This window comes from Nelumbo lutea, chromosome 7, assembly GCF_056320005.1.
Source record: "Nelumbo lutea isolate HS-2025 chromosome 7, American lotus-T2T, whole genome shotgun sequence".
Classification (NCBI taxonomy): Eukaryota; Viridiplantae; Streptophyta; class Magnoliopsida; order Proteales; family Nelumbonaceae; genus Nelumbo; species Nelumbo lutea.
Window position 1 is genome coordinate 33,522,414 of NC_142690.1, and position 68,328 is coordinate 33,590,741.

The 68,328-nt window shown below is 36.0% G+C and overlaps 1 protein-coding gene and 1 long non-coding RNA gene across 2 annotated transcripts; one reads left to right on the plus strand and one right to left on the minus strand.

The window, feature by feature from the left end:
* Nucleotides 1-27,925: 27,925 nt before the first annotated feature.
* Nucleotides 27,926-28,990, plus strand: LOC148846027 (uncharacterized). The gene is made up of 2 exons (XM_088955910.1): nucleotides 27,926-27,961; nucleotides 28,067-28,990. The coding sequence occupies exons 1-2, from the start codon at nucleotides 27,926-27,928 to the stop codon at nucleotides 28,988-28,990; spliced, it is 960 nt and encodes a 319-aa protein (XP_088812036.1).
* A 15,200-nt stretch (nucleotides 28,991-44,190) lies between these two features.
* Nucleotides 44,191-60,523, minus strand: LOC148846028 (uncharacterized). The gene is made up of 15 exons (XR_016101802.1): nucleotides 60,383-60,523; nucleotides 59,234-59,315; nucleotides 49,920-50,057; nucleotides 49,297-49,834; nucleotides 49,132-49,216; nucleotides 48,936-49,033; nucleotides 48,463-48,515; nucleotides 48,216-48,372; nucleotides 46,328-48,052; nucleotides 46,155-46,232; nucleotides 45,996-46,067; nucleotides 45,728-45,905; nucleotides 45,553-45,625; nucleotides 45,308-45,480; nucleotides 44,191-44,583 (listed from the first exon to the last, which is right to left on the minus strand). It is a non-coding gene; the product is annotated as an uncharacterized LOC148846028 (long non-coding RNA).
* Between the last annotated feature and the right edge of the window lie 7,805 nt (nucleotides 60,524-68,328).

The following is a 68,328-nucleotide window of genomic DNA, read 5'->3' on the forward strand; positions in this document are numbered from 1 at the left end:
ATTAGGAGGTGTTTATCCAAATCATATTTGGATCAGCCTTCTCTTCTAATGATAAGGATAAACCCTTATCTTATCTGCAGATTAGATTAGCTTTATCCTAATCTTATTAGGAGGTTTCTAGATCTGAATCACATTCAAATCTGGACTCTCTGAGTGGATAGGATTAAGACCCTATCCTAACTGCTAATCCATCTCAGAATTCGCCCCTTTAATTAACTAAATTAATAGCCCAGTTCGAAATGGGCTTTAGGCCCATTAAGCTTATGTGCTCACTTAACCTTCCTAACTGCTGCCCAGTTGGGCTTCCTTGTATGGCGTGGGACCCAAGCATTGATCTACACATCAGCCACATGGGTTCGGCCCAGCCTTTGTTACAAGGCCTGGTCGAATACACTGTTAAAGACAGTGCACCCCCTGAAACCCATCAAATGGGCTCTATGGGCCCAACACTTACCCTAAGTGGTCCTTGGGCCAAGCCACCTTGTAACACCCAGGGACTGTGGGCAGATGCAAGATTAGCCCATCAGGTATTATCCTCAATGGTCTTACACTTAACCTCTCAGCCCATAATGATCATACACTGCCCGACAAGAGAGGACCTCTCCCTCGGCTGCAAGGAACAGTGTTGCACTCTCCACTTATATGGATCCCGGGAATTAAAACCCTTTGGCAAACATTTTAGAAACCATAATATATATACTTTTATATCTCATATAAAATATATTTTGCAAAACAAATTTCAACGGTTGAAATCGGCTGCCGGCAGTCTTGGTTTCCAACAGTGAGAGTGCATCCCCGATCGTTACCTTTGTCCGACAAAGGGGCTGATCCTGTCACTATGATCACCCACTCAGATGAATTCTCGGATTGTCCCAACATACCCAGGTTTTTACCCCCGCTAAGGATCTCACTGATTGGTACATCAAAGACACCCCGATCCGACACCTAGTGCAGTATCATAATCGAGTCTAGGGGTCGGGTGTAACTTTCCAGTTTTGCCCATCAATCTCCACGGTCCAGGGCAATACTGGAAATCCAGTCCAGTTCAAAGATTCAATTAATCCCACACTGTATCTGCCTAGGGTCTCACCCCGGTAGCTGAGACAAGCCACCCCAACCGACTTGGTGGTACCACAGTGTCAGCCTTGTCAGGATAGGTCTCCCCAGACCGACCCACTGGCTGTGGACATTCAAAACTAACACGAGTCTCAATAAGTTTCCAATTTAAGGGTAATACACAGAAACATACCAAGGGAACATGAATCAAATATGTACTTTTAATCATTTACAATAAACTCATAAAGTACATCAATTTTGATTGAAGCTAAGGGCATACAAAACTGTCTAACAACCTATTCATGGGCCGAGTAACCCAACAGTCCAGCCCGCACACCGATTAGGCATAGACAAGTAGTTAGGCCCATAGGCCTGACCTTGGGCCCAAAACACCAAGCCTAATTGTGTTTTGGTTCAGGCTGGGAATTTGCCAAAAAAGCCTAACCCGAGCTCGGCCCAGCCTAACTAATTTAGGCTTCGAGCATAGTCCATGCTGTAGCAATGGCGTTGAGCTTTAGACTTCGAGCTCAGGCCCAGGTCCTGGTGTTGGCACCCAATTTTTGCTCGGTCCCTTCACCCTACCTTTTCGTACCCCCTTCTTAGACCTTAAAAACTTAGAAACACAACCAGATTGACTTGATACTCTCTAAAACCCAAAATACCCCCTTTGACGCAATCTATAGGACAAATAAGAACCTTGATTAGACATCGTTCCCAAATTTGGAAAACTACAACTTAGTTACACATCACTTTTTATGACTAAACTACAAAGATGTTCATCACACCAACTTCCTTCCTAACGACCTCGATCCTTGCGATATTCAAATTTCAACTCCACCAAAATCAAATCCAACATATCCATCATGCCAAGATCACTAGGAAACAATCAACTAGCGAATCCCACCACAAATCTATGATGATCAACTGCAAAAACATCAAGATCCTATTCCGAAGGCCCTGAACAAATCAAATCCATGAAAACCATTGTTAGCCCCAAATCCAAATTTCATCAAATTTATGTTGTTTGCCACTATCAGCCCCAAATACGAGGCTGCAACGTTTGGCATGCCCCAAGCTTCCATTGGACGCACAAAACCCATGAAAGCCACCCCAAAATCAAAGAAAATGTTTCACCATATAGGTAAGCTTGACTAGGCATCTATTTTCTTTGAAGAATCTTTACCTTTATTCTGAAAAACCTCTATTGAATCACAGGCACTATAGCTGAGCGAATTCAGACCAAACCCCCTCCCTTTCTTTATTAATACTGATATAATTCGAGCTCAAGAGGGGGGGAGGATACCCAAGAGAGGCCTTAGAGAGAGAGAGAGAGAGAGAGGAAAAGAGAAAGAGAGAAAACTAAAGGAGGGGAGAAATAGAAAGAAGAGGGAGCAGATTTCCAACTTCTGTAACACACTCATTTTGTTTGAAACCCCAAAATCCCTGAAGCCAAGCTTAAGCCTCATCCCATGTCTTTTAAACCTAACACCAGAATCACTCAACCAGTTCCTACCTTGCTCAAGTTTCGTTTGAAGTCGTTTTAGCTATTGGAAAAACTCCCATCAAGGTACATGCAAAAGGTAAGTCTTGTTTTAGTTTTTCTAGGTTGCTTGAGGTTCTGAAATGTTGGAAAACCATCATTTTCAATTACTTCTTGATAGAGAATAGAGGCATAGACCTAAGACTTGATAACATTACCTCAAAAATGGTCTTTAGAGAAGTTGAAAACATATTCCTCTAGATTTAAGAAATTCCTGCAACCATTTCTGTCTTTCTCAAAAAGAAACTGAGCTTGAACAACTCCTATATTGGGTTGCTACAGCAGTTTGGAGAGAGGGGTGCCTCATACCTTCCCTCTCCCAATCCTTGGGACCCGAAATCTTCAGTTGTGTGCCTTTTCCATGAAAAATGGAGTCACTATCAAAGACTTAAATCGATTTTTTTAAATAAAAAAATGAGGGTCCATTTCCTCTAAAAAAAAGTGGGTGGCGACTCCATCTCTTTGAGATATCCATGAGCTTCCTGGAGCTCACACCGGGCTTTGGGCTTTTTATGAGAGTTGGGCTCAAGTCCAAGTTGTAGGCCCGATGGTCAGGTCAGGCTCGGGCTCATGCCTTAAAAAAATCTGTTAAGAAGAGTGAAATACCGGCCCGACCCATGAGTGTTATTCTCATGTAAAGCATGAATCTTTTCATCCATGCCTTCCTTCCAATGAGGGCTACTATTAGATTCTTGGTAGGAGCGAGAAACATTTGTGTAGGATAGGAAGAAAAGTATGAAGAGTGTCTGAAGTAGAGTTGTCACTTATAGGAGCAATGGTAAGATGATGATTTGAACCGGGAGGAAGGAGAGCCATAGATGTAGGGGTTGGATCACGTAACTGCTTGCAAGAGAAGATGAGAAGGTCATTCTCAACAGAAGGAGGTAAAGCATCCTATGAATCAAAGTTTGGCAAAACAAAAATAGACGGTGCAGACAGTCTAGAAATTTCAGCAAAAAACGAAATGTGCTCAAGGAAAACAACAATACATGATATACGACTGCGATGACTAAAGGGATCATAACAAAGAAATCCATTGTGGTTAGGACTATAACCCACAAAGGCACACATGGTAGACTGTGCAGACAATTCAAAGTGTTCATGAGTGGGAAGATGAACAAAGCACATACATCCCAAAACATGAAGCATAGATAAATCTAGAGAATGACCAAACAACTTCTGAAAGGGAGACATGTTACCAAGAATAGAGAAAGGAATATAGTTGATCAAAAACACAGTTGTACTAGCTGCCTCTATCCAAAAAGTTGGAGTATGGGACTCCTGCAATAATGTCCTCACAACACTAAGGATATGTCCATTCTTGTGCCTGGCCACACCATTCTATTGAGGAGTATTTAGACAAGTTCGTTATACTTGTATTCCATGATTCTTCAAATAGGATAAAAAAATCTCCATCAATGTATTCTCCCTTGAATCCAAATGGAGAATATGCACTTGTGATTGAAATCAAACCAATACCATAGAATGAAACAACTTAAATGTTGGGAACACCTCAGACTTGTGGCAAAGAAAGTATATCCATGAATACTTGGTACAATCATCAATTATTGACACAAATTTTTATGCCATAAGTCTGAAACAATACTATAGAATGAAACAACTTAAATGTTGGGAACACCTCAGACTTGTGGCAAAGAAAGTATATCCATGAGTACTTGGTACAATCATCAATGAATGACACAAAATACTTGTATCCAAGCCAAGAAGTGATAGATGCAGTCCAGACATCATTATGTATAAGCTCGAAGGGAGAAGTAGCATGCTCAGATATGTGAGGAAATGGTAAGGTACGACTGTTACTTAAATAATAGGAAACATAAGATGTATCAAAGGAGTGCAAGGAAAGAATTCTAATCTTAATAAGGCCTTAATCAAACAAAAAATTTAGTATGTTAGCATGTAAATGACCCAAATGTTTATGCCATAAGTCTGAAACATTATTTCTATGACTCAGAAAGGAACTAGAATTGGAGGAACTAAAATAAGATGATGTTGTTGTTGTTTTAGACTTCTCGAACTCTAATGCAAATAGATGGACTAACCTGCGCCCCTTCCCCTTCACCTTCCCAATGTTCCGGTCCTTAATCAAACATCCATCTTGAGAGAATATGACAATGTTACCTTCATCAACTAATTGGCCAAAATAAATCAAATTTGTAGTGAGATTAGGAACAACAAGGATCTTGGTAAGAGGGAAAGATGCAGTGGGTGAAAGCTTAAGAGACAGATCATTACAAGCAATGAATTTTAACTTTTCACCATTGGTAGTAACAATATATTTGTGATGGGTTTCAATAAGGTTACTTGGTTGGTTAGGGTAGACTCCTATAATGTGGTTGGTAGCACCAGAGTCAATGATCCAAATATGAGAAGGAGAAGCACAATAATAAAAAAACTCACCAGGTAAGCCAATAACAGAAAGAGCAGAAGAAATAATAGATGTTACCAGTTGTCGAATGTTTTCCTCAACCATAGATGCCATAGAATCACCTTTAACAAAAGAATCATCACCAGTAGTAGATTTCTTACTCCCATGTGCTATAGCAGCAGTATCAATTCCATAGGTTGAACCTTCTAGTTTTATAGGAGTAGTATCGTCTCTATCGGAGGCTATTTCAACAAGAAAATAGCAGTCTAAGAACAAGGATATCGGAGACAATCAAATTCAACAAACAAGAGCTCAAGATGATAGTCCAAAAAAAAGGCAAGATTTTAAGATTGTTGAGTCTAAAACCTTTCAAATATAAATCTAAAGTCTAAATCAAATAAATGGTAAGCAAGAAAACCCTAGGATGACACCAGATCTAGGGTTATAGGTTAATCAAGTCAGCCGATTGAGAGAAACTATGATTTACCAATACATCAGGAGTCTTTTTCAAGAACAATGAGGTATCTTGTGCTGATCGAAACAGTCCTTAGAAATCTCCACACCAGAAATTGAGTGTAGCATTAAGAAGACCTTGAAAGAACTTTAAATCTATAGAGAAAAACTCAAATCGCAGACTGATGTAGAAGGCCTGAAGTCCAAAAATGTTGTAGTCCAAAAAAGGAAACTATATAGTGTTGCCACCCCAAGAAGAAGATCAGAACTCCTTCAAAAACTTCACCAAATCAGATGTTGTTTCTTGGTATAATAGATCAGTTCTAGGCGACACAGATCTGAAGTCCAAAGCTATTGCAGTCCAAAAAAGGATTGTCTCCCAAGAGAGATCTAATGAAATCTCTCCTACTCGTTGTGCAAAGAAGATTGAACAGAAAAGGGTTGATCAAAACAGCCTTAATACGACAAGATAACTGCTTCTAGTGAGGTTCAAGAGAGAGAGAGAGAAAATAGATCAAAGAGCAACATGCTCTGATACCATATCATCACTCTTGGCTGAATTGAGAAAAGAACAAGAATAATCTTAGAGGTGTCAAGAATGAAATGACCCCCACCTCAAAGAGTCTCTTATATATTAAAAGATATGTACAATTACAAGAATGCCCGTATAGGGCTGAAAGAGACACTACACAACAATGACCATGAAAATATAAGGTCATTACACAACAAAATCAATAACCCACAATTTACAAAATGATTAAAATCAAAACCCCAAAAGAGACTATTAATAGAGCCCATTTCAGCAAAGTTCTTTCCATCTTGGCACACAATTTTCAATAGTAAATGATTGGTTGCGGGGAGGGGGGGAGGGGGTAACCCAACTCATTCCAAACAGTTTTAAAGCATAGAACCATAAGATATAATAGAACATAGAATTAACAGTGAAAACACTAGCTTATCTTCCACCAGTGGATGTGGCTTGACCTACTTCAGGATTTGGTGATGTGGCTAAACATTGATAAATAAGCAAACCAGATCTAATTAATAGTTATCTTAGGGGCCATTTGATAACAACCAAAGATGTTGAACTGAAAAGATTATTGCTTTATCTTTTAGTGAATAAGATTTTAACAGAGGTTATGGGCTTCGTAATAGTTGAAACTAAAGTTAGATAAACCAATATATCCTAAAAAAAATTATTATTTAATTATTTTAACAATTAAAAGACAAAGTCACAACTTTTTCTGTATTTTCTCCTAGCTGCCTGAATTTAAGCTCTTTATTACCCCCCCAAAAAAAATACTACCAAGGAATTAAAAATAATGGATTATATTGAATGGAGGAATTTAATGATACGAGGAAAACAATTATTGACCAATACATATCTCAGACATGGGCGGAATGAAGGTGTTGCCCATTACGCCCATACTACACATCCATAACCTCAAAAAATTATACATATCATTTCATTACTTAATATCCACACCAGTGGTTGTGGGGTCCTAAAAATTTGATTTTGACTCACCTATAGGAGTCACAAATTCTAGCATCTTTGTCTTAAGCCAATACAAAGATGGATAAGGAAGTATTGCATAGGGGATAGTCACCACACCACCGATCTTTCCAAAAAAAGAAGGAAAGAAAAAAAAATCTTGTTGGTCTATATTTTCTTGTTTAGGTGAAACTGTTACTGTTGCTAGTAACCATCATCCTACATTGATGAAATATTTTGATTGCACACACTCATCATGCACCCAATTTTGTTCCTAACACTGTCATTGTTACTGCTAATTTCTACTGTCGGTTACATGGACAGATGGACCGAACCCAGAAGCTGTCTTCGGAGGTCAAACTTGGGAGACACCACTTACAGTATATGGTATCAGAACTCAGTAGTGTTTTAGGTCTGTACCTATGGCGCCAAATCTTTGACAATACAATGTAAGCATTTATTAGTTAGAATGTTTCAGCTTGAGTTGACTTGTAACTTACGGTAATTAATTTTTAAAACTTTATAGTTTCGTACTATACATAATTGAGTGAAATTTGCTCATTGTATGGTCTGGGGCTCTGGGCATTTCTTGACAGTTTAGGAAAGTAGGAATTGTTCGAGCATATCTACTTTGGTGAGCATTTAAGTGCCAACCTAGCCTTTGATCTTATGGGAAATTGAGAACTTTTCATAAAGCTCATAAAATTTAAATTCATGAGGGAAAGGGAAAACAGTAAGCTAGAACTAAATAGAGAATTCTGAGTGAGTTCCAATGTATGATATCAATATGGGTGTGAGCATATTGATTTGCACTAAGATTCTTCTCCTTCAACATTTAATTATTAGATAAATGATTGCTAAAGTGTTTCCCTTGTACCATTTTTTCTTTTGACCGAGGAGCAATGAAGAAACCTGTTGGTATGTTACATGTGAGAGTCAAATGGGCACTCAATCTCTTGCAGATGCTCTTGCTGGGAACATCTGATCCATATGTTAAACTCAGGATTTAATTCTGCCGATTACTGATTCTTTCCATCTAAACTCAGAGAGGGTTATGCCAAACTCTCGTTTTTAGAAGGTGGCACTTTCATCGTAAGGACTAACATCTCTGTTTGGACTAATCTGTACAAGGAGAAAGGAAAGTAAGTTGTACACTCAACATATCAAAAATGATAAATAACAGTAGGGCATAATTTTGAGCTGATGATGCCATTAGACCATGAGACCAGTAGAAAGCTTAATTTACTTGAAAAGTTGAAAGGTTTAGAATATTTTCAAATATATATGTAGATTGTATGACTCTCTCTGATGCTAATACTGTTGGTTCTGGCATCAATTGCATTACATTTCATACTTCAAATATATATACAAAACTATATGCAGGTCTAGATAATAAAACCAAGACAGTATCAATGATTCATCAAGATTTTTAATATTATTCTTCTATACAAAAACTAAAGAGTTGATTAAATTATTCTAGAGTTCCTTCTGTTGACAATATAGTCAAATTGAAGTATGAACACTGATGCAACTTAATTCCCTAACCATCATTCAGTAATAACTGTTAATCCTTGGTGCAAGGGTTTCTTAGTATTCAACATACTAGTGTTGAGTGATTTTGCAGAGGCAAAAGGATTGGGTGGCATGCTTAAGTTTTCTGTATCTCCCTCCAACATCTGAACAACATCCTTCATTGAAGGACGATCTGCTGGGAACAAATGAATGAACTAAAGTGCCACAATAGTAAATTTCTTTGCTCACCTAGAACTAGGATCCCCATCATCATCTTCCCGGATTTCCAACTCTTCCTCTTGATTGAGTCAATTGTAAATCCATTCAGGAAAGTACACTTCTGGTGTAATGTAACCCACGGTCCCTCTTGCAGCTGTCATGGACACAACACTTACATCCTTGGAGCACAATTTTGCCAACTTGTGGTATCAATAAGAAAAATAAGTGACATCTTCTTGGTAATAATGATAAAAAAGCTATTTTTTAATCCATTTATTTGCTTCTTTAATTTAAAATCTTCCAAATAAATCTTATACTGTGACCTATTTTTTCCTTTTGTTTTTTTAAACATTTAAGTATTTAATTAGATTCTTACTTTTTTTGTGATCTTTTTTTTTATTTTTTTTTATTAGCTACTTTCTTTCAGATTTGGTAGTCATACTGAAAGCAAGATGTTGTAGTAAAGTAGCTTTTCCCCCATATTCTTGCATCAGGGAAAGATCAATGCTTTCAACCAGTGGGTCGAACCAGCTGGTTGGACTAGTCAAACTGTCACCCAATCAGAATATTAGGTTCATCTCACATTCTCACTATTGAGTTGCTTGCCAATTGCCTGCAAAAAATTGTTGGCTTGGTCAACCACATGGTTGGTTGAATCAGTGAACTATTTGACCCATTTCAATGGGTGATGACTGGAATACTAATCATCTTTTATCTGTATTTTTAATCATTTTTATCATTAATAAAAATAATTTTTAACTTTTAAATTTATTTTTGTTTAATATGATGAATATATAATATTTGCAGAGGTCAAAATTGAAGGGAGGTTTAAATAATTTATCCCTTTTCAAACAGTTTGTGGGGCCCGGTTTTCTTGAAATCACAATATAATAGACAATTTATGCCAAAAAACACCACCTAGGCTAGAAGACTCAGTCTAACTGTTCTTCTCATTCAACTTGTGTTTAAAATTACAAGCCTTCCTGGTTTGAGGCTTAACTATGGTTCGACCATCATTTAACCAAAGGGTAATTCATATTTGAGAATTGGAAAGACCTATAACAGTTAGGTTGGTTCAACTAAGTGATATTGGTCTAGTTTCCAAAATATTGGTTAGAATGTTGAAGCCATTTAATGATAAGGACCTCATAAATTTCTGATGAATTGCAGGGAGGCAAGGCTGGATAAAGACAGCCACATAAGCTTTTAAAGCTTTGATTGCCTTTTGTTTTGATTGCCTTTAGGACACCAACAAGAGCATCACTTAGGTGACTCATTACGACACGTATAAAAAAACAATTAGATCCAGTCATCATTATATCAAAAGGTTGCATTAATAATGAATTTCCAATCATAACTAGAAAGTACTTACAATAATCTTTGTTGCCTTTTCATTTACAATGCTTCCATCACTGCGTGTCCAACTATCTATATAAATTTGTGCACAAGTAGGTGCCACCCCATGGGCTTCAATCTTATGGGCTGAATTCAATCTCATGTACACTGACAACTGTATGATTGTCAGTGTTGTCAATGTTGGGTGCATGTATTTTCCATAGATGTATATCACTTGGCTTTGCAATTTTAGCCGAATAAAACTTGAGTGCCCAATTTGGAGGAATGAAGACTTGTTGTCAAAAGTTGGTTCATATAAGCTGTAAAATAGACTTTCCAGTGAAGTTATCTCATGTAGCTTCTCCAAAGCAGCTCAAGAAACATAGTTCAATCAACCCAGAAGCCTCCCAAAGCAGCTCAGAAATCCTTTTATGACATTAACAAGCTAATAAATAAGAGCAACACATCCCTCATCCTTACATTAATTAACAGATTAATGGATTTTACCCATGGTTTGATTTACAGTGGATTATACAGATGTAGAGCTCAACTTACAGTGGATCGAATATGTTCTGAACGTATTCATTTTAAGACTATTAATTTCAACCCAGAATAAGAGATTGTCAGTCCTCTATCCATGAAAAACCATACACAAATTTGCAATAATGCTTACTCCTCTATCTATTAAAAACCAGACACAAACTTGCAATAATGCCTAGTACTTATGAGTAGTCAGATAGTTGCATCAGTTATATATGTGTCAATACAGAGCACAACATTTATAGGAAAGAACAACTACTAGATGAAAGCACAAAAAAGAAATTCAAAAATGCCTTCCATGGTCTATAAAGGTAAACAATACTATCAAAACACAATGTTCCATGTCTCTTGTAATAGTTGGTTTTGTTCTCTGGTTTGATGAAAAGGTCTTCACCCAATTCACTGAGGCAATCACAATGGGAACAAACAACTGAAGTTGTATTGAGAAGCCATGCATTAGGGAGTGACCTATGATAATCAAATTACAAGAGTTCACACTCCAAACTATGAGTGTGAGAGTGTTTGACAAGTACACCTTGCACATTAGAAATTTAGAGTTCCCATGCTCTCTCTAACACTTTGATCATGCCCAATTAGTTGGTCACAAATTGATCTCACAATAATGAACAAACCACCCAATCCACAGCCAGAGTTCATACTCAGATTATGACTAAAAATTAGACTGGTTTTATTATTAAAAATAAACAAAAGATGGTTACAAGACCAGTCCCTAGGTTTCTTTATTTTTTGTTCAGATTCCTAAGGCGTTCTATGATTAGGCCACAGTTTCCATGCATCTTTATAGATCAAAAGAGAGATCATTTCATGGGAAGAAGAAGATGTTTTGGCAACTGCAACATTAATTCATGAAAACAAAAGAATAAGATGTTGGTGTGTGATTGTAAAATGTAACCTTCTATGGGAGCCAAAACCCATGTAGATATTCTATGTCACCAAACACAGAAACTGACCATTTCTTTTTTTGATTTCTGGGTTCAGTTTGGTTAAGTTTATACATTTGCTCACTGAAGTGAGCACCATCCCATTGGAAAATAGCAAATCAACCCTAGCAAAGAATTAGGATGGATTTGAGTTTTACCCAGCCTATGCATTAACACCAGTCAACCACAGCAATGATAGCTCCATGAATCCGGACACTTACTGAAAAAGAATAACAAAAGAAGTCAAGTTTAAACAATTTGATTGAGAGGTTCTGCATCAGCTATGCAATATGAGAGGTCATGCATTGTTAAATGGCTATACTTTACTGATTGCATTTACTTAAGATCTTATATTGTGTGGCACTGATTCCTTGGATCTGTGACGATTCAGAATGAGGAAATTTCAAATTATGGAGGTAGGTGAACAACATACAACTGTTGTCATAGTCATAGTCGCTTGTTCCCCAGATTTTATTAAAGATAAAAGGTGAACAACATACAACCCTAGGGAAGGCACAAGAGGCTACCTTCACCACCACATACACAACTGTTGTCATAGTCGCTTGTTCCCCAGATTTTGTCTTTTGTGAGTATAGTCCATGGACTCACTTTTCAAGCTTAGCAAATCTATGGTTTGTCTGTTTTCTTTGGCGTATCTTGAACATGTGTGTTTGTGATTCTATTTAGAGGATTGTTCCCTTTTTATCGGGTTCAATGCTTTCTTTTGAGGTGATCCTACAAAAAACACAAACTATATATAGCTACATGCCCTATCTTGTGCTTTCGCTAGTTGCACTGATCATCATAAAGGGTACCACTATTTTCTCATTGCAATAGGACACATCTACATCTTCCGTGATTTAGTGTTCAATGAAACATCTTTTCCTTTTTTCCACAAATAGGATACATCTACATCTCCCATGATGTAGTGTTAAACATCTTTTCCTTTTTCCACACCTACCCCTTCTTGCTTTAAGCCTTTTCAACTTCTTCCCTTCTCGCATCCTTTACCTATTGTTGTACCTCGCCCAAGCCCAACAATATCACCCTCAATTGAACCTTTGACTTGTGCTGCTCACACCTTTCTAGTCACCAAAACCCCTAAACTAGACCTATCTAACACCACTTCATCTACATTAAGCCCATTTGAACTCTTCTTTACACTTAAATCGTGACCATCTATCCCATCTTCACCTAAGCTTTCTCCACCACATTGCCTCACCTAATCCATACATCCCATGGCTATGTTATGGTCACACCATCTGGCAGTGCATTGCGGCACAATCACAGGCAGCAGTACGCACCGCCGATAGCGCGCAGCACACACCGCTTGGCAGCACGCAGCATGCACCGTTCGATAGCACGCAGCACGCACCGCACGGCAGCAACACACACCTCACGACAGCAGCACGCACCGCACGGTAGCAGCATCGAGAGACGCATGCATCGCCCGACAGCAACAGTAAGGTGGGGCCCACATGACAGCTCATCAGGTTGGGTTCACACTTATCTTACCACATCTTATCCTTATCCTTATCCTTATCTTAAGTAAGAGTTGTGTTACCATTAGGAATAGGTAATTGGGAGTTTGAGTTTAATTAGGAATTTCCTTCTGTAATCTCCTATTTAAGGAGCCATGAATTGAAATAAAGCATTCAGTTTTCCAGTCAATAAAAGAGTGAGGAGAGTTCGGGTGGTCTCTTGGACAAATCACCCCAAGGGAGAGTTCAGGTGGTCTCTTGGACAAATCACTCATTCAGTTTCTGCAATAGGGTCTGCACGCAAGGGAAGGTGCAAGGAAAAGCATGGCTTCTCACCGTGAATCAATCCGTGACGAGATCCTACACGCAGGACCATAACAGACTACTTGAACTAAGAATGGGATATGGAAACCTAAAGTTTACAATATCACCAAGTACCCTATACCACTTACCCATTGATACAAACCCACTTGTTTCGCCTAGTTGTCAAAAAGATGCAAGATGGCGTATTGCCATGAATGACTAATTCAATGCTCTTGTTGAAAATGGTACTTAGGTTCTTATACCCCCACTTTTGAATGCAAATCTTGTTTGTTGTTGATGGATCTATTGTAAGCATAAGGCGGGCTAATGGTTGTGTAAAGAGATTCAAAGTCCGCATAATGGCAAAAGGGTACACAACGAGAATGGCTTGACTATCATGAAAGGTTTAGCCTAGTGGTTAATCTGGTAACTATTTGTCTTGTACTCAGCCTTGCTCTCTCAATAGGCATGTGGAGCGATTTGTAAATTGATTCTTGTTAATGATGGACACTTGAATTTCAGTCTTCTTATTTACTGAAATCTCATTAGTGGAATGTGGCAACTACATAAAAAATAAATTGATGCTAATATATGCAAAGATGCTTGATTGTATAGTGATCTTTTACTGCAATTTATGGTTAATACATGCTCTAGGCTTCCAATTCTGAGCACTTGGAAGTTTTCAAGTAGTATTGTTTTCTATGTGATAATCCATGTGTTGAATATTTGAACATAATTAATGAATATTCGAGAAATTAGAAGAGTATTCTTGAATAATAAATAAACATATAACATTCTAGAAATATAACTCAAGAAAATAAACATGTAACAAAAGGGCAAAATAGGAAATAACAATTGAAAGATAATTCCAAAAGAACAATTAGCCACATGTTTTAAATGAATGAAAAGAGCATTCTAGAGTAACAATTGATGCACATCAAAAGATACACAATTAAAATACCAATTTGCATATTATTACCATCAATAGCAGCAAGAGTGGTAACAACATTAAAACCTTGTCCCCTTTTACATTCATTGCACTCCATCCAAATCGTTTGGACTTAGCAAAGAATATATTTTCCTTTCATTTTGTTTCCATGTATTATATCTTCTCTCAAAATACAAGTTTTCAAAATTTTCCCACTACTTTAACCATGTTACTGGACTTTTACATATCTTGTAAAAAACTTCAGCTATTTGCAAGTTGTCCCTCACCGAAGCTGCCATTGAAAGCCATTACCCAAAATGGCCTTGGTTATCCAAAATATTGGGAAGGGTTAGCTCTATATGGACCTAATATTTTTTACAGAAAGTAGATGCCCTTAGACTTGAACCCTCACACACTTATCATCCTGAGATTTTACAATTGCACCAAGCAATGGCCTCTTCAGGAAATTAGCCATACATTCTTCATCACTAAATGGTGTCATGATCAAACAACTTGGTGATCCCCTTACTTTATAAACAATTTAGGATTTGCTTTAAATTCACTTACCTTTTGACTCTCACTATTTATTCATTTCCGGATTCTTATTTTAGAAATTCTCATTTTTTGGACATCTTGTCCCTTGACTATTCACTATTCTGCTTCAAAAGCATTTTTTTTTTTTAATTTATCCTTCAATTTCTTTTTCTTACCCCAAAATTTACTCCTGATGGAGGGGGGCCATCAACAATTTTATCCATTCACTATACCAACATTTGGGGGTCCACATCACAACTCTGAGTTTTTTTCTTCGACTTGGAATGATTTTTACGTGAAGGCCTGGCAGCCGATCTACTCAAGAAGGTTCTGAAGAAGGGGTTAGCCATTGAATTTCTTCAAGTCAATTTAGAACCTTACCAATAATAAAGATAGTTGGGAACTCCCTTCCATATGCCTATGACACATCTCCTTCCATAATTCCCAAACCACCAACAGAGGGGTAGCATAGGTTACTTGGTACAATTGCGAGATGGATTTACCACGTGCAAGCCATAGCAAAATTCTGGATTTGACAGTTTGATGTGCAATCACAGGTATATCCAGTATGATGGAGAAAAATTCTTAATCCTTTTTAGCCATCATTCCATCCACCAATAGGTGATTTGTACTCTCACACAAGGGTTGGTTACAACAAACAAAACCCGATGCACAAGCTGTACACCAAGTTTTTGGATGCTTCTCCAGGTGAAAAGGGGTATCTTTTTAGCAAGGGTTTTAAAATCGAATCAGTCAGGGGTCTGGTTCCTAGGTTGAATGATCCGACCATTTGAACCGAATGAACGATTCATTCTGATAATAAAAAAATAAAAAAAAAATCAAAACCGTTGAATCAACCGCCTGTTGGGTCGGTTTTTCCGGTCTGACCGTCTGGACCAGTCTGATTTTAAAAACCATTCTTTTTAGGGATACTTCTGGACCAAACATGTGCAGCCCAAGTGGAGTTTCACAAAAACATATCTGAACTAGAAAGGGTCCATACCCACTTATCTGCTCCATGAGAGAGAGTGATACCGTTGAATGTAACAAGGCATTTCACTTCCTCACTAAGATGGTTGTCAAGCCTAGATCAATTCCGAAAGCCAGCCTTGTCAAGTATCATTTTTACAATTAATGTAGGATCTACATCCTCATTCAGGAAGCTTTTCCTGAATGAACTTGCCAAATGGAGTGTTCAAGGATATACTCTATCCATTTGCGGTTAGTTTTCCTTGTACAAGAACCCTTTGAGTAGTCAGTAAATCTGTAATGGCTGTTATGAAGCAATCTGCCGCTGAAAAATCTTGCCAAATACCATTTTCTGTTAAAGCCCACCATAGAGCTTTAGTTCTAAAAACAAGATCGAGATCTCTCAACTTTCGTAGACCAAGCCCACCTTGCTCAAAGGGACAACACACCTCATCCCAATTTACCCAACTGTGTTTGGCATCATTAGAAGCACCCCAAAATAAAAGGTGCCTAAATTTCTTCTCCAACTTCTGTAATAAATTTTTGGGAAGGTTAAAGGCCGTAATCAGGTGGATTTGCATCGAGGAAAGTACGTGCTTAAGAAGGGTAAGATGACTCCCTGGTGATAACAACTTTATTTTCCAGGAAGAGATTTTCACCTCCACTTTTTCATAAGGATCCATAAAGTCTGCAATTTTTGCTTTACCCTTGTGGATCGGAACCCGTAAGTATTTACAAGGGAGAGATTGCCTCAGAAGCCGTATTTCCTTCTCACCTCTTCCTCCTCTCCTCTCTACTGACCCACTTAAATCAGGCCACTTGTCCCTATCCATTTGTCAATACATTTAACTTTCCAACCTCCCAACAAAGGTCCAATAGAGGTTAACCCTCCGCTAACAATTAGTTTTCTAAAACTAAATTATTTTTGTATGTTTTAATCTTTTGGGAAAATAGATCCCTACTTTTCAGTTGGAATCTAGTATACCAAATCTGGCGAATAAAGCTTAACAGATCCGATAAACAAGGGGAGAGAGCTTGTTCCTTTCTATGAAAACAAAGTGAGTCCTTTTCACAATCCCAGGTAAGCTAATGAAACATTTTGTTTCAATTTTTAGAAGCAATAAGATCAATCTTGCTCTGGTTTTCTTTTACGGCAAAAGGGATCAGACAGTCTAAAAAATGTTCTTCTGGGATTGTAGATTTTGGCGTCTAGCACATATCTTGATTCTTGACATGAATCCACCGAATACTGAATTATAGTTTTAACAATTGCAAATCGATTTGTTTGTTTATTCTTCTTTTCTATTCAGTTCTTGGTTCTGATGGCGATTTCTATTATATAAATCTGCATTGTCAAAATGCTTGACCTAGCCCGAATGATGGCCATGTCAAGGCATCTGGATGTTTCTAGATGATCAGCTGGGCAGCTCCTTTGGGAAAGTCCCAAGCAACTAAATACAAGTTTTTGTAAGGGATTACCTGAGCCTCACTCGTCCAACAAGTGTTTACAAAAGGGAGAAAGTCCTCATGTTTGATCCACATCTTCTGAAGCCATAACATAGTAGCACCCAATGAAACTTCCTCTTTCAGCTTGATGAGTACATGGTTTACTTACAATTTATGCAGTTTTTGTATGAATTTTATGCCGGTTTAGTTGAATTTCACCCTATCTTAGCTTGATTTCGAGAAAGAATTCAGGGGAAACTAACTCAACAAAAAGAAGGCACAAAGCAAGAAAAAAAAAAAGCCAAAATTTAATCAATTTGGCCCACCCCAGCCAAGAGAGTAATGGATGAGCAATCGGCCCATGTAGCCCATGCTACACTCTTTGGGGGAACCCAAAGAGAGAGCCTAGCAAGCAAGTTAAATTCGACCCAACAAAGAGAAGCCCATTTCAGCCCACCAAGCAGCCTTGAGTACAGCCAAAATATGCTCAAAACTCAACTAAGTTGCAGCCCAAAGGGAGCAAGGGGCAGCAACTTCTAAAGGTTTCAAGAAGAAGAGAGAAGGGCAACTAAGTCTAGAAGATTCAAGAGAGGAGTGAGGTGGCAGCATCCTAGGCTCCTTGAAAGCCTATTTAAGGAAGCCTCTTGAAGGAGGAGAGTGTTCAATTGCTGGAGTTCAAAGCTCTCTAGTCCCTTGGGTTCAAAATTCTTGAAGAGAAGAGGAGAGGAGAAGGAGCTAGGCGCAAGAAGAAGAAGGGCTGAAGAGATCCAAGAAATCAAGAGAGAAGAAGGTGAGTTTGAATTGGGGGAAAGCTTGATTGAGAGACTCTTTGTTCTATTTCTACTTAATTTGTGTTTTCTTTATTTCAAATTTAGCTTCAATTCATGTAATTTCTCTTCCTTTCTTTCATTCCTTCTTGTAATCAAATGTTGTAAAATTCAGATTGTGTAATCAAGTTTCTTGAAGCATTCGAATAGACTAGATCTAATCTTGTTGTTTCTTGAATAAAGCATGAATTGTAGATTAGATTGGCCGAATTGATCTCTTAAAAATCTAGATATGAAATTTCATATCTGAGATTTGTAAGGACTGAATTGCTTGAGGAAGAATTCAGACATTCGTATTTAGCTTGGCCGATTTGATCTAACTCTTGGAATTTCTAGAGTGCTTGAGAGAGACTCTAGAAATTCAGATCTGCTATGTAAGAACTGAATTGCATGCAAGGTTAGAGATAACTTGTACAACTCAGTTGGTGATCAATTCAAATCTGAATTGATGCCCTTGAAGTATTTGATTAAATGCATGAATGACTAGATTCTTGATAGAGATATAAGTATCATTATTCTTGCATAGGATGAACATACACTTGAAAGATGTTGTTCATTACCTTGGGGTTTCACCAAACCAAGGCTAAATCATGTCCTATTTGAATGAGTTAAGAAGGTTGATTGCTGAATCATGAATTTGGATTTTTAGCTTACTCTTACATCTTGAATGTAAGGTATTTGAGTCAATGCTTCTTAGGTAGATTGTAGCTTAGGATTTCGGATTTGAATAAAGTTGTAGTGTTTTGTTAATCAAATAAGAGTTGACCAATTTAGTATTAGTAGTTGCTTCCTAAATCCTCGTGGGAACGATACTCTATTCATCTCTTTATTACTTAAACAGCTAGTGCACTTGCTAGTGTCACAATGGCCCACCATAGCTTATATATGAATGGAGGATGATCAAAATATTGTCTATTTGTATGCTAAAATGGGTTAACTAGAAAGGAGAAGAGCCATGTGGAGTTAATGAGAACTCTGTCTAATCTAGCCCATACACAAGCATTGCCTTCTCTATTGTTATACCGTGCATAGGTAGGGGTGTAAATGGTATTCAAAAATTTGATTTTGAATCCTATATAATTGAATCGAATCGAATTTGGATAATTCAAATATCTAATCAATCGAATTTAGATATCCTATTCATACCGAATAGTTAATCGGATTCGAATTTGGATATGACCTGATTCGATTTGATAAATATCCGAATTTGACCGATTATTTAATTCTTATATATAATATATAAAAAAAAATTATATAATTTATATATATATATATAATAATTAAGTTATATAAATAACTTATATATTTATATACTTTATATCAATAAAATATTTATTGTATATATTTATTAATTATCTAAAATAATTAATAAATCAAATTTGAATCGAAAATTCGAATATTTAATCGGATTCGAATTCGAATAATAATTTTTAATATCTGTTGCATATCGAGTCGAAATCGGGTATCGGATTATCTAATCGGATTCGAATTCGGATATTGCCTGATCCTATTTGAATTCGATCCGTTTACACCCCTATGTATAGGTACTACCTGTATACCTGGAGTATAGCATTGCTAATAAATTTAGAAAAACCTTGAATAGAATAGATACTGGGTTTGTTCTATTTTAGCTTTTTTGACACTCGTAATTGCATTAAAGTCATCCATCACTAATCATGGCATATTAACAGCATGGAGTAATTTAGCTAGGTCCATAGTGACCTCCGTTCTGAAATTAAACACCTAGTATGCACAAATATCAACACAAATGCTAAGTTTGGAAGGATTAGTGCAGAACCCTATATTTTGTATTAATTTGCATGTATTTCTACTCCTTCCAAACTAAGCCAAAAGATCTTGATAATCCAAACAGACTAGGTAGCATAAGTAACAACCATGAGCAGAAATAAGGGTTCCAATACAGTCTAATCTCCTGTACACCCCAGTAATTTTACGAGTAGAAATCTTGGGTTCCGCAAAACCCAGAATGCCAATACTATGGAGTCTTCCTATTTTTTTAATTCTTCGAATTGCAAGAATATTACCTAGTCCTTTCAAGTTCCAAAAAAGACTATTCATAAAGAAACTAAGAAAGATGCACTCTAAACTGTGACCCGTTTGGGATCTGGTGATAGGCTTGTAAGCAATTGATGTGGCTTTCTTGGATTTTTTGGCCCTTTGAGTAGCAAGGTTTGTTTCGTGGGAAGCATGACTTGGAACCCACTTAAAGAGTCTGAACAAGAAGTTCTTGATCTTGAAGGCATCAAGAAGCTAGACCTTAAGATAATCTTCTTTGGCAGTAAACCTAATAAGAATACGATTTGAGTCCAAATGTCCTAAGAAAGCTTGAAGGAGCGAACCCTAAAATCTTTGATCACAGGAAGAGATGGCCTCCCATGCATGTACTTTGCGATTGCGATTAGGAACCGGTGATACTAACAACAACGAAAGGATTCATACAAATTCAATGGAAATGTATGTTAAAGTTGAAAGTAGATGGTGGACTTAGCTTTGTTTCAGCTTTTGACCGTAACAAAGCTTTTTTGGCTATAATGGGTTGGAGATTTCTTTCTGATAAAAATTATTTGTGGGTAAAATTGTTAATAGCCAAATATCTACATGGTGAAAATTTTTGGAATGTGAAACCAATGGCTGGATCTTTGTATCCTTGGAGATGCTTACTTTGTGTAAGGAATTTATTGACTCAGGGAGCTCTCTCGCTAATAGGTGATGGTTGGAATATCAACCTTTTTGTATACACTTGGAAAACGTATAGATGCGTACTAAAAATATGAAAGTATTTGAATAGGCTAAGGAAATGCATACAAATTTCATAAATATATTAATAACTTTAAATTTAATGTCTAAATAACTATAAAGATAATATATAAATACATACGAATTATATATTTTAATGGTGCTACTAATGTTTTGAAAAAACATAAAGCCAATCTGGATAACCTTTGTACTTTATGTGACAATTCAGAGGAATCACTTTTACATGTGCTCTTTTTTTGTCCAGCTGCACAAGTAGTATGGTTTGGATCTCACATTCACTTTAAACCTATGTCATAGAACTTTGTTGATGTGAGAGACTTTATATACTTTTGGTGGTGTGTAGATGTTACACATAGCTCATTTGAGGTGGATATTTTCCATACGGTGCCATTATTATGAAATACATTTGGCATGCAAGCATGGTTTTAAAAAATGATTCGAAAACAGAATCGTTCTGGCCATCGGTTTTTGGGTTGATGGTTCAATCATCTGATTCGAATGGATGGCCCATTTTTAATAAATAAATAAATAATATTTTAAAATAACAAATGGCCAAAAACCGTTGAATGAATCAACTGCCCGGGTCAACGGGTCATTGACTGATTCAACGGCATTTGGCCAAAGACAAGGTTTGGGATAAAATAGAATTGGTTGCCTGGATGGTTTCCAGGCTGAACTGTCCAACCATCTGGGTCAACTACGGTTTCAAAACCATGCATGCAAGAAATACTAAGAGCTCTTTGGTGCTATCCCTTTTGACCCATGAGGAGTTATTTGTAAAGCTAATTTTATGTCTAATACTTGTTTACAATCTCCATTTTAGAACAGAGTATCTATATAGTCCTCTTCATTATAGATGCAACAGATTTCTTGGTTCTTTCGTTTTAGCACGAGTCATCCGAGTTCCCCATGATAATACTAAAATGGTTGAGGCGATGGCATTGCTTGTTTAATACTTGTTTACATTCTCCATTTTTTAACAGAGTATCTATATAGTCCTCTTCATTATAGATGCAACAGATTTCTTGGTTCTTTCGTTTTAGCACGAGCCATCCCTGTTCACCATGATAATATTAAAATGGTTGAGGTGATGGCATTGCTTGAAAGTCTTTCTTTGCTGTTGCAGTTACAATTATGGTTTTCAAAATTGGACTGGACTGAACGATTGGACTGGAAAAATTGGGAACCAGTCTGTTTTCCTCTAAAACTGTTGATTTTGGTCAACAAATCGTAGAACCAGTTGGTTAACTGTTCAAATTGTTCGAACAGTTTTGATCAATTTCCTATTTTTTTAATTTTTTATTTTTATTTTTTTGTTAGAACAGACTAGTCGTTCGGGTCGAATGGTCGGACCGTTTGAACCGGTAACTACACCCAATCACCGGTTCATTTCTAAAAACCATGGTTACAATTATCTCATGTGGTTATTGAAGGTGATGCTGCAAATATCTACAAACTCTTGTTGGTGGATCAAGCTGAACCACCCTGGAGATTCATTAGAGTCATAACAACTTGTAGGAGTTCATTCCAACACCTTTCATCTTGCTTAATGAATTGCATTCTGTCAATCAACAAATATGCTTCTCAATGGGAACAATAACAATTGCAAAGATTCCATAGCACTAGATTCCAATTTAGAGAATCACAACATCAAGAGGGGTTCATCACAACCACAATTATCTAAAAGCAAGAGCGGTATCTTTTGAACAAAGAATTGGAAATAAGCATTTAACATATTTAAGCCCTCTAAGTCCAAAAATCCTCAAAAATTAACACTCCTAGGATAGAAGAGATGGACAGATTTTTGTATAGAGATGGATGCTGAACAAAAAAAAAAGGGGGAAAGTACGGGCAGGCCCATTGCAGAAATCTGAACACCATGTCAGCCCAAACAGAATTTACAATGACTCTCGAATTCAACTTTTGAAATTATAAGACCGATTCCCGCGCCATGTAAGCATCACACTTTTACCTATGCTTTTCCTGTGAGGTAGCAATCAAACTCAGATTTCATGTCACAATAACATGTATTTAAAATTTTATTTTGAAATTTACCCTTAAATTGCAAAGACTAAAATGACCCTGCTAGGGCCCACAGTCATTGTTCTCTCCCGCTCTCCCTATTCTCTCTCTTTTGTTCTCTCACACTCTCAACTCTCTTCTCTTCGATTGCTTCTGCAACTGCAACTACAAGTTCTCCTCCCTAGTGGCACTCCTCTTTCTCACTCTCATTTTCTCCTCCTTCGCTTCCCCTCAATCTCCCCAGCAGCGCTCCTCTTCTCTTATTGTTTTTTCCTGCAACTTTTCCCTTGGCCTTCGACTGACCCTCGACTGAACTTCAATTGCTCTCCCTCTCCTTCAATGGTTTTTCCCAATGCATTGAAGACAACCCTCACTGAAGAAGCATACTAACAGGTATTTGACAATTTCTCTGTATATAGTTCATTTTGTTTTAATTTATGAAGAAGTCCATTCAATACATTTGTTTATTGATTCTCCTTGCATGCCTGTTGTACTAAATGGATGGTTGCTTCTAATTCACTTTCTAACATTGGTTAGTTGGCATGGAATTCCCAAATCTGAAATGGGCCAAATTCCCAAATCTAACAGTTTCGTTAAGTTAGGTATGAGTGAGGATGCATGACAATGATATGAGCTAACCTATATCGGTACCCATTTACCAGTTTAGGGAAGTAGAAGATATTTACTCTATTTCTAATTCATTTTCTAACATTGGTCTTTTAAGGTTTGAATGCCCAAATTATTCATTTTCTAGCATTGGTCTTTAAAGTAAAATTTATAATATACCCCACCTCAATGAATAAATGGGTTTTAATGACTGGAGTGCTGCATGAAGCATACGTTGTAAACAGTATTCCATGTACTTAACAATTACATATTGCCTTCTTCAATTTAAAAATTATTAATTCGTTGTTGTGAAACCTCAAATCTTTCTCAGGCTAGACTGGACAAATCATTATTCATTTATTAATTGTGAAGCCAAATACACCAACCTGTTTTACTATTATTAGTAGAACATTGAGGACTAGGTTGTCTCTAACACTTAATTTATGGTGTCATCTGTCCAATTTAGATGACACAAGTATTAGTCTACAACTCTACACTATCTGTCTCGTGTTCAAGTAGTACAAATACAAAGCATTAAACTTTGATCCAAGTCCCACAAGCACATGAACACACAACAAGAAAAAGTTAAAAGAACTGTGAAGATTTACTGTGAAACCTTGCACATGGCACTCTGATTCTGAACCCACCAAGTCTATCCCAACCTTTGATGCCCTTAAACATTAAATATTTCTTGGTGTGACCCAGTTTTAAATCTTTTGAACCAGAATGCTGAGAAGAAAAAATCAACTGAATTTAAAGCTGTGCAAACTGCAAACCAGAATTAAACAAGGCCTTACCATCATTTGCCCAGAAAAGTAATAGATGACATAAAGATGATTCTTACTTCACAGTTTCATACTTCTAGATTTCATAAGACAAGATTCCCGACCTAAATCTTCAATGGTTGGGTTCATTTGATCAAAATGGTCATGACTCATGAAAGCAAAAACATGGATGAAGGGAAATTGCAGATATATGACTATAGAACCATTTTCAGTTGATTTGAAAACTGATTTATTCCCTTGAACTATCTTATTTATTTAAGATTATAGGAGCACCACAAGGCTTCAAAAATTAAATAGAAGGCACCACAAATTAATAATAAAGTCTCAAGTCAAAGGCATTGATAATTCAGATATAGTGCAAAAGAACAGGTAACCTATAATGTTGATCCAAGTCTATGGAACCTAACCTAAGACAAGAATAATAGGGAAAAATCACATTAAACAAAATGACAAAATGTTAAGCATGAACCCAAGAACAACCAAGAAAATATACTTTTTAATTGTAAATTGAGAATGGAATTAGGTATTGAGGCATAAAAGGGCCAAAAATGAAAAATATTGCTCCTCTGGCCAGCCTACCCATCAACCCCTGTCCTTGGTGGTATGGCAGCTTCAAGGGCATTGCAAGTTTAATTGTTTTCAAACCAAAACAACCAATCTTTTTTTCCATTTCAGATTTTCAGTGATAGGGAGCTCTACTTCAATGTCATCATCATGATCATGCATGCTTTATCCCAACTATATGAGGCCGGCTATATGAATTCCATTTTGTCAATCTGTTCTATTTAAAGCCATATTCACTATTGAATTGTTGGTGTTAAATCATTTCTTACTACTTCTACCCATGTCCTTTTTGACTATCCAAGCTCTTTTACTTGTGAAAAAAAAAAACCATTGTTTTCATGATTCATACTCAGCAATGGATTCTGAAGTGTGGCAGCAATTACCATCTTCCTAATAAGTAGAACAAATTACTTCTTTAACTCTAGATCTGAAATCATAGGAGAAAAAGTAGGTCAATGGGCATATCAATCTATTGGCTAATGGGTCATATCCTAAAAGTGGTGTAAAAAATTAGACCACCAATGATTTAGTTCTGGAGGTTATAAAAAGTCACCATGACGCATTCCAAGAAAATCATTAATAAATTAAGGAGGTGTTTGACAACGTGGTTGATTTTGTTTTTGAAAAAAAATTATAACTAAACCTTGTATAATACATTACAATGTGGATGTATATTTATAAATAAAGGGTGAATCAAAGAAAGAACTAGGATGTCTATTTCTAAACAAAGGGTGAACTGCCAACCAAGAATGAGCCATCCCTAGAATTTTACGTAGGATTTCTTCCTTTGAAACCTGAATCCCTTCAAACAATCTCCTGTTTCTTTCACTACACAGCCCATAACACTGTTGAAGGAAGTATGCTTTATGCTACCTTTCCAGCTCTACTTAAACCTTCTAGATGCCATGCCTCAATGAAACCCTTCACTACAGCTAGGAAGCACCATTTGGCATCAAAAACACCTAATATCCTTAACCAGCTCCAATGAGTAAATTCAGTTCTCATTGAATCAGTAAGTGACCAAAAGACTCCACATTACCATTGCATAAGAGGCAATCCAAATCTGCCACCTGTAGACCTCTTTTGACTAGATTCTACTTTGTTAGGATCTTGTCCAGTACTGTTGACCAGAAGGCTCCACCTTCTCAGGCCTGATTTAGAATTCAAGCATGGCGGGTTGGTCAGGGCTGATCTTGATGGCATAAGCAATGGAGTTTAGTATGTAAATGAAAAGGGCTAACTTCAATTCCACAAGTATTAAGATGATCTTATTCCTAGAAAGAACCAAATAATTTTGAAATATTTGACAATATGCATATTATTAAGCTTGTGCATATAATTAGGAGCAGGAGTATAATTTAATTCTAATGCTATTTTTTCCTCACTGTATGGTCATTTGTTCTCAGTACCTAAATCTAACTAACCTCCTTAATGGAAAGTTCTTATTGTTAAATGCTTCAGATTAAGTCTTAAGGTTAATCATATAAACATATGTAGACTTCTCCTTTTGAGACTATTCCCTCTGACTAACTGGAAGCTCTACTCAAAGGCCTAGGCTAGATGCTATATAGAAATTCTTTAGATTATTTGATAGAATGTGTGCCGGTACTTTTTTTTTGATAGATTACCCTTGCCACTTCAGTTAAATAGGTTGAATCAAAGGCCAGAAAACAAAAGAAAAATCTCCTTTCAAGTGGTATGGGAAAAACCATTTTCTGAACTATTTTTACATTAGAAGTGGGTGAAGCTAAAGTTGAATAGATTTCTATAACCTATCTAATGCACTGATTCAAATGGTTAAAGAGCCAGTAATATCCACCAGTAGATAAACATATTCAATAGATCAATTCAAAGAGTTTAAGAGCTAGTAAATTCTATTCAACCTGTACCATTCATTCATATATACTAGCATAACCTATCCAATGACAAACCTTAATCTGAAAGATTTGCTAATTCCTAAAATAACTATTTCCATTAACTGCACAAATCCAATTAAAACACTGATGATATTTCTCTGAAATGTCAATAAAAGGTTGAAATGAAACTTACATGGGATCTCCATGAACAGAGCTGCAATGTCCCTGGAAGACCTAAACTTTCTAATGGAAGTAATCTTTAGAACAAAAATAATTTGTAGCAAATGTCATATTAAGATGACAGTAAATACCAAAGCTAGGTTTTGTCATCATTAATAAGAAATAGCTAATTTAGAAAATTATAAAGGGATTCTTAGGAAATGGAATTTCACTAAAACTTACATCCTGTAACCATAGAAATTTTGTTATCATTCTCACCATTCAGAACCAAATTTGGCACTGACAAGGACACAACTCATTAGTGTCATTTTACAAATAATGATGTACCTAAGGACATGTTAGAATATCAATGCAACTGTTTGGAATATATTCCAGATGATTCCAAGGTTGGCATTCCCAAGAACTCTGAACCATATAAGTACAAGACTCTTGTACAAGGTTCCAAATATGGAATTCACACTCAACACTTAAGTTTTAGATTAGACAAGACTGATTTTGATTCCCTGAATAACATTTTTTTCCTGTTTCAGACCAGCTTGAATTTCAATATTCCCACATTAAATCAGAAAAATGCAGCAAATAAAGAGAGTGCAAATGCTAAAATACATAGTATGTATAAATTATTAAAGAAATGAAGGGAAGGATGATAATGCTTTTCATTTTCCAATTTATAAATTATCTACATTAGAAATCATATTTGAAGAGAATGCAAATGCTGAAATGCAAAGTACATGACCTTTTTTTTTATGGAAACATTTTTTTTATTAAATTATAGTTTAAGCATATATATTGTGATGATTAATGATTCACATCCCTACAACCATCATCATGTTGTCCAATAGATGTTTGAGCATCATAATTAACACATTTTATAGTGTACTATGAAATATGTATAGAGGAAAAGGATGGAATAAAAGATTAATATGGATTGAATAATTCACAATGATAAAATTAGATACATGATTCGTAATATTTACAAGATCGCATAGCCTCTTTATTTAAATTTATATGTTCATGTCTTTATTATGATTTATGACAAGGTTTTCATATTGTTTATTGTGTAGAAATGGAAACAACTCCACACAAGGTCTTATTATGTTATTGCACTTTTGAGGATACTATAATTAGGGTTTGTGTTGACAGCCAAATAGATTTTAATGAATTTATTGATGAAGTGTGGTGGTTTGAAGGTTGATGCTAATAGCGTGAGATTACATTATACAACACATCTCAACAAAATATGTTTCTTGCCACTAAATGGGCCACATAACCTTTCAAATATGTTGGAGTTTAATAATGAGATTGCATAGGTGCATGTGTTTTGGAAGGGCATAGAGCAAATTAATGCTGAAACTCAGCGAAGTCCTCATGCACATATTGTACATGATTTAGCAACATCTTCTAGACAACCAACAACTGAACTGAACATCAACAATCATGCTAATTTGTTACCAATTTGGGAGAATGAGATAATTGGAGTGGGGAAAACATTTGACAGTGGAAATGATTTTCGAAATGCATTAAATAAATTTTCCATTGCTGGAAGATTTGCATATAAGTTTTTAAAGAATGATAGAGAATACATACAATGTAGATGTGCTGTCAACACTTATGGATGGGAAAACCAAGCAAGTGCAGTTAATGGTGGACCAACATACAGGGTGTATAAATATAATCTCGTACATGCACATTCAGCTGGTGATGAATCAAGTTGTCAGCCTCGTATATCAAATAAATTCACAAGTGTTGTTTCGTTGGAAAAGCTTTGTGATTCTCCTAAGTATCTTCCATCAGATATAATAAAGGATTCTAATCGTGATCATGCCATTTCATTAACTTATAAACAAGCATGGTGGGGGAAAAAGAGAGCTAAAGAATTGCTTAATGAGTTTACAAATGATTCGTATAAGCTTATTCCTTGGTTGTGCAAAAAGTTGGTCAAGACTAATCCAAGAATAGTTGCTACTTTTACCATTGATGATTTATGTAGGTTTAATCAATTATTTGTTGCTTTCCACTCATCCTTACATGGCTTTCAAGTTGGTTATCATCCAATGCTATTCATTGATGCGGCCCATTTAAAGGGTAACTATCAAGGTCATTTATTAGCTGCCAATGCATATGATGCAAATAATCAAATGTTTCCAGTTGTGTTTGCAGTTGTTTCATCCGAGTCAATTCCAAATTGGACTTGGTTTTTAGAGAATTTGAAAATTGCATTGAATGATGATTAGAAGCTAGTAATTGTTTTTGACTGTAATACTAGAATTCGCCGTGCAGTAGAAACTGTGTTTGACTTTGAACATCATGCTTTTTCTTCAAGACATTTAAGGGATGAGAGATCCATCATATGGATGGCCGAACCCTACAAGTAGGTTGGGCGAAATTTCAAAAATTTCTCTCTCCCATGTGGGAATCACATTCCCTATTTTAGAAAACTACATTTTCAATGATCAATCTTGAACCTAAGCCAGACCAGATCTGAAACCAAAAGGTAGGAGAGAGATATACCTAATATGGAGTAATAATAACTCCCAAAGAAAGTGTTCACGCCCAAGAAAAAGCCAAAGACTGCTCCCACTGAAGATGACATAGCGTAGGGTGAAGTAGAATCACCAGGTGGTTCTTCAGCAAGAATTCAATGGAGGGTGAGTGAGCATGACTTTTAATCAGTTTTTCACCAAAAACTGATATCAATAATGTTTCTTGATTGCTCCTACAGGTGAAAATCGAACTGGCTATGGCAGCAGCAACAAGAGGAGGCAAGAGCAAAAGATGGCGTCAGTCTAACTGGAGCTGTCTTCTCTCTTGAATCTGTAATCTGATTGAGTGTTGAAGGGTTCACCCTCCTCCTTTATTTATAGCCTTAAAGAGATGTTCTCCAAATCCCATTAGGAGTTTCCTAATCCAAATCTTGTATTTGGATCTGGACTCTGTTTAAGTGATAAGGATAATCCCTTATCTTATCTACAGATAAAGATCAGCCCTCCTAATCTTATTAGGAGTTTCCTAATCCAAATCTTTATTTGGATCTGGACTCTCTGAGTGGATAGGGATAACTCCCTATCCTATCTACTGATCTAACTCCCAGAACTGCCCCGCTTTGATTAATCATATTAAACTAGTTCGAATTGGACTTTAGGCCCATTAAGTCCATGTGCTCATTTAGCCTCCAAACTAATGCCCAGTTGGGTATCCTTGTATAGCATGGGACCCAAACATTGATCTACACATCAGTCACATGGGTTCAGCCCAGCCTCTGTTACAAGGCTTAACCGAATTCACTGTAAGAGACGGTAAACCATTGAGCCCATCACCATGGGCTCTTAATGGACCCAACACTTACAATAAGTGGTCTTTGGGTCAAGCCACCTTATAAAAACCCAAGGACTATGGGCAGATGAAAGATTAGCCCATCAAGTATTACCCTCAATGGTCTTACACTTAACCTCTCAGCCCTTAATGATCAATCACTGCCAGACAAGAGAGGACCTCTCCCTCGGCTGCAAGGAACAGTGTTGCACTCTCTGCTCACATGGATCCCGGGAATTAAAACCTTTTGCAAATATTTTGAAACCATAATATAAATATATATATATATATATATATTGCAAAACAAATTTCAACGGTTGAAGTCGGCTGTTGGCAGCTTTGGGTTTCCATCAGAGAGAATGCATCCCCGATCATTCACTTTGTCCGACAAAGGGGCTGATTCAGTCACTATGATCACCCACTCAGATGAATTCTCAAACTGTCCCAACATACCTAGGTTTTGACCCCCTCTAAGGATCTCACTGATTGGCATATCAAAGGCATCCCAATCCGATACCTAGTGCAGTATCACAATCGAGTTTAGGGGTCAGGTGTAACATTCCAGTTTTGTCCATCAATCTCCAAGGTCCGGGGGAAAATTGGAATTCAGGTCCGGTTCAGGGTTTCAAGAAAACCCACACTGCATGTTCCTCAAGTCTCACCCTGGCAGCTGAGACAAGCCACCCCAACCAACTTGGCAGCACATCAGTGTCAGCCTTGGCAGGATAAATCTCCCCAGATCTATCCAATGGCTATGAAGATTATAAACTAACACGAGTCTCACATGTGTCCAGTTTAAGGGTATTACACAGAAACACACCATAATAACATGAATCAAATATGTTCTTTATTCATTTACATTAAATGACATAATGTACATCATTTTGATTGGAGCTAAAGGGCATACACTATCTAACAGCTCCCACTTGCACTTAGGTCCAATCAGATACAAGCCAGAGTCTCAGACTTTTCACGTGTTTCTCAAACACTTTCTGTGTCAATGGCTTAGTCAATGGGTCTGCCACATTCTATGTTGATGCTACATTTTAACATCAATCTCCCATAGATCCAGTGTTGTCACACAATAGTGGAATGGGTGATGTGCTGAATTCCAAATTCTAGAATGAACACCTTCATTCATGAAAATAGCACACAATCCTCACTTACGACAATGTGTTCGGCTTCGGTTGTGGACTGTTATTCTTACTACTTGGGACCCTTGTTTGCTGCTTTTCTAGCAAACAACACACAATCCTATCATGAAAACATACCCAGATGTAGACTTTCTATCATTTGGATCTGATTAGAAGTCGGCATCAGTATACCCCTGGATCTATAGTGAACTACCATCGAATACTAGACAAAACTCTTGTCCTTCGAAGGTACTTAAATATGTTTTTCACAGCAGTCCAATGCTCCTGCCCTGTGTTGGCCTGAAATCTGCTTACCACACTCACTGCTTGAGTGATGTCAGGACGAGTGCATAGCATGATATACATGATGCTCCCTATGGTTGAAGCATAGGGAATGTCCTTCATGCCCTCAATCTCCTCGAGAGTCTTGGGAGACATTCCCTTGGAAAGAGTGACTCCATGCCTGAAAGGAATATTTCCTTTCTTGGAGTTCCCCATGGTGTATCTCTTGACTATTTTGTCAATGTAAGAAGATTGGGATAATCCTATTATCCTCTTCGATCTATCTCTATAGAGTCGAAGACCCAGTATATAGGAGGCTTCTCCAAGATCTTTCATAGAGAAATGTTGTGAAAGCCATACTTTCACCGTAGTCAACATTCCTACATCATTCCCAATTAGTAGAATGTCGTCTACATACAGAACCAGAAATGTAATCTTATCACCATTGAATTTCCTGTAAACACATGGCTCATCCAGGTTCTGCTTAAAGTCAAACTTTTTGACAGTAGAGTCAAATCGGATATTCCAACTCCTAGAAGCTTGCTTAAGTCCATATATGGATCTATTTAATTTACATACCATGTGTTCCTGACCTGCAGTTATGAAACCTTGTGGTTGCTACATATATATATCTTCAGTAAGATCTTCATTCATGAACATAGTTTTGACATCCATTTGCCAATTCTCATAGTCATGGTATGCTGCTACAGCTAGCAGGATCCAAATGGATTTAAGCATGGTCATCAACGAAAAGGTTTCCTCATAATCGATGCCCTCTTTCTGAGTGTACCCTTTGGCCACAAGAAGAGCCTTGTAGGTCTCAACCTTACCATCGGGGCCCTTCTTCCTCTTACAGATCCATTTGCAACCAATTGCATTTACCCCCAGGGGCGGATCTACTAGAGTTCAAACTCCATTGGTCTTCATTGAGTCCATCTCAGCTCTCATGGCATCTACCCACTTTAAAGAATCTATGTCCAACATAGCTTCCGTATAAGTCACAGGATCCTCCTCACTGGTCGTAGCTTCGACCAGGTAACTATCCCGGTCATAGCCGAAATGAACTGGAGGCCTGGAAACCCGGGTAGATCTTCTAGGTTGGTCATTACTGGAATTCTGGTTTGGTTCAGGGTTTCAAGAAAACCCACACTGCATGTTCCTCAGGTCTCACCCTGACAGCTGAGACAAGCCACCCCAACCAACTTGGCGGCACATCAGTGTTAGCCTTGGCAGGATAAATCTCCCCAGATCTATCCAACGGCTGTGAAGATTCTAAACCAACACGAGTCTCATATGTGTCTAGTTTAAGGGCATTACATAGAAACACACCATAATAACATGAATCAAATATGTACTTTATCTATTTACATTAAATGTCATAATGTACATCATTCTGATTGGAGCTAAGGGCATACACTGTCTAACAGACATTTGATGGAGAACCTTAAGGGATTCATGCGCCATCTACGCTTATTAAAAGCTGAAAAAGAGGAAATTGAGGATTATGTGAATCAATTAATTTATACAAGGGATACTGTGAAATTTGATCTCTATCTCAGTAAAATACATAATCAAAATTTGGATATCTGTGGTTGGATAATGGATAGTGATCCACCACATTGGGAAAATTCTCTATTCAAGGGTAAACGGTATGATAAGTTTACATCTAATCTTGTAGAGTCATTTAATGCATGGGTGTTAGAGGCACGAGAACAACCTATAATGTCCTTAGTCAACACAATTCGCTTGAAAATGACAGTTGATATTTAGGAGGTAATGTGAAGTTAAGGGATATAAACAGCCAATGGGCCCTAATATAGAGGATTTTCTTAAGTTTAACATATCATAGTCCATAAAATTAGGGTACACACAATGTGAGAATGGTTGGATTACCATGTGTGCATGCATGTCGTGCCATTGGTCTATTGGGCCTAAATATTTATGCTTTTGTTGAAGAGTGCTATTTGAAAGAAACTCAACAAGCAATTTACAACGAGCACATACATGTGATGCCTAATTCAGATATGCCTGATTTCAGTAATGAGTCAGTTTCTTTTATGAACAGTGGTGTTAATCATAATGTTGTGAATTTGTTTCCACCAAAGCAAAAACGTCAAACTGGTCGACCTAGGACTAAAAGAATTGAATCACAATCAATTGAAAGAAGGGAAGTCCATTGTAGTCGGTGTGGAGAAAATGGTCACTATCGACACACCTGCTGAGTTGCAATCGATTAGTTGGATGCATTCCCAAGTATTATAAGCACAGGTACAGGTTTTTGTCTTGTCTTTTGGTACTGTCCATGTCTTACACTTTGAATTTTTTGTGTAGTAATTGTATTTTTTGTAAGTAGTGGTGTAATATTTTGCAAGTTGTGCAATAATAGAACTTGGAATTAATAGTGAAAACACTAGCTTTATCTTACACTAGTGGTTGTGGCTTGACCTGCTTCAAGATTTGGAGATGTGGCAAAACATTGATAAAGAGCAAACCAGATCTGATTAATAGTTTTCTTAGGGGCTATTTGATAACATCTGAAGATAATGCTGGATTGAAAAGTGTGAGATGTCAGTCCAGAAGTTCATTCATTTGGGAGAGTCAAGCTGCTTTTAGAACCCTCTTGTACCTCTGATTTTGATCTTTCTTTAGAAACATGCCTATTGTGCCACCAGGTGAGAAACTTGCACCAAATTTTGGATTGATTCCTTAAAAGTTAATTTTAGATGAGTAATAACATATTCAATCCCATCATCAATTTGATAACCCGGGTATTTGGATAGCATAAAGTTGTTACCAAGAATCTACAAGCAACATAATCTATAGTATAAATTAAACCTAGAATCACCTGTCACTCAAAGCTTGCATCTTCTTGGATGTCATCTATAGTTGGTTCATGCTAGTAAATGAAGGTTTGTTTGATTTGATTTCCAAGGCCTCATTTTGTTAGACTTTGAGTGTTCATTATTAAGAAAGTGGTCTTAAACTAAAAGTAAAATGTGCTCATCTATAGGGAAGCAAATTTCTAGAATATAACCTGAGGTATTACAGTTTGAAAATAGACTAGAAGAACAGGTAGTTAGGTTGATAATGACATATGATGAGTAATTATATGCTCTAGAAAATGAATAAATAATGCATTTGAGCATTAAAAATTAATCTTGTCACTTCAAAATCTAGCATCATTTATCCATCCAATTATAGGTAATGTTTACAACACAGGTTCAAAACCTAAACAGACCCCTAGTAAGGTAATGGAAAGTTCAACTTTTGTTAAATGCTAATGGTACTTGGAAAAAGGACTTGATTCACTTACTATTTGTTCCACAAGTAGTAACCAAAAGTATAGTTAAGACTGCCAAATCCTCTTTTATGTCAATACCAAATTCTATGGAAGCCAATGAAAAACTGTAAATTCACAGTTAAGTTAGTCCATATTTCTTATAATCATAACCAACTCTTCACCTCACCTACTCTCTGCTCTCCTAAGTTGGTACCTAATCTAGAAAGCATCAGTGCCATTTAATCTCATGTTTTTCTTGAAAGTTGCCTGGGGAGGAATTCAAACCAAGGATTGTCTCGGTTTCCTTAATGAAGACAATCGTCTGAGTCCTTTGCAACACCCATAAGAAATTTTCGACCACCTTTTTTTCCCATTTTCATTTTCAACAGCAATTTGGATGTCATTGCACATAGGCATCAGCCTAGAGAACACAAAAAACCTAGAATTACACAAAATCTTCTTAAATTGGTGGTCAACCAAATTGAATCATCCACCAAAATCTGGTAAGCAACAATTATATGCTTGCAAAAATTCCTCATTGTGCTTAGACTCACTTGGGATCAGATAAATAGGACCATGCATAACAATGATTGTCTATAGCCAATACAGATTTTGGAGTTAATAAAGTCATATCTCTTCTCTGAAACAGTAAGCACCATTGACCAATTAAAGCAACATTGCAACACACAAATTAATACCTCACATACTTTCTCCATATATGATGTTGGCTCTTATGATCCACACTTAGAAGTAGCAGCAATATCTTATGTTATTGTGGATTCTATTAACTTTGTAACTGCTGCAGTAGCTAAAGTTCACATAAACTCTGGACCAACAGAAGCTAAATTGAGACGTATCCTTGAAGTATTGATGCAGGCTAAAAATCAAAGACTCAACATTATTTTTCCCTATTATGATGCCTCAATAGTAGTCAAATCAATCCACCATCCTCAGGCAGGACTCTTCTGGCAATATAAACATATTATAGAGTATATACTTAGTTAAGTATTCTTTTTATGCAAATATTACGTGTGTCAATAGAGAAAACAATCAATTATTGCATGCTCTAGCTTATGCAGCTTGTCAAAGGGCTGAAAGAGCCCTATATACTGAATATGAGTCTTTATGTACATCACCTTCATAAGCTAATAGAACGATCTTTTTTCCCTTAAAAAGTCAAGAGATTTAAAAAGTATATCTTATAAATTATACAATATCTATATTCCAAGAGTTGTTTTTGTCTAAAAACTAGTATTTTGATGATTTCAAAAACATTAATTGTTTTTGGAACAAAACCAACTTGTTCTTGCTTTTCCAAACAAAGACAAGGTTCAAGAACTAGTGTTTGGTTTTTTGCCAATGTGTCAATTTCAAAAACAAGTGAAAGCAAAAACATTCACGTTGTAGAACACCAAAACTAGACCAGAATTTTTATGTCAAATGCTAATTTTTTGGAAATCGAAGTTGTAGTTCAACTTTATAAACCTGTTTTCTGCTTACCTTTCTTGCTTATTGTAGCAGAGGTCAGTAAAGTGGAATATAATCAAATGGTTGCACCCTAAAAGCCAATACTTTCCTGATGCAATGGTCAAGGAAATGATTTTACAAGTTACACTCACCAATTGATGAAATTATACTGTCCCCTAGAAAAATAAAATAAATTGAAACTACTCTGTAAACTCTATAGAATGGATTAAAGTATCAATTCACTTCTATGTATCAAATTGGAAATTGAAGATACAATTCAAAGCTATAAACAATCTAGATTATACAACCCACCGATTTCCTCAAGACCAATGACTTCCTATTGGTACTTGATTAGGAACTTCAAGAGGTCTCTGCTCAATTTCAAAACTATAATCACATAGAGATCCTTGCTTAACAAATATACAGAACAAAACAGTCCTTTGCACACAATGCTTATGGACTTCGTCTTCTCTTTACTTCTGCAGTTCTGCTACCAAATCTTTGGTTAGGGGTGAGGAAGATGGAGACAAGATTGAATCCCAGTTCACTGGTAAGTACATCTATATCCACTGATTTAATAAGCTGAGACATCTGGAGAAAAAGAAATAAGATGGAGACAAGGTTCTTGGAGGTTTAGAGCGGAGACCTGGGAGCAAATCCCACTGTCACCAGGATTGGTATAGTAAAAAATCAGTCTTGTCACTTCAAAACAAAAAGAAGACTCCCCCTAATCCAACATGCTCCCTTTGCAAGGAACTTCCACTCTTTTAGTGAAAGGGATAATTGGAGAATCCCTACCTTACCAAAGATGATTGGTATCAAACTTTAGGATGACATATGGTGTGGAGAACTCTTTGTCAAAATAGATTTCCTAGATTTCTCTCTGCCTCAAGCGTAAGGATCTGGAACTTTTGTCTCTTTTTCATTGTTTTTTTTCGTCGCAGCCTATTCTATCATTGGATTTCAAATTTCGAAGAGAACCTCAAGAACATGAAAGTTTGGATTCCATTCCTATTTGTGGAGCCTGAATAATTAAAGAAAAACCATCTGTCTTGCTCTTGATTCCTTGCGCACATCAATGAGAATGCACCTAATCCATCGGTATCTATGATCAAAAAAGTTGTTTGGTTAATCTCCACCACATAAAAAACCAGAGACTTCTATTCTGAAGCGGTTCATATGAAGGCCGATACTTGTGAGATGCTTCAATGCAAACAGGATTTCTAAACTATCCTCATGTTTGTATAATTTGCAAGGTGAATGGGCAGTTGATTTAGACAACTCACATACACCACAAAGCAAGTCTTCCCTCCATTCAGCTCTTGTTGGAATCCCTCAATTGACACCCCAAGCTTGTTTTGGATGGTTTCATTTCTAGACTCCTGAGTAGAAAATCATTGATCTAGTACTGAAAAATGGCTTATGGATATTGATGAGAGATGAATTTGGGAATTGAACTATATGATTCTTAATTAGGAGTAATGTCTTCATCTACTAGGAGACAAACTATAATTTAAAAGTGGTCCCTCCACCCCTCTCCAACAAAGGAAGCTTTGGAGACCTATTAAGCTCCACCTTGGTGATTGTTTGTTTAGGAATACAAAGCCATTAGGTGTAAGGAGTCCCTTTGGAGGTGCCAAGTGAATCCTTGTAGCATATTCAAGTCCAATTTAAAATGAGGATCACATTAAAAAAAAAAAAGAATATAAGTATATAACATTGCTTCAATGGCTTATATTGTTTGAATGAGTCGAGAAGGGCAGTTCCCAAGTTGAGATTTTGAGAGTTGTGAAACAGGTCTAACAACCCTTGCATTATGAATCATCTGATCAAGGTGATGAGAGACTTGGCTTCTAGAACAAATATATCATTCAGATGGATTCCAAGGACCATTAGTTCATTGACAAAATAGGCTAAGGGATGGTAAGACATTCCAAGATAGCATTTATTTTATTTCTCTGTTTTCTCTTTTATTATGTTTTCATAGCTTATGAGCTTATCTCTTTCTCATATCATATGAGGATGGATGTAATTTTATTACCAGCTTTGGTTCTTAGAAAAATATAATGTTTTTGGTAAAAGAAAGAATAATATAGAACCCTCTCAAGCTACAGTCTAGAGCCTGATACTAAGGACTTGTACTAACTATAAAATGATCTTTAGTTGATATTAAAAATTATATGTTGAATTTCTTTAGGATTAGTTAGTATAGACAGTGACATCATCCATCATCTAGGCATAATTAGGATTCAAAATTGAAAGCATATGCTACATATTTAACATCCAAGCCAGCAATCTAAAATAGCATGTAGAATACACCAATAAAAAGGGTTCTCTTTGGTTGGAACTTTGTAGTTTCCTCCAGAGCCTGACAAGAAATATTGTCATAAAATGTAAGGTAAAAAATCAATTGGATAATCTTTTGCCAAAGAATAACTCAATTCGTTTATATAGAAGATGAACAATCTGGCCATAGTGCATCCTGAAGAAAGCATTTACAATTAACTACTTATAAACATGGTAGCTACGATATCCAAATACTTGTACATGCCTAGCATACTTCTAGATGTACACTATGCATTAACACTTTCAAAATATGTAAAGTGGTATGCTTTAACAAATTATACTACGAAAATATCATCACATGTTAGAAATTCAATTAAATTTGGCAAGACAATGTCAATAAATGACATGTAGTTTCAATAAGTAGATATAGATCATAGATGCATGATATAATCATAGTAAATGGGATACAATGCTCTACCAAAATCCATATTTGCTCTTGTTATGATGCTAATAAAAAGGAAAGACCAGTGCAATTAAAAAAAAAAAAAGAGCCTGGATATGCACTAGGCAAGAGGAGAATCAGGAATAAATGTTGAAAGCAGCTAACAAGAATCAACCAAGGATAACAGGTAAGCATGTCGTCTTCTACATGTGCTGGTGTTGTAACTATAATGCTGGCTACGAAGAACAACAACAGCACATGAGGAAAGAGATGCATGTTTTCCATTTGCTCTCTTATGGATTTTTTTCACCCAATCATTGGTGAAGTAGCCACAATGTCTAGGACCACTCTTATCTGTGTTGTCTGTCCACCATGATGTTGTCTACAATAAACATGAGTGGAATGCTGTCAGCCCATGTAAGCTTTTAAGGCTAACTTGACTAGGAGAGGGGTTCAGATGTCAGACATTAAGTGTGGCCTTTGTGGGCTCGTGCCAGATACAGTTGGTCACTTTGTCATCCATTGTTTGATCTCTTCAAGAGTTTGGGAACACTTTCTCAAGGGGGCAGGGGTATGCCAGGTCATGTCCAAGTCTTTTAAGGACCTTTTATTCTGCATGAATGATCAATAAACACCCCAGTTTAGCAGACAATGTCTCTTTATGTAACATTTGCCGATTTCCTCATGAACATTTGGCCACTCTTTATGGTATGTAGTTGTATAATCTAGAATTAGAATTCAATTCTTTCTCATTATATAACCAAGCATTTTGTACTGATAGATAAAACTAAAAAGCTAGCAAGCTAAAGGAATTAATGAAAATGATATGGTTATTTAACAACCAAAACTAACAGCTCTTAGAGATGGTTGGATCCCTTGTTATGGCATGTTAGGCTCTGCCGAGGTTTTACTATTAGTAATCACAATTTAGTTATATTTTAGTTACCCTCCCAAATGCATTACATTACCTAACTGCCATCTCGGTAAAATTATACTAATATGTGTCTAAGGTGTTGGTGAGGTTCGAAGGGGAGGACATACCTATCCTCATTTTTTTGTTAACGCATGTTTGAAAGGAATTAGAAATGTTTAGTTTTGTTTAATAATGAATTGATGACATATTAGCCATAGCACTGTGAATCACACTTCGAATGTCGTTCCATGATTTTCATAATATGGATTTGGTGGGTTGGCTAAATTCATCTAACTTTGCAAAGCTTTACCAGGATGGGATGGGATAAGGGGCTAATTCCAAACCTGAGACCACGTGGAAACCATCACAAGTGGTCATATTGTTTGATAATTAATGCTTAGTGCACTATCCAGACATGGTGGTGTTAGTTATATTTTAGCAACCATCCCTTACCATCGTTGCATGCGCTCATTGTCAATTGGGTAAAATGTTACCAAATTGGGTTTGAGGTGTTGGTTGAATTCATTAGGTAGCGATATCATTTGGAAAGCATGATTCGTCGAGAGTAATTCTTATAAAGAAAAAATAAATCAAAAGGGTATATCAACCAAATGCGGTAATCATTCACATGGATAAGATATGGGAACTAATTTGAAACTTTGGGACATGTGGTAGCTATCACAAAAGTGTACTATTGTGTGGTATTGAATGTAATATATACTATCCCTGCATCTTAAGAGATGATATAGTGGATGATTAATGAAAAGAGTATGCTATTATGTCATTACAATCTCTTCATGGGGCCCTATCGGTCAACTTGGTAAACATTTACTAGGATGGGATCAAATAACTAATTTATAGTTTGGGGAGCACAAGTCATCTAAAATATATAGTATTGATCGCAAATGAATTGAGGATATTCTATGCATTGGGGTTGTGTTTACATTTATCTCTCCTTCCAACGTAGCTAGCCTTCCATGCTCTAATAGCAATATTGGTAAAAGCTTACCAAATGAGTCAACTGTGTTGTCTTATTTCTCTGGCGCTAACATGACCAGCCTCATTAGGATAACAAGATACACAGTGGCGATTTTATTTGAAGTTAAATAAAAGGATATTTTACTGTCCATGGTGGTGGTAGTAATATTTCGATCACCCATCCACAATTGACTTGTATGCCTAACTATTTTTTGGAGGGGTGGGGGGTAAAAACTCTTACCCCACCCTAAAAGTAAAACATCACATTACAACACAGCCCAAAAGAAAGTAGCTCTTCTCACCCCTTGTTTAGCTAAAAAGTAGCTCCTCTTGGACCACTGAAACTAAATTTGCATGTCTTAAGTGAGTTGGTAAATTTTCTTTTTTTTTTCATTCAAGAATTTCCACAAACTAACATCTTCCTTTTGCAGTCAGTTAATAGCTAATCTAGAGTCACCCTCACCAGCAACTTCCTACCATTCAACTGTTTGGCTCTTTTTATTCCTTCTAATACTACTGAAATTTCAGCTCTCAAAGAATCCCCCCAACCTATAGGCCCTGAAAACATAGCCAAAACCCAACCTTCTTCGTCCCTGAACACTCCACCTATACCTGGAGGGCCTGAGTTTCCTTCGATGCTGCCATCAAAGTTCAATTTAGTGAACCACATCATGTTTGAGGAGAGCAAGTTGGAACAGGGGAATTAATCAACTGAGCGGACCAGACTACTTCTTTCCAATTTCTAATGATATCTCTTGTTGAGAATCCTTCAAATAGCTTCATAGACTTGACCCATGAATCACCCTAGCATAGATTAAGTTAATGATGCCTTCTTTGTTCTTTTCTTTTTCATGGAAAGTATGTTGATTCCTTTTCCTCCCACATTGTCCAGCATATAGTTGCTCTTACACATCTCCACAAGATTTTACCTCTTCTTTTTAAATCCCTCGCTGAAGTAGTGATAAACAAGCTTTGCACACTTGGAGGGGTGGGCCACTTGCAACCAAAGAGAGAGAAAAACCAACACCAGATTTTTTATACAAAATAACAGAAAACTAATAAGTGACAACAGCTCTCACCATTATTCTTACGTAAGATGCACCAATCCGAAGATCAATACCAACTTGGCCCTTTCTTTTGAATTAGGTCACAAGTGTTACACTTTCCTTTGATAGTTTCCCCGCAAAAAGCACCTACTCTAGGAGGAATTGGTCTATTCCAAACTTCCGAAATTCGGAAAGGAAAATTAAGGGCCGATTAGGATTGGGTTAATTCCTATTGTCCAGTCTAAAGGGGTCAACAACTACCTCCTCCAGGATCTTAAGCAAACTAGAAATGGAATCCAATTCAGAGTCTCTAAGAGCCCTTCGAAAGCCCAGGTTCCAATCAGAGGCAGAATTAGAAAAGGTTAAGAAGGTAGTAACAGGCTCATTTTTAAACCTTGAAAGAGATAACATAAAGGAAACTGCTCTTTCAAAAGTGTGTCACCCTCCCAGAGCAAAGATCATACCTGATAAAAGGAAGGGTGGAAAAATAGCATGAATAGACTTTCGGGGAGAATCTCTTGTGGCCCTATGCTATACACCTGTGTCACAACATCATTTTTAGATTTAGTGACTACATCCCACCTAACTCTATGATCCATTTTCTTCTCCCGAGGTTCCCATATGAAATCTGTCAAAAGTTTCTCTAACACCATGCACACGCCCTTAGAAATTTTAAACACATACAAAAAGTAGATCGGGAGGTTCGCCAAGGTTGCTTTGATCAAAGTTATCCTACCACCCAAAGACATAGTTTTTCTTCCATGAAACAAGCCTTTTTGTGAACTTCTCAATCACTGGATTCCTAAAACCCCTTTTGCTAGGATTATCCCCTAAGGGAAGCCCCAAATTTTTGGGCCCTTTCTTCCACCTCTACAGCACTCATATTAATGCCAATCACAGAACTCTTGTCAAGGTTGACTTTGAGATTGGCCACTTGTTCAAACACATTAATCACCTATTTCAAGTTTTTAAACCACCTAATCCCATCCCCTCTATAAAATAGAATTGTGCCATCCACAAACTGTAAATGAGTGACCGGAACCCCACTCCTCCCAACTCTCCAACCACTTACCAAACCTCTAGAGTCTACCCTCTCAATAGTCCTCCCCAAAACTTCAACAATCAGGGTAAATCGAAAAGGGAAAATTTTCTCCATAATTACTGCTTGAATTTTTTAGACAACCTTTTCACTTTCCAACAAAAGCTTCACCTTTCCTCTAGAAAGAACTTCCCTTAGTGCTGATGTGTCCATCCAGCTTTTCTTTGTTCCCACCAAGTGTTATCCATCTTGCCAAGTCATCATTGTTTTCAAGCTTTGGCCTCTTCAACTTTTGAAGCGACCCAAATCTTTTACCAGTATCCATCTGCACAGAGGTTGATCATTATCAGCACAACTAGCCATTATACCAATAATCTTTAAATGAATTACTCTTAAGTCTAAGGTTTTATACAAGAGTAAAACACCACCCAGCATCGTGACTAATTTCTCTAGAATGGTTTTCTTCCATAGGTGAAAAGGTAAGCCCAAAAGTTTCAATTTGAATCTTCCAACAATAGGAATTGTTGTGTTAGCCAACGGACACCAGTTTTCAATCACCATAGTGCCTTCCTTTGTTTCCACTGTGGTGAATTCAACCACTTCCTCCCCAACATCTAGCAAAGCTTTCTTTTCATTGAATGGGATTAGGATAACAGTCCTAAGATGGGGCACTACCAGCAAAATTATTTAGTTACTCTTCTTCGTGGTCACTGGGGGGTGGGGCTAGCTAATGCCATGATCAACATTTGTTGCTAGATGGCTATTTGGCAACTTGTGGTCATATGAGCCAACCAGGTAAATTTTAATAATATGAGGTCCTTGGAAAATGGTCATTAAGAAAACGGTAAACACATAATAATAGACACTATTTCACCATTTGTTATCAGTTAATTTATATGAAACAGATGTTCCAATTGTATATGATATGTTCTTTCAAATACTCTTAACCAACACCTCTAATTCCATCTTGGTAAATCTTTACAAATGTGGTTGTTAAGGCATATATGACCATTACGTGAATGAAGTTGGGCATTTTAGCCCATCAAGGCTTCACATCCACCTACATAACCTCCTTATTTGATAAATATTCATTAAGGAAGGGGTAAGCATGGTCTCATGTATTACTTTTCCATTCAATACTTCACATCCATCTACATAAGTATATATCAAGTTGGGCATTCTAACCCATCAAGCCAATATTGAATCGTAGTCTGATGTGGAATTAACAATCACGCCATTGTCAAAAACATTGCAAGTGAGTAATAAACTTCATCATCCAAAAATATTTAACCAACACCATATTAGTCCTTATGACAATATTTTTGGTATTTACAATAATTACTATACGTGAATTTAGCAAAATAAATTCAACAAAATCATCCCTAATAGATATGATATGCCTGTCCAAAAAACACCGAACATGATCTTTGTTCGCCATTAAAAGAGATCAAAACAACTACTACATCTAAAAGTATGATATTACTTTTGCATCCACCTCCATCGGGAATAACCAAGTTTTGTAGGTAGATTGAAGCTCTATTTCCAAATCACTTGATACATTCCATAGAGCACCACCACGTGTGACCAATAAAAATTGATTAGCATCAATATATGAGCAGCTGAAAGTAGTTCCCAATCTTTCTTTACAACTAATACAGAGAAATGAATTAGTACATAATTCAGCAAGGCACAAAATAAAGTACAACAAGCATGTATATGAATTGCATTGAATGATATCCATTAACATATCAAATTAACTTTCATAACCTAATATTCGATTGTTACAAACTCATACTCAACCATCACATATCCATATCTATAATATGCCTATGCAAATCCCACCTGAGATGCTTACAAACTCATACTCATAACCATCACCTTCTACACCATGTTACCCTTATGTTAAAAAAATCCTTGAGATGATACCAGATAGTTTGTAGATGGGTTGCATCTGAAACTAGTCCATAAGATGAAAGGTTAGTTGTTTGGTATTGAACCAAATTTAGCAGATCAGCAACTTGGGCTAGTGTGAATAAAGACATGAATGTAGGGTATGCAGGTGAAAGATCCAGTTCGGGCCCCCAACTTCCAATCCGGGGCCAAGTTGTGCGATCCATTCCACAAACCCCAAACCCAATTTCCAATCCTTTACAGAAATTTCACTCCAAATCTGAAAGTTCCTCAGGTAGTTTGACTTTTCTAGCAACATTGAGCTAAACACACTCATCCCAACACTTTTTCTATTAAATTAAAAAAAAAAACAGAAACCAATCGAAGCAATATAACAAATGTAAAAATGATCTTTGAACATTCACTTAGTAATTGCTTCGACAACCATCAACAAGTAAATATAAGAAGGGAGACTTTACTTACATATAGTAGGGATCATCAACAACAGTCTTGGGAACCAATGTTTTTGATAGAGAGAACCATTGCAATAACCAATTTTCCTCATAGAGAACTGAAAACATGTATCACCAACCCATTGGGATCTCTGATTTTAAAATTTGTTCAGCCATTTCCCAGCACAAGACTTTTGTGTCATCCTGTTGTAACACAATGTCAGTGTAATTATAATTGTACGAGATCAAATTAAATAAAATATCATTATTGTATACCATATTGAAGTCCCAACTGCTTCCACGCGACAAACATTCCATGTACTTCATCAGAAATACACCACACTCAGTGCTGTAAAAAGTAATATAAGTTGAGAAAAAACTACAAAAAAACTATCAATATCACCAATAATTCAACTATTGACTAAAGGAATTGCTTGGCAAAGACACATACCCATTTCCACCCTGAGAAGGAGCATCTTTACAAACTTGTACATTCCAAACACCTTCTATACCTAACTGGACGAGCTGGGCTTTATCTCACGGAGACTTGCTCTTGTACACTCAGAAAGGAAGGCGAGACTGCCGGCACTTACTCAGATCCATCCAGCAAGCGGAGGTGCAAGAGTAGGCTGAAAAGCAGCAAGCGAAGCGTATGATTCATAGTGGTAAGTAAACCTAAGCTAGCTAGTATTGTAGCGTTTTTCAGCATGCTTTCTTACCTTAGTCTTCCTCAACAGTCTAGTACTTTCGTTCCTGTCCTTAAAGGTGACTCAAGGGAGGCTTAACATTGCCTATACCAAATGTTATTTAGTAAATAGTATTCAAAGCACTTAGTTTGTTTGTATAGGCAAAGCAGAACACACAAAGCAAATACTTACTATCTTCCTTGAGGATGACTTGTACATAGCCCCTTTGGATGAACTACCATTTGAAACACCTTGCCTCCTCGCTTATGACTAGTAAATGCCAGTGGTTTCCACTTTGTATTGGCAAAAATTTCTTCATTGAGATAATAATAATAATAATAAGAAGAAGAAGAAGAAGAGAGCACCTGTCGGCGGCGATGGACGGCTGGATAATCTGGAGACGGAGACACGCTGTTGGTGGTGTCAAGTTGTTTGAAGTTCTTTGAATAGGATAGATCGATGGTTTTGCCCAATATGCTTGGTTGGGAACTAGGCAACTTGGGTTTCGAATGGACCTTAGGGCCTATTTGGCCCAATTTGGCATTTTTTCTCTCTTTGAGCAAAATGTGAAAATGAAAAAACCGACTGATTATACAAAACCGTTACCAGTTATATGGTAGACGGTAGAACCGGTCGGGTGACCAGTTATCTCCTTTTTTTTTTTTTTGCACTACTGGGTTTGGGATATATTCGGACTAGCAAGGTTGCGGGTCACGGTCTAACCGGTTCAATTAGCTGGTCTAGTCCAGTTGTATCAACATTACTGAAAAATGCTATACGGGGTTAAGCGCCACCCAAAGAACAAAGGATTTTCATGGATGTATCCTTTGTTTGCTAAATAGCTATGTACTATATTAGAGTATTGGTTTAAGGGAGAGTGTTGGAGCATTTAGACTATAATTCATATGAATTATTAGTTATTTTAGAACAAGAACAAGAATAAGGAAGAATACAAGGTTTTTGTGTGAAAGTGAGCAAAAAGGGAGCTAGGCAATTTGATTCCCCAATTTCATCATGTGATAGGAAGTTGTACCCATAACTATGTGGTTATGTCATATGAGCCCAACATCATAATTTTGTTAATATAAGGGGAAAATTTGAAGTGATTGAATAACATAAGGTTTGATATTTTGATAACTTAAATCCAAGATAAATTGCTAATTTAGATGATTCATATAGAGATGTGCTAGACAAAAGGTGTTGACTTGAGGACACTCTATGCATTGTGAGCTATGACTTTAACCCTAAAGAGGGGTTAACAATGTTATAATCCCCATCAACCTCAACCAACAAATTCTTCTTATTAAATTAGACTAATATGAGATGCCAAAAAATGCAAAATTGCACAAAAGCCTTTGCCTGTCCCAACTCAGCTTGTAACAAATGTGAAATATTCATTACTAGCACTATGGTAAATATTCTAGACCAGGTAAACCCATTTCAATTCTGTTGTCATGCTTCAGGTCCTAATGTTTACAGATGGGTCTCACGTGCCAACAACTAAGGTTGGAGGGATTGGTTTTATGATAATGTATGAAACTTGTCTTCTGTCTATACAAACGGAAGAAGAATCTGTTGCAGCTCAATCTAAATGAAGGGTTGTAATTGATGGTTTAATGAAAGCCAAGAGATTGAGAGTAAAACATATGATCGTTTTTTGCAACTCTACTACTATTACAAATGCAACTATCGAAGACATGGAGGTAGGCTGGTCTATGAAGAATTTTAAAGATTTCACTCTGAATCTACTTAAATATTTTGAGTACGTACATAATATATTTAGATTATCAAACTCATATGCCCATCTACTAACTTATAATGCTTATAAGTTTAAGAATGAAGGTTCTTATGTAAATAGTTCTTATGTTTCATATAGTATTCAGACTCATTTAATATAAAGTTCACTAGTTAAACACTATGAACAAGAAAGGGTCTCAATCTTTCTAACTCATACCTCAATAACACTGCATACCTTGATAGCAATATTGATAAGATGTAACCAAGGTGAGCATTGACTCAGTTTTTTGGCATAGCTTGAAATTCCATCTTCATTGCCATTGAGACCTTACACGAAGTAAGTTTTGCACCACCTATATTCAAGAATTGATTGGTGTCGATAGAAAAGCAAATGAAAAAAGTTTCAAACCATATTATTGTAACTCATACACCACAAGTAATACATCACAAATAATTAATATAATTAATACACTATTTCGTTATAACACACACAGCTGTATAGACAGGGTGGATGACCTGAATGAGCTAGTGATGGTTTACTCTAGCTGGGATTGCAATATTTATGCACCAATCTTCCACCATAAAATTTGTGTATCATTGAAGGCAAAATCCCATGGGGTACTTTCGACATAAACAATCCATATACTTCTTCACAAAAAGCCCGCACTCAATCCTGTACAATACGTATGGTGAAATTACTTTGCAATACCAATATATGTATCAGTATAATAAAGACTGATGGTAAACAACGTGATAATCATACCCATTGGCATGTTGGGATGGAGCATCCTTGCATACTTTAAATCTCCATTTGCCCTAAAACCCCACTCCCAAGAGTTTACTCCTATAGTAGTTGAACTAAGACAAATATTGATTACAAAATCAATGATGATTGTGGATTAATATAAAAATACTTGCACATGAAAATATTAAAGTGCATAGACGCATAACATTGTTCTGGCAAATTGCTTGTATATAGCAAACTGGATTGAACTATACCATTCAATGCAATTGCTATTTCCATTTATTACCAAAATGTGCCAATGCCCATTACTTTGCAAGGGTATAAATACTTTGCTATACCGTTGCCTTAGAAAATGGCCAATATAGGGCTCTATTGCAGCATCATAACCCATTTTAAACATTTCCTGGTATATGCAATTGAAAAGGGAAAAAATAGATTATTCAATATATGAGTACATAGTAAATGAAATAAAACGGGCTAAAACCCATTACCTGTGCAAACGTGCTAATATAGAAGAGCCTTCACATTCAACATTGCCCAATTTTTATCGCTCCATTTCAATTAGAAAACATCCATAAGCATTTATGGCCTATAAAAAAAAATAAAGGCAGTCCAATAGTTATATACAAATTATAACAAATACATAATTATTATAGGTGGAAAAAATTTGTTGCAAGATTTACATACATCATCCCATATCAGGCCACCATCAAATAGTGAGTACAAGTGTACCCCAGCCAAGTTGTTGGTCCCGTCGGTCCAAATAATTTCACTGCATATGTGAAACTGTATTAATAACTCGATAAACCAAGGGTGTTCTAATTACCAATGTCTAATGCATGTGTAATCAACCTAGCAATTAAAGCTGATAAAAACCATCTAATAGTTTATTGCTGGTTCTTAGGTAACTGGTGTTTGAAGTTGCAGGATCTCCATAATCTCTTTCCATCGATGACCGAAATATAAAATGTTGCTAGGTTGTTAAACTTGTTTTGCCAACCCATCGTATTTAATAGATACGATATGGAAATATACCTCCTTATTTTATGGTGATGTTGTACTATACACATCAATCATGTGCATTTTCTCAATCATTTTTACTCCTTCGTTAACAAATGGTGAACACAAAATATGAGTTTTCTTTCTTTCTTACCTAAAACGAACCTTCTTCAGGTTGATATTCTTCATCACCTTGTTTTTCTTCCCATAATTGTGATGGTAACAAGGACCGAATATAAATGTTCTCCTCGATTAATTGTGTAACATTTGACTTAAGACTTCTAATTTTCAAAACCAATTCCTGATTTGATGAGACTCCTTCCTCCTCACCTTTTCCATCATCCAACATAGCCACTTCTTCACTAGATGTAGGAACTAAAATTTGAAGAACCTTAAAAAAAATGAAGCACAAAATGTTTTAGAACAATAATCTATGTTAAAAGATTGACAGTATAAATAAAATCCCACTATATTACCTCATCATCCGCAAACATGGCAATAGCATCACTATATGTTCTCCTCCAACAATAAGTGGTGCTAGACCATTTTGTAATTTTTGGAAATGCATCCATCATGGAAGGAATCCATACAGTGGAATGTTCAAACAACCAAATCTATAGGTGACAAGATAAGAACTCACTCAATGTTAGCATACAAATTTTATTAAAAGAAATTAATTTTTATACAAAATGTAAACTTACGATGAGTACAATAGCACAACCATGTAGCCACCCAGATTTGGGTGGTGCCTCCATCATTGACATAGAGAGTTCATTCAAACTATTTAGTAGTTCCCTATGAACAGCATCAGTCCAATCATAATCTCTTAATTCTTCAAACTTATCAGAGTACTTAAACCATTTACAGTCAATGATATATTAGGTCTTTCTAAAGAGGAATTGACCCAATATATAGACAATAAACAACTTTATGACATATTTCCTTTCTGCCTTCTTGTTTCCTAACAACTCCTTAATTTTTTCTTCTAAATCACCCCATTGTATCACATTTTTTCTGAAGATTTTCGTTTGTAGATGTAATGTATGTGGGGCCATATACAAATCTACAAATTTGCCTCTCGTAGGCAAACCCAAAATCAAAGCTACATCAGATGCTATGAATGTGGCAAGCTCTCCCAAACCTAAACGAAGCTAACTACATGTCCCAACAATTCACAAGTGCACATAGAAGTGACTTCTCAAACATTACATCTGGAAAATCAAGAAAATGTGCAAATGGTGTTTGTCCTACGACATCTTCAACACCCTTATAGCTAGACAAGTTAAATGATGAAATAAACTTCACCAAATGAGTGATACTATTCATAGTGCATTGTATATCAACTTGAGATAAAAATAATTGTATAAAGTTTCCCCTTTTGACTACTTAAAACTCAAACAAATTGGCACACCATTCAACAAGAGAAAAAAAAAACAATTACTATGAAACCAAACAACCTCATGTCAATTTCGGTGATACACATTCTTAAGCACATCGATGATGGAGGAAAATAATTTAATTCATTAAAAATATGATGAAACATGATAATTAAAACATTATTACATTATTGGTAAAATAGGCAATAGGAAGGGATTAAAATAGATGTTGGTTGTCCAAAGGAAAGAATTGAATTAAGTGACATAACTCAAATAATTATGTTGGGACATTAATTCCAATTACGGATGGTTATATCCACATTAATAAACTTAATAAATGCCTCATATATTTGTAATTGTTTATCAGTTTGGCATTTAAGGAATTTGTGATAATGTGATAGAAGAGTAATTGACACCAATACGTGTAGCAGTCCACATTTGATTCATTACCTAACAATATTAAATATTAATGATGGTTGCCATGTGTCGTCACCCTTGAAATTAATCCATCGGTCCCAAACTTGGTAAACTCTTACCAAATTAGCAATTAGGACACTTTGAATGAGGACAATATGAATGAAAAAACTGATGAGAATAGATTTATCTTACATCCTAAGTGAAAAATCTATAAGTAAAATGGATCTTGCCAAATGTTTTGTATGGAAATTCAATCTACCGTAGCTAATGAACCATCTGAGGTTGAAGTTGATTTCAATAATGAAGCCATATTCCACTCTCTTACTATGCATTTACAAATTCTAATATGACCAAGGACACATGGTACATCTCAATAAATGATTTGTCAACCTGACAAACCATATAAAGATTAGATCAAACTGCAAAAAGAATCAAAATATTTCAATGAATTAAATTGCTTATAATCAGATAGGGGACAGTAGGGGGGAGGAGATGGGACCAACAACTCTGGTGAGCTTGTTGTTTTAAAGTTGGGAGTGAACACCCATGAGGGATTACAAAGGTTGGAAGGGGAGTGGGGGGAGGAGGCAACGGGGGGAAAGACATGTCTCTAAAGGCGATACACTTGAGAGAGATTGTGAGAATAAAGACAAATGAGAAGCAAGTGATGAAGAAAGGGAAATGAATCTATAAGTATTAATATGGGACCTGTGTGATCATTGTTGGGCTCTTGTGTTTATTTTCTCTTTGGGTGATGGGTGATGCTTTATTACTTTCCTAAGGTATTCTTTTTCAAATGAATTTTATCTTAATTTTCAAAAAAAAAAAGGTATCTTAATGGCCCATTGGTAGAGATGGAGCCAAATGTGCCAACCTGGTAAGCATCATCTAACTTGGTAAAACTTTACCAAGATGGAATTAAAATAACAATTTTAAATGTAAAGACATGCAAATGTCTTAGAAAAAAGCAATACCATTTGACAATAAAGGAAGATTTTAGTTTATTTTTTGGACTCTAATAGAGGTTGTTTGGAGAAAAGATTATAAGATTTTACCATTCGATTCTACGGGTATTAATATGGGATCTGTGAGGTCAAAGTTGGGTTTTTGAATTATTTTCTCTTTAGGTGATGGCTTATCATCACCCTAATGTATTCTTTTTCCTAATAAACATTATCTTATTTTTGAACAAAAAAAAAATCTTAATGGTCCCTTGGCAGATATGGTGTCAAATGTGCAAACCTGATAACCACCAGTTAACTTGGTAAAAATTTACCAATATGGACTTAAAATAACAATTTTTAATATACAAACCTCCAGAAGCCATTGCATACAATCTATATCATTTCACAATAAAGGAACATCTTGGTTTGTTTTATTGGACTGTGATAGAAATTGTTTGGAGAAAAGATTATCAGATTTTGTCATTTGGTTCTACGGGTATTAATAAGGGACCAATGGAATCATTGTTGGGCTCTTGGGTTTATTTCCGCTTGGGTAATGTCTTATCACCTTCCTAATGTGTTTTATTCCCTAATAAATTTTATGTTTTTCTTCAAGAAAAAAAAATATATCTTAATGGCCCCTTGGCAGATATAAGGTCAAATGTGCCAACATGTAAGCATCAACTAACTTGGTAAAAATTTACCAAGATAGAATTAAAATGGCAATTTTAAATATAAAAGAATGCAAAAGCCACTGCAAACAAACAATATCATTTGACAATAAAGGAATGTCTTGGTTTGTTTTTTGGACAATGATAGAGGTTTCTTGGACAATGATAGAATCATGTGTTGTTTGCTAGAAAAGCAACAAATAAGGGTCCACGATAGTCCACAACCCAAGCCAAACACATTGTCGTAAGTGAGGCTGTCTAATAAATGATGGTGTTCATTCTGGAATTTGGAATTTAGCACATCACCCATTCCACTGTTGTGTGACAACACTGGATCTATGGGTGATTGATGTTAAAAGGTAGCATCAGTGGAGAATGTAGCAAACCCATTGACTAAGCCACTAACACAGAAAGTGTTTGAGAAACACGTGAAAACTTTGGGACTCCGGCTTGTACCAGATTGGACCTAAGTGCAAGTAGGAACTGTTAAACAATGTATGCCCTTAACTCCAATCAGAATGATATACATTATGACATTTAATATAAATGAATAAAGTACATATTTGATTCATATTATCATGGTGTTTCTGCATAATACCCTTAAACTAGACACATATGAGACTCGTGTTAGTTTGGAATCTTTACAGTCGTGGAATAGATCTAGGGAGATTTATCCTGCCAAGGTTGACACTGATTTGCCACCAAGTTGGTTGGGGTGGCTTGTCTCAGCTGCTAGGATGAGACCTAAGGTACATGCAGTGTGGGTTTTCTTGAAACCCTAAACCGGACCAGAATTTCAGTATTGCCCTGGACCTTAGAGATAGCTGGGCAAAACTGGAATGTTACATCTAACCCCTACACTCGATTATGATACTGCACTAGGTGTCAAATTAGGCTGTCTTTGACATGCCAATCAGTAACATCCTTAGAGGGGGTCAAAACCTGAGTATGTTGAGACAGTCCGAGAGTTCATCTGAGTGGGTGATCATAGTGATAGAATCAACCCATTTGTCGAACAAAGTGAATGATCGGGGATGCACTCTCTCTGATGAAAACCAAAACTGTCGGTAGTTGATTTCAACCGTTGAAATTTGTTTTGCAAAATATTCAAAATGTTTGTAAAATGTTTCAATTCCCGAGATCCATGTGAGTAAAGAGTGTAGCACTGTTCCTTGCAGGCAAGGGAGAGGTCCTCTCTTGTCAAACAGGGAGAACCTCCAACACACTAATTCTCTTTAAAGGCTATAAATAGATGAGCAGGGAGAACCTCCAACACACTATTCTCAGTTCAGAGATTACAAAGAGAGAAGAACCTACAGATCAACTGCTCCTGTCTTCTGCTCTTTCCTACTCTTGCCGCCATATTAGTTCGATCTTCACCTATGGGAGCGATCAAGAAATGTTCTTGATATTACCTTTTGGCAGAAAAGGTAATTAAAAGTCGTGCTCACTAGCCCTCCATCAAATCTTACTGAAGAGTCATCCTGCTAATTCTGCTTCATCCTACACCATGTCATATTCGGTGGAAGTAGTCTTTGGAACATTCCTTGGGCGTGAATACCTTCATTGGAGGTTATTGTTACTTCGTATCAAGTATAACCCTCCACTCCCTTTTGGTTTCAGATCTGGTCTGGTTCAGGTTCAAGATTGATCCTTGAAAATGTAGTTTTCTAAAATAGGGAATGTGATTCCCACGTGGGAGAGAGAAATTTTTGAAATTTCGCCCCAACCTTCCTATAGGGTTCGGCCATCCATATGATGGATCTCTCATCACTTCAATGGAGCCATTTCTTAGGCTAAAGAACCATCATATTCTTGTTGAAGAATCAGGTAATTAGAAGTCATGCTCTATAGCCCTCCATCAGATCTTACTGAAGAGCCATCATGCTAATTCTGCTTTATCTTGCACTGTGTCATCTTCGGTGGAAGCAGTCTTTGGATCTTTCCTTGGGCGTGAACACCTTCATTGGAGGTCATTGTTAATTCGTATCAGGTATAACCATTCACTCCCTTTTGGTTTCAGATTTGGTCTGGTTCAGGTTCAAGATTGATCATTGAAAATGCAGTTTTCTAAATTAGAGAATGTGATTCCCACGTGGGAGAGAGAAATTTTTGAAATTTCCCCCAACGTTCATGCAGGGTTCGGCCATTCATATGATGGATCTCTCATCCCTTCATTATCACCATCCTAATGTATTCTTTTTCCTAATGAATTTTATCTTATACTTCAACAAAAAAAACCTTAATGGCCCATTGGCAAATATGGTGTCAAATGTGCCATCCTAGTAACCATCAATTAAATAAATTGATAAAAATTTACCAAGATGGAGTTAAAATGACAATTTTTTATATAAAGACATCCAGAAGCCATTGCAAACAAGAAATATCATTTCACAATAAAGAAATGCCTTGGTTTGTATTATTGGACTGTGATAAAGGTTGTTTTGAGAAAAAGATTATCAGATTTTGTCATTCAGTTCTAAGGTATTGGTATGGGACCAGTGGGATGATTGTGAGGCTCTTGAGTTTATTTCCTTTTTGGGTGATGCTTTATAACCTTCCTAAGGTATTTTTTTTCCAAATGAATTTTATATTTTTCAAAAAAAAAAATCTTAATGGCCCATTGGCAGAGACAGAGCCAAATGTCTCAACCTGGTAAGCATCATCTAACTTGGTAAAATTTTACCATTATGGAATTAAAATGACAATTTGAAATATAAAGGCATGCAAAAGCCATAGAAAAAAAACAATATCATTTGATAATAAAGGAATATCTTGGTTTTTTTTTTACTGTGATAGAGGTTATTTCGAGAAAAGATTATAATGGGACCAGTGGGATCATTATTGGGTTCTTGGGTTTATTTTTGCTTGAGTGATGCCTTATCACTTTCCTAATGAATTTTATCTTATTTCTAAAAAAAAAAAGAATATCTTAATGACCCCTTTGCAAATATAGGGTCAAATGGGCCAACATGGTAAGCATAAACTAAGTTGGTAAAAACATATCAGGATGGAAATAAAATAACAATTTTAAATATAAAGGAATGCAAAAGTCATTGCAAACAAGCAATATCATTTGAAAATAAAAGAATATCTCGGTTTCTTTTTTCGTACAATGAGAGAGGTTGTTTGGAGAAAAAATTATAAGATTTAGCCATTCGATTCTAGGGGTATTAATATGGGACAAGTGGGATCATTGATGGTCTCTTGGGTTTATTTCCTCTTTGGGTGATGGCTTATCACAATCCTAATGTATTCTTTTTCCTAATTGATTTTATCTTATTTTTTGAAAAAAAAAATCTTAATGGCGCCTTAGCAGATATGGTGCCAATTGCCAAATGTGTCAAACTGGTAACCGTCAACTAACTTAGTAAAAATTTACCATGATGGACTTAAAATCATAATTTTTAGTATAAAAACCTCCAAAAGCCATTGCATACATGCAATATTAGTTCACAATAAATGAACATCTTGGTTTGTTTTATTGGATTGTGATAGAGGTTGTTTGGAGAAAATATTATAAGATTTTTCCATTCGGTTTTATGAGTATTAATATGAGACTAATGGGATCGTTAATGGGCTCTTGGATTTATTTTCTCTTGGGTGATGCCTTATCACCTTCTTAATGAATTTTATCTTATTTTTCAAAAGAAAATAATAATCTTAATGTCCCCTTGGCAGTTATGGAGCCAAATGTGCCAACTTGGTAACCATCAACTAACTTGATAAAAATTTATCAGGATGGAAATAAAATCACAATTTTAAATATAAAGGCATGCAAAAGATATAGAAAAGAAGCAATATCATATGACAATAAAGCAATATTTTGGTTTGTTTTTTGGACTGTGATAGAGGTTGTTTAGAGAAAAGATGATAAGATTTTGCCATTCGGTTCTACAGGTATTAGTATGGGATCTATGAGATCAATGCTAGGCTTTTAGAATTATTTCCTCTTTGAGTGATGGCTTATCACCGTCCTAATGAATTTTTTTTCTAATGAATTTTATCTTATTCTTCAACAAAAAAAATCTTAATGGCCCATTGGAAAATGTGGTTCCAAATGTGGTAACATGTTAACCATCAACTAATTTGGTAAAAATTTACTAAGATAGAGTTAAAATGAAAATTTTTAATATAAAGACATCTGAAAGTCATTGCAAACAAGCAATATCATTTGACAATAAAGGAATACCTTGGTTTGTTTTATTCAACTGTGATAGATGTCGTTTGAAGAAAAGATTATCAGATTTTGCCATTCATTTCTAGGGGTATTTATATGAGACCAATGGGATCATTGTTGGGTTCTTGGATTTATTTTCGTTTTGGTGATGCCTTATCACATTCCTAATGAATTTTATCTTATTCTAAAAAAAAGAATATCTTAATGGCCCATTGGCAAATATAGGGTCAAATGTGCCAATATGGTAAACATCAACTAGCTTGATAAAAACTTATCAGGATGGAATTAAAATGACAATTTTAAATATAAAGGAATGCAAAAGCCATTGCAAACAAGCAATATCATTTGACAATAAAGGAATATCTTGATTTGTTTTATTAGATTGTGATAAAGGTTGTTTGGAGAAAAGATTACAAGAATTTGCCATTCGTTTATAAGGGTATTAATATGGAACCAATGGGATCATTGCTGGGCTCTTGTGTTTATTTCCGCTTGGGTGATGTTTTTTCACCTTGCTAATGTGTTTTTTTTTTCTTAATGAATATTATCTTAGTTTTCAAAAAAATATCTTAATGGCCTCTTGGCAGATATAGGGCTAAATTTGCCAACCTGTTAACCATGAACTAATTTGATAAAAAGTTATCAATATGGATTTAAAATGATTATTTTTAATATAACGGCTTCCAAAAGCCATTACAGACAAGCAATATCATTTGACAATAAATAAAAGAATATCTTAGATTGTTTTATTGGACTATAATAATGGTTGTTTGGAGAAATATTTATAAGATTTTGACATTCAGTTCTAGGACTATAATAATAATGGGTAATGCCTTATCACTTTCCTAATGAATTTTACCTTATTCTTCAAAAAAAATCTTAATGACCCCTTGGCAAATATAGGGAAAAATGTGTCAACCTAGTAAGCATCATCTAACTTGATAAAAAATTACCAAGATGGAATTAAAATGACAATTTTTAACATAAGGAATTGCAAAAGCCATTGCAAACAAGCAATATCTGTTGGCAATAAAGGAATATATCCACTTGTTTTATTGGACTGTGATAAATGTTATTTGGAGAAAAGATTATAACATTTTGCCATTTGGTTCTATTGGTATTAGTATGGGATTTGTGAAATCAAAGTTGGGATCTTGTGTTTATTTCCACTTTGGGTGATACTTTATCACCTTCCTAATGTATTATTTTTTCAAAAAAAAATATCTTAATGGCCCATTGGTAGATATGGGACAAATGTGCCACCATGATAACCATCATCTAGGATATTATTTCATTTACTTTGTAAAAAATCTAGCTCTAAGAAATGATTGAACTTAAAAGTTGGTGCTTAGTCCAAACTATTGAATTGGTTGTATGAGGGGGCCATTGGCGGTGCAATGATAAAGTCTTGGAATGCCAAGCAAGAGAATGTTGGCATCAGTCTTGTCCAAAGCTGCCAAAGATTAGGACTTAATTCTGAAATGCCAAGCCTTGGAATCATTGTAAAGTAAAGTCCTTTTATTGGATGGTTGGATAAGAACTTATGTCTGGAATACGAAAACCAGGATTCAATTCAATGTAATATACACTACAGTACTCTCTCTTATTTAGTTCTCAGTATCCCATGGGGATGGTAAGGTTTGGGTTGAGGAGATTCTTAACCTTGGTATTTCATCAGTCACATATCACAATTTTCTGGACTTTCATGCTAGTGTATCTTCAATCTCAATCTATAACATATCTTCATTTTGCCTCGCACTCTTTCGTTGTGGTTTTGGATTGACAACAGGTTACGAATGATGTGATGGAATTAACTTCTATTTTGTTCTCAAACTTTTGTTTGTTTAATTTTTTTCACTGATTTGCTTTGTTCCACGGTTACTACTTATTTGTTATAATTTTACTTTTATCATAAATTTCTTTTCCTCTATTCAAAACATATTTGTTTACTTTATTCCATGCTTATTGCTAGCATTCGTTGTAATTACTTTAGCAGCCTTCTATATTAAAGTTATAAGGTTATTGTTCCCACTGTTGTTAGGCCTTTGGCATTTTTCACACAAAGTGGATGCTGTCAAAATTAACACAACCCATATACAAAAAACTAATCCAACAAATATAAAACACACACACACACACACACACACACACAATATATATATATATATATATATATATATATATATATATGTGAGACATTACCATTTCCCAATGCCTCCCATTCCGAAGGTTGAAATTGACTTCTTTACTTGTTTCATTTTCACTCTTGCCACATGTGAGTCTTCTGCAATATATTAAGAAAATTAAACAAATACAATAGCTTCAAAGTACATGGAAACATGTTAACTACAAACCTAGTATGTTTCAACTTAATAAAAGTTGTAACCAAAGGGCCAATAGCTTAAAACTAAGAAAAGATAAAAGATAAAACCCAGTAAAGGAAAGTAGCTGGTGCTGAAACCATGTAAACTCTTACACCCAAATATAAAAGAGGATAGAAAAGTCGAATGATGTCTATTTAAGCATTTGATATATGAGCAGGCTTTTCCCCTCAAGAATTTTTTCTAAAACAGAGAGAAGGCTATTCTTTAGTTTCATATGTATACTCGGCCATTTGACCTGTATACCACGTTTTGGGCTGACCAACTGCTTGCATTAGCCGTAGCCAAATTCTCACAACAGGAATAAAACATGAATGCATAAATCTAAAACAATTTGGGAAAAAATCGGAGCAAAAAAATGCAAATTGGTAAAACAAATGATTTCAAAGTTAAAGACAATATCATCATTATCCAATGAGCAGTTCATAAATACCAACCTCTTTCCACAATCCCCCATTATCAAAAAATCAAAAAAAAAAAAAAATCGCTATCAAATTGAGGCAGCCACATTGCCCACTTTAAGAAACTGATCAAGATATTATAATTCAAAAGTGAAAAAGAAATGTAAAGATTCTGAGTTAATCAGTTACGGCATTAAAAAAGAAAATTTGAGTAATCAACAAAAAAAAAAAGAACGAAAAATGAAGAAAAAAAAAAGAAAAACTTGATATTAAAAGGAAACGTAAAACCTATGCTGTCGGAAGGGTTTTGATCAATCAACCCCCCCCCCTCCGTGAACTTGATAGATACCGGCTGATTGGTTAGAATTTTTTCCGGCATCACAGTCGAACAAAAAGAAAATGGTTGATTTTTTTCTATTTCGGTTACTTGATGTAGGGTGGGGTAGGGTCGAGGGTCGAGGGAAGCCAACGTCTTTCAATTTCAATTTCAAGTATACCAAGAAAATCAAAAGGATAACATAGCCCTTACAAATCTTCAGATTTTTGTTCTCGAAAGAGGAAGAAATTACCTGAACTTCTCTTCATGACTTCGTTTAAACTTCAAGTGAGAGGACCTCAAATCTTTAAACCCAACTCGTATATAAGAGTTGCCTTAGATCTTTAGGGTTTAGAAGGCAACTTATTTTCAACCCTCTACCTCTCATACATAGCGGGTCCCACTTTGTAAATGAATTGGGGTCTGAAGTGATGGTTATAGCCTTATAGGAATGTAAATGGATTGGGGTGTAGGACCTGAACCGATTGGATTGGATCTGGCTGCAGGATTTGTACTCATGGGTCGGTTCTAGCTTCTAATCTATTGTCTTGGGGCCCGTTTTACGTAGTCCTATATTAATTCAGACCCAATACGAGCCATTTAATATATATATAGAGAGAGAGAGATATTATTACGAAATAAATTATATATTAAATATATAATATGTTGAGCAGATTTATTATAATTGGATCCAATAGGTCAGGCCCGATTGTTTGGAGAACCGATCGATTAGGTTTTGGGTTTAAAATTATAGAGCCTTATAGGGTCTATTTCGATTTTAGGACTTGATATTTTTAGTAAAGTTGGTTCTGGTTCTACCCTGTTTCAACCCAAATCCAACCTGTTGGTAGCCCTACACGGATACCGTTTTAGTGTTTGAAGACTCGAACCACACACAAAATCGGAACACTTACCGGGTCATGGGTCAAATGGTTTGACCATCAAGTAGAGTGGTGGTGGTGGTGGTGGTGTTGCTTTCCTACCTCAAACATTTTGAAAAAAAAAAATTGATGAATTGATTAATATAAATTGCTATTTTTTACCTAAAATATCAAATTTGATGTTTCTTATACATGCAATTTTTTTTAATTGAAACACTCATGTGTGAGGTGAAATACATATTTCTCACAAATTTGTATTGATCAACCAAAAATGCAACAACAACACAACACCATTGCACCAAATACCCCTTGAATGTTTACATTTATCTTGGCTCTTGGATGGAATTATTCTCGTCTTTATGTTTTTGTAACAAAAAAATGAAGATTAGCGAGAAGCATTGTCAAAACTTGCCAATACGATAACGCACTAGCTACCTTTTTAACATTGCCACCACTAGTACTTAGTTCCTCTTCCCCTAGTTAGATCTCTCTCTCTCTCTCTCTCTCTCTCTCTTAGGAGTGGATTCGAGCCAAGCCAAGCCAAGCCAAATAGTACAAGGATCGAGCAAGCTCAAGCTCGGTTTGAACCAAAACCTTGAGTTCAAGCTCGGCTCAAATAAAAAATTCATAAGCTCGAGCTCGATTTTGAAAAAAAGCATTTTATAAAAATAAAAAATTATATATAAAAATATTTTTTATTTGATATTTAAAAAATTAATAATTATAATATGTTTATTATTATTATTATTATTATTATTATTATTATTATTATTATATATATTCAAGCCAACTCACGAGTCGAGCTCTAGTAGGCTTGAGCTCAGCTCGTTTCATAATCGAGCCAATGAATTGGGCTCGAGCTCAAACTTGAGCTTGGTTGAAGCCGAGGCAAGTCGAAGTCGAACAGCTCATGAAAAACTCAACTCGTTGCCACCCCTACCTCTCTCTCTCTCTCTCTAAAAATGAGAATGAACCATCAAATAAAAAACATGATTGTTCAATAGGAAATATGATCATTACTTGCTACTCATAATGCTTTCAATTGAAGTGACCCTATAACAAACACAAACTATAGCTACATACCCGATCTTGTGCTTTCGTAAGTTACAATAATTGTCATAAAGGGTATTTATCAGTGTGATGCATTTACATCTCCTGTGATGTTGTGTTCAATGAAACATTCTTTCCCTTTCGCCACAAGACACTCAACTACCCCTTCTTCTCTACTTAAATCCCTTACCCACTGTTACACCTTGCCTAACCAGACTACCACCTTCACCTGAACCTTTGATTTGTGCTGATGAGACCCTGTTGGTCACCAAAGCCCCTAAACCAGGCCTATCTACATAAAGCACATTTGAACCAGTCTCTACACTTGAATTGTGACCATCTATCTCACCTTCACCTGAACCTTTTCCACCACAACCCCTCACCCAATCCATACATTCAATGGCCACACGAACTAAGAATGGGACAAGGAAAATTAAGCTTTACAACATCACCAATTAAGGACCCCTTACTAATGACACTGAACCCATTTGTTTCACCTAAGAGTTGAAAAGATGCAAGATGGTGTATTGCCATGAACTGTGAATTCAATGTTCTCGTTGAAAGCAGTGCCTAAGTTATTGTACCCCCTCCTCCAAATGCAAATCTTATTGGTTGTTAGTGGATCTATCACAAGCATAAGGCCGATGGCAGTGTAGAGAGATTCAAAGCCCAACTATAGAAAAAGGGTACACACTAATGAAAATTGTTGGAAATTGGCTTAAAATTATTTCTAAACATTATTGAACTAAAGGAAAATTCAAATGTGTGATAACAGGACCATACATTCCATTGTGATTGTTCAAGGCTCGAAACAGTGGTTCTTGATCTTAGACGCTCTCCACTCAACTTCAGGCTTCCAAAATAATGGGACAAAAGTGACTGAAAAGACGCCTTGTCAAGTGGTGACCGTCTCTATTTATAGGCATTCTTGAGGCATTCAGAAAGTCCTCCCATCAAGGACTTTGAAGCCTCTGAATGTTACTTAGTTTGCTTCAGTTCTTAATGTGAGTCTACTCATCTCCTATAACGTGACAATTCCAACACACACAATGGTGACTTGCTAGAAGATGTTTACATGCAACAACCATAGGGATTCATCAATTGTGCATGAGCATCCCAATTATGTCACCTCAGAAAGAGCTTCCATGGACTGAAGGAAGCTCCACAAGTATGGTATCACAAATTGAGTGGATTCCATCTTGACCTTCTTCCAAGCCGAATGCCTCCTTATTCATCTTGGTCTATGTTGATGACATCAATGTCATTACATCCATCCCCTCTACTATCGCCTCACTCATTTAGTCTATGAGCTCTACATTCAAACTCAAGCATTTGGGGTCACTCTCTTTCTTCTTGGACATTGAAGTTTCCAAACATATCTCTTCTCTACACCTACCACAATGCAAACATATCACTGAATTGCTAATGAAGAGCAACAAGGATATTGGACAAGCTAGCTGTTGTCTACGCTTATGCCAATTAGTGATTGTCTCTTTAAGAACGATAGAGAGGCCTTAGTTGATCTCTCTCTCTATAGACAGCTCATGGGAACACTATAGTATGTAACCATCGCCAAATCTGAATTGATGTTTTCTGTAAACGGAGTATGTCAATTCATGCAAGCCCCAACAACTTATCACCTTGCTGTTGTGAAATGTATACTTAGATATCTCAAAGGGACCCTCAGTAATGGTCTACTTCCATCACCTTCATCTTCTATCAATCATGGGTGGGTTGCCTAGATGATCCCCAATCCCAAGGGGGTACTGTGTATTCCTTTGCTCAAGTCTTCTTTCATGGTCCTCTCATAAACAACCTACTATTTCCCACTCTAGTACTTGTTAGAACTCCTACTCCAGATCAGCAAGATCATCCAGGACAACTCAAAACAAGCATGAATCTATCCAAACTCCTTTGTATTTTTATCGTATCTTGTAATCTCACAAGAGTTGTAATTGTACTGGAACACTAAAACTCATCTATATAAAGCTATTGAATGAGACACACCAAAACCGACAATTATTTCATCTCCTGTGTTTTTTTAGTTCTTTAGTTTTTAACTTGGTATCAAAGCCATGGCGAGCAATGTACTGGAACACTAAAACTCATCTATATAAAGCAATCACTTGACCACCAATGCTAGCAATGTAGTCTCAAGAGGAGTTTCCTCTACTCCATCAATTCAATATGTCATGCACTATTTACTGATTAAACTAGGGAGCGACAACTACTTGTTGTGGCGAGCCTAATTCCTACTAATCCTTAGACATCATCAGGCTGCCCAGATCTTATGTCAAAAGCTCAATGTGTGTTTTGATTGTCAAAGCTACAAGAAGATCTTCTCAAAAAGACACGCCAAACGGGCCCTAAGTCTTCCTCAATGTCATTTTCCATTGTTTCCATTTAACATTCATATTTTTTAAGGCCCATGCTTTTGAATTATCTAGCATATCAATTTTTTCCTACATTGAGAATTGATAGGCTTCTATTGAATCCTATAAGAGATTAAATTAATAAACGATATTCATACAAAAAATAAATTAATAAAAAATAACTCATATTGTAACTAGAGAAGTGTCAATTTTATGTGATATTTTTCTTCATAATAACGATAATTCTCTTCATAAACCCACTAGAACATGATGATGTGGAATAAGTCATGTAGTAACTAGAGAAGTGTGAATATTTTGTTTATAATAATGATATTTTTCTTCATAAAACCTTCAAAAATAAGTAATTTTTATGTATGTATGCCATATTGAGGCCTTATATTTAGTGTTATTGATGTATTTTTATGATTTTATTCTAATATTGTCATTTACACCTACAAGCCCCTCTATGCCTAAGTGATTCATGGATCTACTAAATACAATATAGCAACAAAATCCAAAGAAAAGAATCATCATAGCATAGCAAAAAATAGAATATTTAACACAAAAATAATGTAATAATTCATCCGAAAAAAAAAACCACTTAATATTAAATCCACATGCTACTCACTACATGTGGATTAAATTCATCATAGCATTGGCAGTGACTGTTGTTAGGCCAATGGCACTTTTCGCACAAAGGCGTTGCAGTCAGACCTTTCAGTTATTAAATTAACACAACCCATATACAGAAAACTAATCCAACAAATATAAAACATACATATGGTAGGCATTATCATTGTTGGTAGAGTGGCCATAGGCCCTCGTTTGATCCTCAACATGTTGGAATATCCAATGGCCATGTGACAAGTCACATGTTGATGGAATATGATTATTTTATGGTTGTCTCCATGCAACACTCTCACACGCAATCATTCATTTTAAATTATTACTTATTTTCTATAAAATTAAATTTTGATTGTTTATTTGAAAATATTTTTATGCATGGAGATACCAATATTGTTGGATTATTCTAGATTCAAATTCCAGCTTTTATTGGGTCAATAGATATCCATTTGACCCAGTCTAGACTAGATGACCATGTGACTAGATCCTTGGTCAGTATGAGACACTTGTCTCAATCTGGAGGGGCTTGACTCAGTCAACCAAACAGTTATAATTCATTGTTCCTATTAGCATTTATTGCACACAGTAGGACATTGTTATAAAAGGGCACTTAGCTTGTTTCTAAAACACACGAAAAGGCAGCTAAGTGAGAAAAGAGCATAGAGCCTCCCAATTAACCCAAATCGGATTAAGCAGTTCCAGGTTGCACTTTGCTTCCATGGGCTAGTGTCTGGGATCCAATATTGTGCGTTACTCTTTTTCTCCTGTATGCAGGTTTGGTACGCCAAGATCTCTGCCGTCCATCTCTGCATCTACTCGGTCCTTCAACCATTTACAATGCCTCCCGTTCCGAAGGTTGAAATTGATTTCTTTACTTGTTTCATTTTCACTCTTGCCACATGTGAGTCTTCTACAATATGTTAAGAAAATTAAACAAATACAATAGCTTCAAACTACATGGAAACACTGTTAACTACAAAACCATACTTGGCATTTGCTAGGTTTAATACTGCTAGTATGTTTCAACCCAGTAAAAGTTGTAATCAAAGGGCCAATAGCTTAAAACTAAGAAAAGATAAGATAGAACCAGGTAGGGTACATAAATGGATTTTGATGTAAGAAACTCTTACACCCAAATAGAAAGGAGGATAGAAAAGTCGAACGATGTCTATTTAAGCATTTGATATATGAGTAGGTTTTTCCCCTTGGGAAATTTTTCTAAAACAGAGAAAAAGGCTATTCTTTAGTTTCATATGTATACTCGGCCATTTGACCTGTATACCACGTTTTGGGGTGACCAACTGCTTGCATTAGCCGTAGCCAAATTCTCACAACAGGAATAGTCCTTCCGAGCCAATAAAGCATGGACGCATATATCTAAAACAATTTGGGAAAAAATCGCAGCAAAAAAAAAAAGCAAATTGGTAAAAAAATGATTTCAAAGTTAAAAGACAATATCATCATTATCCAATGAGCACTTCATAAATACCAACCTCTTTCCACTATCCCCCATTATCAAAAAATCAAAAAAAAAAAAAAAATCGCTATCAAATTGGGGCAGCCACATTGCCCACTTTAAGAAACTGATCAAGATATTATAATTCAAAAGTGAAAAGAATTGTAAAGATTCTGAGTTACTCAATCTGTTATTATCTTTGACTGATCAATATATTCTCTTTGACTTTCTTTCCTTTCTCCTTCTCACCATTCCCATTAAGCCATGTCACCCAACTACCTAAAAATATTTCTATAATCTCTCTCTTAAGGTATCTCATTTAAACCAATAGGAAAGTATCATATTGCCCCACTCCTTAATCAATTCCTAAAATGCATCCACCCAATCTATATCCACTCTCCCTCATTTTAAATATTAATATTAATTAATAAATAGTTAAATATGGTTAATATTTAATCTCACCCATATTCAATGAGTACAATATCTAGAGAATAGGAAATTGGCCACTTTAGAACTTAAATTGTGATTGGATAAACTATTGACATAACCCCAAAAAACAATACTTGAACTAAACTTAGATGAACACCATTTAATTGGAAATTGTGATTGTATAATAATAATTCATATTTAATTATAATTAATTTGTCACTAATACTAGTTATTATAATAATTATTAATTGTTAATGGTTAATTATAATAATTATTTTAATTAATAATAATTACTAATTATGAATTATTTTATTAATTATTTATTTCTTAGTAATTAATTAACTTTATTATTATTATTATTATTATTATTATTATTATTATTGCATATGAGGCCTTTGAATTATAAGGAAGGAGAAGTGTCTTGTATTTTGAGGGTATCATTGGCAAACAAAAAAAAAATAAGATTCCTCTTTAAGAAATAAGAGAAGAAATAAACAACCACTTTCTCTTAAAGGTGTAAGATTCCTTTCAAGAGGTAAGAGTTAAGAAACAAACGAGCCCTTAATGTTTTCCCAAGTCCCTAAAACCCAAAGCCCTTTACCTTTTCTTCTTCTCAACATCAAAACCTAGTTCACCGCTGCCCAATCTCACCATTGCCCTACACTAATTAGATTAGACCCAACTTAGCATGGTTATTTCAGATCAATCATAGGAGAAAAGCAGATTTTATACTTGGATTTTGCAAGAACTGGGTTTTCCCAACCCATATATTGGCATTTCAACAATGTTTTTTTATTCTTTTTAAGAGCTTGGGTATTCAGTAGTCAAGATCAAAAATGACTCATTGGTAGCAATTCAGATCATCAACTAACCTATAAAGCTAGTCTTTGGTGTTTGTTGAAATGGTTGGACAGTCACATAATTGCAGAATTATAGAGGGACGTGATAGTTTCTTTTTATGTTCTTCATGAACGAGTTTGACTTGTGCAATGTACACCCATGTCCTCTGCCTATCTTCTTCTTTTTCTTCTTCTTCTTCTTCTTTTCTAATGCTGAAATTAATGTTGATGCCCGGTGTCTCATTCATGACTCATGAAGACCAAATAGGTCTTCCTGTTATTAGATTTCACTAGTATTTTGTAATGGACTGACCTGGGTGTAAGAGTGCATCTTTTGTTTATTTTCATCTAAAATTGGTTAATAAAATTTTAAGGTGGCCACCCTTTCACCTGGAATAAAGTTTGATAGTTGAAAAAAATTATGATGAATTATATTATTCCAAAAATCACATTTTAATTTGGTCAATACCTATGAGAATCTCTGACAAAATCAAGGATCTGTTTGGTTTGTAGATGGAATCAGAATCAAAATCCTTTGAAATCAGAAT

Excerpts from the sequence above, each read along its gene's own strand:
- LOC148846027 (XM_088955910.1), top strand. The coding sequence starts at position 27,926 with ATGAAGTGTGGTGGTTTGAAGGTTGATGCTAATAGC. Across the intron at positions 27,962-28,066 it reads TGAAGGTTGATGCTAATAGC|GTGCATGTGTTTTGGAAGGG; the intron begins GTGAGATTACAT and ends GAGATTGCATAG.